The 60,948-nt window shown below is 37.0% G+C and overlaps 3 protein-coding genes across 11 annotated transcripts in view; 2 read left to right on the top strand and 1 right to left on the bottom strand.

The window, feature by feature from the left end:
* Positions 1–663: 663 nt before the first annotated feature.
* LOC106867872 (PR domain zinc finger protein 10) lies at positions 664–29,697 on the bottom strand. Of its 2 annotated transcripts, none has more exons than XM_014912928.3 (14): positions 29,517–29,697; positions 23,046–23,621; positions 22,706–22,852; positions 22,109–22,190; positions 21,255–21,599; positions 19,755–20,179; positions 18,815–18,917; positions 18,588–18,728; positions 17,279–17,391; positions 16,481–16,660; positions 13,321–13,393; positions 10,569–10,795; positions 8,449–8,513; positions 664–6,321 (listed from the first exon to the last, which is right to left on the bottom strand). In XM_014912928.3, exons 2-14 carry the CDS (start codon positions 23,562–23,564, stop codon positions 4,275–4,277), a joined length of 4,467 nt encoding a protein of 1,488 aa, XP_014768414.1. In that variant the 5' UTR covers positions 23,565–23,621; positions 29,517–29,697; the 3' UTR covers positions 664–4,274. The 2 variants fall into 2 exon arrangements, with proteins under 2 accessions (XP_014768414.1, XP_014768415.1); XM_014912929.3 differs by lacking the exon at positions 29,517–29,697 and adding an exon at positions 29,288–29,409.
* Positions 29,698–35,803: 6,106 nt separating this feature from the next.
* LOC106867888 (anaphase-promoting complex subunit 13) lies at positions 35,804–43,474 on the top strand. Of its 6 annotated transcripts, none has more exons than XM_014912949.3 (2): positions 35,804–36,240; positions 43,064–43,474. In XM_014912949.3, the coding sequence occupies exons 1-2, from the start codon at positions 36,212–36,214 to the stop codon at positions 43,302–43,304; spliced, it is 270 nt and encodes an 89-aa protein (XP_014768435.1). In that variant the 5' UTR covers positions 35,804–36,211; the 3' UTR covers positions 43,305–43,474. The 6 variants fall into 6 exon arrangements, with proteins under 6 accessions (XP_014768435.1, XP_014768436.1, XP_089208864.1 ...); XM_014912950.3 differs by having other exon boundaries at positions 35,806–36,142; XM_089352738.1 differs by lacking the exon at positions 35,804–36,240 and adding an exon at positions 37,407–38,560.
* Positions 43,475–60,881: 17,407 nt separating this feature from the next.
* The window catches only part of LOC106867873 (uncharacterized), a 34,707-nt gene continuing 34,640 nt past the window's right edge, over positions 60,882–60,948 (top strand). For all 3 annotated transcript variants that reach the window (XR_016241984.1, XR_001409192.3, XM_014912933.3), the window contains exon 1: positions 60,882–60,948. This exon is cut by the window's right edge and continues 4,236 nt beyond it. The gene's annotated coding sequence lies outside the window, so the exon portion shown is untranslated.

Below are 60,948 nucleotides of genomic sequence, written 5' to 3'. Positions count from 1 at the left end.
CCTGACTGGCTCCCGTAGGATTTTCGAGTGAGATCGTTGCCAGTGCCCCTGGACTGGCTTGTGCGGGTGGCACATAAAAGACACCATTTCGAGCGTGGCCGTTTTCGTGCGGGTGACACATAAAAGCACCCACTACACTCTCTGAGTGGTTGGCGTTAGGAAGGGCATCCAGCTGTAGAAACTCTGCCAAATTAGATTGGAGCCTGGTGTTGCCATCCGGTTTCACCAGTCCTCAGTCAAATCGTCCAACCCATGCTAGCATGGAAAGCGGACGTTAAACGATGATGATGATGATGATGATAGCTTTCAGAAAACACATTTTCACAGTTCACATCAACGTCATCACTAGATAATAATGCTAAACAAGTAATCTTAGAAACTTAATTATTGATTTCTTAACTTAAGAACAGCCACAAATTTACAAAGGATTGAAAGGCGGTGATATTTACAGTTTTCTTTTGGGAACTGGTGGTGGGAGTAAAATGAATAACTTAACCAGAAATCCACACTGATTCATACTGTCAATTCATTGAATATATTTTTTTTTATGGTTGACTGGTTTTCCTTCCTTGTTGGCTAACTGTGCTTCATGCTCTTCTGAATACATTCTTTTCATATTGCTTAGCATTATATCATAAATTTAATAATTCAAAACAAAGCCTATTTAAAAATGATAAAGAACATTGAACTTTATTTATTCAAAGTGATCTTTTAATCTTCCATTTTTCTCTATGATTTAGCAGAGAAAGGCAATTATAAATACTGAGTAGGTACACAAAAAAGAATTATCACCATTGTGGTGATGGGGGTGGGGGTGGCACATTTCAATCTCACTCTTCAAGAAAACAAAGATTGACAATCTTAACTGTTTTGATCACCTGTGTAAAAGGAGGGATTGTAATAGAAATGTGTCTTGTACATCAATATAAATATATAATAGATAGTATGTCTCTATGTACATGTAGAAAACAAATATGTATTTTGGTTTTATGTTTGTGAATATATATATATGTATAAATTATATATAAAAGTGGTTGTGGACACAAGTATTGCACATCGTTCATTGATTGCAGTAGTTTTACAGGACACATATGACAAGACCAATGTTATCTAGGTTAAAAAAATTTTTTTTTTAAATAATGGAATTATGTAAAGCAACACAATATCAGAAACTGCTATGCTAATGACAACACTAGAAGCATTATTAAGTTTAAAAAAAAACAAACTAGCAGTAACAGTAGTTGTAATTATTGATAAAATTATTAAATAGTATAATCATATAAAATGTGGGCTGAGTAGTTATTGATTTCTTTAGGCTTGACATAAGTAAAACTTTCTATGTACAGTATAGTGAATTGAATAAGCTACAGTAAAATATCCATCTGATATCCTATCATCACAGCCATAATTACTGCTCTCAACAATAGTTATATTAAATAAACTTGAAAACAACATGGTAAGCTATCTTGCACCAGACATATTGCTTGTTTTTAATTTCTAATGTGAGAAGCAGTGAGGATAAAGTCATTTATTGTACACAAGCAATTTTCCATCATGGTCTGTTTGTGCCTAAATCATCAAACATAGTGCATGAAACTGAGACCACATCTGAGTCTGCAGAACAAATGCTTACCTAATGTTCCTGTAGCATTAAATAGATGACAAACAAATCTTCTGATACCAACAGTGTATTCACAGTCATGAATAACTATTCTTAAAACAAACCTGGTATCTGTGTGCTCAGGCATGAGAACTGAGGTAATGTAGAATAAATAGGTAATATATCAACACACAAACATGTACTTTGACATTTTATTCTTTTACTACTTTACCTCTGCATAATGATGTAAATAAATGATAATGATTTTTCATTAGAAAATGAAGCTTAGATGGAATGCAGTGTCTTATTCTATACAATGCAGCATGTTCAGCAAATATATGCCCATATCTTGGGAATAAACCAATACTTATACTTCTTTAATGAGTCTTAAGAGGCCAAATTCTTTGAAGGTAAAGTTATATATAATCAATCAAAGTAAACTTTATATTAATGGTATTTATAGCTAACCAGACATGGAAAATAAAAATCACAAAGACAACAACTGAATTCAGAAAGATGATGCACTAAACTAGATATTAGTAATACAAATTGAGTGACTACCAAATTCAGAGGTCACATAAGTTATTAATGAAGTACTTTTGTTAGCAACAGTGATGATAACTTTGATATAAATCAATAAAAATACTTAAAGCAACAAGAAGAAATCTGTAAGAGTAGCAACAATAGAAGTAGTAAAACAATGTATCCCTGAGCTTCAAGGGGCTTAGAAAGATGGTGTATAGCTCCAATTTCTATTGTATAATGTAGATGAGAAGAACTTATTCTTAGAAGGATGTCAGTTTATACCAGGAGTGAATTTTTCAAAAGATCTGATACTCATTCCCAATAACAACATGAATTGAGGCTAGTGGAATTAAGAGTATTACCTAGAGAAACAATACGTTTGCGGCAGGCATAAACTCATTACCTACATGCTAGGAGTCTAATACTTTATCTATTCAGACATTTCACTTCCAACATTTGTATTAGTAGTAGCAGTAGTTGCAATAAATGAATACTTAATATCTCCACATGTCTCAACAAGTTTATTAACTTGGGTACTGCTGAAATCTGGTAAACTGTGATAAGTAGAGGAAAATATAAACAACTACCTGGATAAAATATCAGTTTTAACATAAGTGATTTTCGCAAAAGATCTGGTGTCTGTTGCCAAGTGCAAGGTGAACTGAAATATATATATATATATATATATATCTCGGCAGATATAAAACCTGACATTTATGGGGGCAAAAGTACTAACATTCCCACTTTCCTCAATAGCATTTACAACGGGAACTGGCTGTATCTAAATACTGATACCAAATTATGAACTTAAATCACAGGTATAATTACCTCTACTGCATGGCTCATTTTTAGTAAAGTTCTAATAATATAGATTACTAACAATGGTACAAGGCCACTAATTATGTTAGGGCTCAATCAATTACATTAATTTCTGAACTAATTTTATCAACAATGGAAAAATAAAAGGTAAAGGTGACTCCAGTATGATTTGAGTGTAAAGGGACATTGCTAAATTACCTCAAAGCATTTTGGTTATACTCTTCCAAATTTACTGCCCATCATCCCCTTATATATAAAATTAAAATGATTTCTTATATAAGCACAAGGCTTCATTTTATGGGGGGGGGGGGAGAAAATGCAAAACTGTGTACTGCATGTCTTTATCAAAGACATTTATGATATAAGAAGAGTAATCAGCTTCAACTGGAAATTGAAACCAGGTCTTAGCTTTGGCTTACATGGAGTTTGCTCTAAAGCATTTGTCACAACCTCATTAATAATTTCTACTGGCACAAAGTCACAAGTTTGTAGAGGAAGAATGTAGTAAATTGAACCAACCCCAGCTCATGCCTGATATTCATTTTGTACACTATGGAGGGATGAATGACAAAGAAAATACTTGTGAGTTCTGAATTCAGAATATAGAGGAACAAAGCTAAATACACAATAGGCATCTGGTCTGCAAATTTACCTTTTCTTATCTTCCTTTTAATATTGATTTCTCCCTCAGAGGCCTTCATTTTTTTTTTCTTATATTAGTTGAGAAGCTTGAGCATTAAATCATTGTAGGCATATAGCTAGTAATAAATATTCATAGAACATATGACAGCTTGGCAATAATGCTTAAGGTCTAGTGAGTAAAAACAATAGAATAAGCAGAAGTACAGAACTGTGAATGAGTGTGTGTGTGAGTGTATACATGTCTAACAGAGAGATGAGAATCTGTATATGTATGTGTGCATGTTTGTGAAAGAAAAAGTTAAACATCAACAAAACGGTGCGAGTAATAGAATTAGGAATAGACAAGTATGCAAAAGAGAGAGAGAATGTTAGAGACGAACAGACACATTAAGAAACGGAGAAAAGGATGGAAGAAGAGCAATCGTTTTGGTCATGAAACAACATAAACAAAACTACTGGTTTCAACAAGACATTTGGACAGATATACAACATCTGTCAGAAATACAAAACACATAGATGCAGAGCTAAAACAATCCCACAAAACAGCCAGATAGAATATTAGTAAGACTCAGATCAGTAGCATACAGATAAATATTTAAACAGACACTCAATAAACTTGCAGATAGGGAATTTTTTCAAAGAGAAAAGAAAGTGCCCCGCTGTCATTTTGACAAAATGTCTGACTGGCTCAATTGAAGTTGAAGTTATTCCAAGTCCTAGCCAGAGCCAAAGTTGCATTAGTCATACTGACAGAAACAGGAGATGTAGCCAAGGAAGAACTTATGGCTTGGTGAGAAGTGGTCAGTGTTTGACCAGTATCTGCAGCAGGAAGTGAAGCAATAGTTTGTACAGTCTGTTGTTGTTGTTGATTGGCAGCAGCAGCAGCAGCTGCCAGTTGAGTATGCACCAGATTCTGTCCAAGGTGACTGAGTTCAATTGTTGTCGTTGGCTGACCACCAACAACGGACACTGTGCCAATTTGTGCTGGTTGAATTTGAACCATTGCTGTATGGCCTGTAGGGTTAGCCGTATTAGTAACTCTAGCCACTGAGTATTCTCCTGAAGGCTGGTAATCATGAGATAATGTTTGTGTCAGCTCAGTCATAGCTTGGGTGAGGAGATCAGCCTGTTGATATTGGTCAGAGATAGCTTGTGTTGAAACAGGACCATGCACCTCAGCCATAAATTCTTCCTCAGTAACACCATGGGAATTGTCAGACAACATTGCAGCTGTGTGTTCTTCTTTCACCCGTTTGACAGATGATTGTGGAGGTGACATTTCAGGATGCTTTTTCCTGTGATGTTGCATCAACTTTGCCTTGCTGGCATACTGCTTGTGACAGAAATCACACTGATGTGGCATTGTGGTAATACTCCCCACCATTTGGGAGTATGTTGGGTTTGGATGGCCTGGAACTTCATGGATTTGAGACTTCTTCCGACTGCTCATTGGTAGTTCAGATCCAGGATGGTTCTTTAATATATGAGCTTTTCGCTTTGAGCTGGATTTGTAGACTTTTTCACAGTACTGACAATAATAATCTCTCTGAGTTTTCAATATAGGAAGCTTCAATTCAGGCACAGTATCTGGTTTTATGTCAGGATGTCTTTTGGCCAAATGGTTAACCAGCATACCCCGCCGTTTGAAACCAAGGAGACATGTGTGACATTTGTATATAAAACGGTGATAATCATTAGGTGATACTTTGGGGATGAATTTTTTATGGTTGACTGGTTTTTCTTCCTTGTTTGCTAATCGTGCTTCACGCTCTTCTGAATGCATCCTTTTCATATGTTCTTTTAGTTTGTCCTTTCTTTTGAACTGGCGACCACAGCTTTCACACATAAACTCCCGGTGAGAGGAATGTCGTAACATGTGCAATTTCAGCTTATCCGGCCGTGGAAATAGCTTATCACATTCAGGGCAGGGATATTTTATTGCTGAATGGAATGCACGCATGTGCTTTCGAATAGTAACAAATTCATCAAATACCCGGGTACATATGGGACAGTTATATTTACCATTGGCATCTTCATGTTCAGTCACATGACTCTTTAATGAACCTACTTGGTCAAAGTCTGAATGACAGAGTGGACACTCATAATATTTTTTATCACTATGTGTCTTCATGTGACAGGACAATGCAGAGTTATTCATGAAGCGCTTAAAACACACTTGACATTGAAGTGGTTTAGAATTCTCATCACCATGACACAAAAGGTGTTTCTGAAGGCGTTCATAGTTACTAAAAGCTTTCCAACATTTCTGACATTTATGTGGTCGTTGAGGATTGTGCAACATCTTGCGTTTAGTTTTGCCATGTACACTAGCATGTTCTATAAGGTCTTGTTGTTTTTGGAAGGATAAAAAACATACTGGACACGCCAAAACATCTGAGTCTAAAGTAATGACACTATCAGACTCTTCCAAAGAAGCAACTTCATTGCTGGCATCTCCATTGGTAATCTGTTGCATTTGGATGGCATTTGCTAGCACTGGTTTTGCTTCATTGGGATCACAAGCAAGCCTTTTCACTTCATCTAAGCCAACATCTTCAGCAGCATGGGTGAGTGTGTGTAAGTTCAGTAAGTTTGAATTATCAAATGTCAGGTCACAATGTGTACACACCCACTCATTTCCACCAGTTACTTTGCCTTTCTTACGATACAGAGATTTTAATGATCGACGTCTAAGGGCCTCATGATCCAACCTGCGATGATATTTCTTCAGTGTTCTGGAAAAAAAAAACATTTGCATATTAATAAGTGTGTATGTGTATTTGGGTGTGTATATGTGTGTGAATAATCAATTATCCTTATAAAAAGCAAAGTTTGTTTCTTTGTATGTTGACTGCTGAAAACACTAAACAAAATTGATAATATTTCAGGTATTTCATTTCATTTAAATTAATTTGATCATTCTGCAGATAACTGTGCACTTATCTTCCGAAAAGGGAATGGAGAGGGCCAAGTTGGTGGTGTATTGGCTCCTATTTCTAGCAATTCATGTACTGTCTATTTCACCATAATGCATTTTACAGAGTGAAAAAATACTTCACCTATCAATCAATCCACCTCCAACTTTCTCAAAGTTTATACATTACAGTTATTCCTTTGAAGTTACTGCTGGACCTCTGCCTTCTCTCTGTCTATATGTCTCTTTCTATGTCTCTATCTCTCTCTCTGGTTCTATATGTGTCTCTCTCTCTCACTATCTCTACCTCTTTTTCTCTCAAGAGAAAAACATGTGAGAGAGAGAAAGGGGGCTCCACAGAAAAACTGCTTTCTCTCTGTCTATATGTCCCTCTCTATGTCTCTATCTCTCACTACCTCTACCTCTTTTTCTCTCTAGAGAAAAAATATGTGAGACAGATAGAAAGGGGTTGGTAGTAGTGGTGACAGTATAGATTAATAGGTATTGGTGGGTGTGGTGGTAGTATTGGTAGCACAATTTAGATATTCTAAATAAATGTTAAAAATTATGTTATGTAATATTGAAATACCTTTTAACAACTTTTATTGTAAGGAAAATGGGCATTATGATAGATGCCAATATGTGCCTTATTAATTAATACATTTGAGTACAAACCGGGTTGAAGGCTGGGAGGCCTGCTAGCATAATATAAAAGTACTTAAGAGGCATAAATATAATTTTTGTAAATTTATCAAGCATAGGGAAGTACCTTTGAAGTAACAAAGTTAAAATACAGAAAAAGAAAAATTTAAACTGGCTTCATATGAAGCGAAACATGGTAAAACAAAACAACAGTAACACAAACAATTTGTTTCTTCTTACCAATCATCAGAGAAACTAATCAAGAGGCTCTAAAAAAATTTCATTTATAGCTTAGTAAGAGGAAAAAGGTTAGTACTTATGACCTTTTTGTGAGGCCGCCAAGATTAGTGGAGAGAAAGAAAGATCTTAAACTGAATCTGAAGGCTTGCAATGGAGAACATTTTTAACAAACACTGAAGTGTTGAGTTATTGGTATTTTAGAAATGAAGGAAATCTCAAGTGCAGGAGATAGCTGTGAAAACAACTTAGAGGATTCGGCAAAATACCCTTACAGATGGATCTTCTTAGCTGTTTTCACAGTTATTCTCCTATATTTGAGATGTCCTTAATTTCTTATAATGCAAAGAGCCAGTTGGTGGTTAAGCCTACCACCTTGGGGATTTGGGAATATTGCAGTAAATCAAATGTTAGCACTCCGTCGCTTACGACGTCGAGGATTCCAGTTGATCCGATCAATGGAACAGCCTGTTCGTGAAATTAACGTGCAAGTGGCTGAGCACTCCACAGCCACATGTACCCTTAACGTAGTTCTCGGGGATATTCAGCATGACAAAGTGTGACAAGGCTGACCCTTTAAATTACAGGTACAACAGAAACAGGAAGTAAGAGTGAGAAAAAGTTGTGGTGAAAGAGTACAGCAGGGTTCGCCACCATCCCCTGCCGGAGCCTCATAGAGCTTTAGGTGTTTTCACTCAATAAACACACACAATGCCCGGTCTGGGAATCGAAACCGCGAGCCTATGATTGCGAGTCCGCTGCCCTAACCACTGGGCCATTGCGCCTCCACAGTAAATCAAATAGGTAAAAGGGAATTAGCAATTAACTCAGACAAGATTATATATAAATGCCAGCAGTCAAAACATTGAGGAGGATCACAGCTGATATAACACAGACATGGTTCTTGGGCCAGAATTAACAAAGTCGAGGAAATGCAGATTGCGAGAGTAACTGGGTAACAAATATTTATAGAATTTCATTTTAATGTAAATCTTCCAACAGCATATGTGAAGATTTGCAATAAATTTATGAAAGCAAGGAAATGACTAAATAGAAACTAGTAACTTACTTGTTTAGATAGAATGTAGAAGATTTCTTCTTCCAAGGATAATTACAGATTTCTCCATTGGCAGACTTGAAAAATAAAAAGTTTTATGAGGCATTATTTATGATAAATTTAAATGTACTAGTTTGTTTATAAAAGCCATTAAAATAATTATATTATTAAATATATTAAAATAATTATATTATTGGCATAGCTTAAGTATACGCTTATGGAGTAGAAAATTTCCCCAACTTTTGCCAAGGAATAAAAGATTTATAACATCAAAACTAATAAGGATATAATCTTGTTTTTATAAATATTTACAGTGATCCTAGTTGAAATAATGGTTTTATAAATACCTTCTGATAAAATTACCTATCATATACAATTTGCAGTAGTCTCTATAAAAAATAGTTTATAGAGCAATAATAGAGAAATAATTAAGTTATTCTTTCTATCAGGTCATCCCATAAGTTCTGTCTGAATTTTGAATATAGAAAACAAGTGATCAAATGTTATATTCAATTGAAATTTAATCATCAATGTACTTTCCCTGATCATCTATGACTTCCTTCCATCTATTTACAAGCTTTTTAATCCCATCAATGTAAAACTCTTTTGGTTTCAAAGCGAAGAACTCTGAAATGTCAGTTTCGACCTCCTGCTGGCTTGCAAAAGTTATGTTCCCCAAATGATTCTGTAAACTACAAAACAAATGGTAGTCTGAAGGAGCAAGGTCAGGAGAATAAGGTCGATGGGGAATTTTTTCCCTACCAAGTTCTTCAATCTTCTGTGATGTGATTTTTGCAGTGTGGGGTCGCACATTGTCCTGATGAAACATCACACCTTTTCGATTCACTAAAGCAGGTCTTTTTTACTTCAAAGCTTGGTTCAAACACTCTAATTGCTGACAATAGACTTGAGCATTGATTGTTGCATTAGGTGGTAACAATTCAAAGTGAATTACTCCTTTGCAATCCCACTAGACAGAGAGAAGAACCTTTTTCCCATGAAGTTCCCTTCTTGGTTGTGGTTGAGCTTTTTCCCTTTTACCAAGCCACTGTTTACGACGTTAAACATTTTGATAGAAGATCCATTTTTTGTCACCAGTCACAAGTCTATCCAAAAAGGGTGAAATGAGTTTGCGAGAATGGAGAGAAGAGCAGATGTCAACTTGGGATTTGCGGTTGCTTTTAGACAATTCATGAGGTACCCATTTTCCAAGTTTAGGAACCTTTTGAAGTTGTTGAAGATGACGATGAATAGTTGCATGGTTTGAACTAATCTTTATTGCCAATTCTTCAACTGATAATGCAGGATTTCCTTCAAGTAATGCCTCAAGAGCTTATCATCAAACTCAACTGGACGTCCTGTTCGATCTTCATCTTCAAGGCTAAAATCTCCACTTCTGAATTTTGCAAATCATCTTCTGCAAGTTTTTTCATTCAAGCATTCTTTCCCATAAACTGAGTGTATGTTTCGAGTCGCTTTGGTTGCTGAGTTTCCTTTTTTGTACTCATAAAGCATTATGTGCCTCAAATGCTCTTTGGATACTTCCATGTTAGAAAGGGTTTTAATCAAAGAAATTTTAATTCTATTATTCTGTAAAATAATATTTAATTAGTTTAAATGTACACAAATGCATAAAAATAATTTTTAATTCCATTAGACATTCTAAAATACTATTAAATCTCATTCAATTTTAAAAAAGGTAAAATCGGACAGAACTTATGGGATGACCTGATACGTTGGGGATGATATTATATACTATTAATTGGCATTAGAAACAGCATACAGTTATGATACTATTGAACTAATTACACAATATTATCACATTTCTGAACAATTAACTGGCTACAGATCTAATGCAACCATAAAAACAGATATCAAACAGAATAAAGGATAAGATTCAAATACATAAAAAAATAAAAGTCCATGAATATAATTAGAGAAGACTGGAGAGAATTAATGGAATCAAATATTATGCAAAAGAATTAAAGATTAGGATTACACAAAAGAATTAAGGAAAGATGACAATTAATAGCCAAATTGAGAAAGATTAAGAAAAAATTTAGAAACAAAATCACTCTGATTATAAATAAAAGAGAATAATAGAGAAGCAAAAGGACATTAGTTATATTTACCACTTTTGGGTGCCGTCTCTTTCGTTTCAATGTTCCTGCTTGTAAAGAGAATCCTTTACGTCGGTTCTTCTGCATCATTGTTTCACCTCTAATACTAAAGTCATCATCTTGATGGCGGTTTGATGTATTTTCTTCATGAACAACTAAATGCTTCTGAAGTGCAGCTGATGTTTTAAATCGTTTATTACATTCATAACAAGGCCATTTGCGTTCTTGTTCATCCAAAGCTGTCAATTGGATAAATTCAGAATGAATCACATGAAATTCTAATTTACAAAATGGAACATTTTAAAGTTAACATTACTTTTAACCCTTTAGCAATCAGATTCCTCTGTTCAAATGTGATGCTTATTTATCCATTGTTTTTAATTAATCATGCATTAACTCATTGCTTTCAGATTTCAATGTAGTGATTGTTATTTTTAGAATGACATTGTAGGGTAGGTGTAAGAGGTCTGACCTGGTTTGTTTGAATATAAAACAGGTAAATATTTGGGCCAGATTTGGCCAGTTTAAATGCTAAAAGGTTACAGTTATAAATTCTTTGCATCAGTTATTAAGATATAATAATATTATGATGGCTAGTCTTTAACTAAATCAAACTTGTCCATTTTACATGTCTTCTGTCCTCCTCCAGCAAAGCCCCTCAATCTTTCAGTCACATACTAAACTGCCTTCTCATCTATAATTTGTCTTGAAGCATGAACTTTGCATGGATTCAAATTGAACATTAACTGTATTAACATCAAATAGTTATCTCTACTTTGTAGAAGAATCTGAGAAGGCTTATCTTCAATTGAAGGAGAGCCTGATAGGGATAGCGATTCTGCTCCACTTCCTTAGATAAAATTATACAGAAGTAATTAGTTTTAAAGTTTTATGGCAGTGGTTTTTATCTGGGGTCCATATAAGATTTTATTGTTAAAAAATTTATGTGCAATAAATTAGTTATACATCTCCAATGCACAAAATATTAAAATTTTTTCATACAATTCCTAATAATATTTCATCATCATCATCATCGTCGTTTAACGTCCGCTTTCCATGCTAGCATGGGTTGGACGATTTGACTGAGGACTGGTGCAACCGGATGGCTACACCAGGCTCCAATTTAATTTGGCAGAGTTTCTACAGCTGGATGCCCTTCCTAACGCCAACCACTCGGAGAGTGTAGTGGGTGCTTTTACGTGTCACCCGCACGAAAACGGCTACGCTAAAAAAACAGTAAGATTTTCCTTTTATGTATAGTGAATAGCTGTGGACATCCAGTAGAGAAAAGTAGGAATCAAAGGGGTCTACAGGCAAAAAATGGTTGCAAACCACTGCTCTGTGGTATACAACCTAGTTGCCATATCACAGTGGAAAAAAAGAATTCAGTGTTATGATACATAAAATATATAAACTATAAATAATGACAATGGTGATAATAATGATGATGATGATATATTTCACAAGTATTTTTATATATTGTAGTATTATAGTAATACATCAGGCAACAATAAACTCAAAAATAGAAGGAAATAGAAATAAAAACTCTCGGTTTAATTCTAAAATTGTATAAGAATGATTGTATTTTAGAAACAGTTTAATTTCCATCATTATAATTTGCTACTTTAGATATTTAAAAAAATTTTATGAGTAGATATTAATATTTTCAGAAATATGAATATTAAAAAGAAAAAAAAAACATAGTGACAGCCTCATCAAGAAAATTTCAAAATGATTGCTCAACCTTCTAAAATAGCAGCTAAATCTTCCCCAAATCACACCTTAGCTTCTTAGAAAAAGCATACAATGGATAATGTAATCTAGATTGCTTTGCTCACAGGTCTTCTAGTGTAAGACTAATTTGGGGGTGAAACAACAACCTATTAAATAATGTTAATCAAATGTAGAATTATTGGTTTGGTTGAAATCCCAAGTAAGTTTTAACATTCGTCCATTACGTTGTACTAGTGTGAAATACTGGCATCTTCTGGGGTTTTTTCCTCATGTAATGTTGTTAAGAAGTGTTACAGTATACTGCAATTTATCCCATTTGTTCCAGAGATTGTTCATCTGTTTGAAATTCTGACAATAAGAGAACTTGAGATGAGCACTGGAAGCTATTAAGGCACTTGTTCATTATATGGCAGCTTAAAGTGTGAGCTGCATATCTCCATAGTACCTACTGTAAACAGATGGACAGATTCAAGAATCCATTGTTTTTGTCAGGAACACAATGAAGGTTTAGATGCAGGTATGGCCTGCTGACTCTTTTGAGGAGAGGCTAACAATTCAGTTAGCCTAGAAGACTAACTTTCAGCAAGACAATAAGGTTACTTTTGTGTAATTTCAAGTCAAGTAATTTTTAACACTTTTCATCTATGTTTTATGGCAATCATTTAAATTTATCAATTTAAAAAAAAAGAAACCATAAATATTTCCATCTTTATTGTAAACCTTTATACCATTTACAGCTTGCATTTACTAATAACATATTTCATACACAATCAATCATCAGATATTTTATTATTTGCCATCAATGAAATGCATACAAGAGTATTTAAGGTTATTGAATTGAAGTTAAAGTAAACAGAGGTTGTGACATTAATAACTTTCTTAAAGTGTATGTACCCAACCATGAATTAAAACTGAATTGTTAACTTACTCTCTAAGCATTTCAACAAAAGCTAAATTCTTATCGATAGCATCCATTAGTTTCTATGTAAAACATTTCTTGCATTAAAAACATGAAAATGTGGACAATAACCTTCAATATCTTCATCTGTGATATCAAGAACATGTGCTCCAATACGTTCAGCATAATGTGCTGCATACCACACCTAGAAACAGAAAAAGGTGATGATATTTTCTATAATAGGAATAATGTGGAAGTGTGATGTGCACCACTCATAAATAAACTTTTTACACTGGAGTTACATGCTTGTGTGTTGAAGAACAGCACCAATGTTTCTATATTTGAAATCGAATATTTTTACAAGAAATAAACATTTCAACAAATTTCTGTTACCAAACTGGAAGATGCCCTGCCCCACCAGATTAGACATACAATTTAATGCAATTTAGCCTTTTCCCCATTTGCATATTTTCACTAGGCATGGTTATTTTAGATGTAAACATTCCATTAACAATATTCTTCCTCTGATGGGATAGAGGTATGTAATCTTTATTCCTCTTTTCTCTTAAATTTTCCTTCTTGCATGTTTCCTTGTGATTTTTTTTTTTTTTTGTGGATGCAGGCTTGGCTATGTAGTAAGAAGTTTACAGCCAAACCACATGGTTTTAGGTTCAGTCCTGGTGCATGGCACCTTAGGCAAGTGTCTTCTACTATAGCCTTAGGCTGACCAAACACTTGTGGGTGGATTGTGTGGTAAGAAGCTTTCTTCCAAATCACATGGTTCTGGGTTCAGTCCTACTGCGTGGCACCTTGGGCAAGTGTCTTCTACTATAGCTTTGGGCTGACCAAAGTCCTCTGAGTGGATTTGGTAGATAGAAACTGAAAGAAGCTCATCATATATGTGTGTGTGTGTGTGTGTGTGTGTGTGTCCTCCCACCATTGCTTGACAACTGATCCTGGTGCGTTTATGTTCCCATAACTTAGTGGTTCAGCGAAAGAGTCTAATAGAATAAGTACTAGGCTTACAAAGAATGAGTCCTGGGGTTGATTTCTTTAACTAAAACCCTTTAAGGCAATGCTCCAGCATGACTGCAACAAGTAAAAAGAATAAAAAAACAGAATGTGTGTGTATGTGTGTTACTGTCCCCTTGCCTTGACTTTGCATGATAGTTGTAAACGAGTGTCATCATGCAAGTGGCGTCTTTCGTTTCTAATCTTCTCTGCAAACATGGTTATGGGAAAATATTATCTTTCTTGGAAAGAGGTGAGGGCTGTTGACAAGAAGAACATTCAGACATGGAAAATCTACCTCAGCAAATTCTGCCTGACACATAAAGCATGGCAAAATGATGATAATGATTTTTTTATCTCACCATCTTCCTCCCATTTCCACGCAGAGTAACTATGTCATCTGAGTCTGAACAATTGCTGGTGTGCACGGTACACTACACAAGCCTGTTCAATTACTGCACTATCCAAGAATGAAACCTGTGGTAGCTCACGTATAACTCTTGTATTCATTAAACAATACTTATCTCTTGCTTGATTGTGTACTTTTTTGCTGATCCTGCCAACAAGCAAGCAGTACACTATATATATATATATATATATATATATATATATATATATATATATATATACATACATATATATATATATATATATATATATATATATATATATATATAACATCTTCCGTCACATGCCAGGGAGAAAAACTAGAAGTAGTTGATAGCTTCTGTTACCTAGGTGACTAAGTCAGTAGCTGGGGTGGATGCTCTGACAGCTTAGCTGCTAGAATAAAAATAGCCAGGGCAAAGTACAGAGAGCTCGTACCTCTGCTGGTAACAAAGGGCCTCTTGCTCAGAGTGAAAGGTAAACTGTATGACGCATGTGTGCAAAAATCCATGCTACACGACAGTGAAACATGGGCTGTGACTGCTGAGGACATGTGTAAGCTTGCAAGAAACGAAGCTAGGATGCTCCGCTGGATGTGTAATGTCAGTGTGCATATACAACAGAGTGTAAGCGCCCTGAGAAAAAGTTGGACATAAGAAACATCAGATGTGCTGTGCAAGAGAGACGACTGCGCTGGTAATTGTCATGTGTTACATATGGATGAGGACAGCTGTATGAAAAAGTGTTACATCCTAACAGTGGAGGGAACCTGTGGAAGAGGTAGACCCAGGAAGACCTGGGATGAGGTGGTGAAGCACAACTTTTGAACATTGGGCCTCACAGAGGCGATGATGAGCGACTGAGACTTTTGGAGATATGCTGTGCTTGAGAAGACCCGGCAGTCAAAGTGAGACTGTAACCGTAGCCTATGCCAGTCTAGCATAACTGGCCTGTTTAAGAGTACCCTTCAATCATTAGGCAAGACCTATTAAGTCAAGTGAAATCATTGTTGTGGCCGATGCCAGTACCACCTGACTGGTCTTGTGCCGGTGGCACATAAAAATACCATTCAAGTGTGGTCGCTGCCAGTGCCACTTGATTGGCTCCTGTGTCAGTGGCACGTAAAAAGCACCATTCAAGTGTGGTCGATGTCAATACAACCTGACTGGCCCTTGTGCCGGTGACACGTAAAAAAGCACCCACTAAACTCCGGAGTGGTTGGCATTAGAAAGGGCATCCAGCTGTAGAAACCTTGCCAGATCAGATTGGAGCCTGGTACAACCTTCTGGCTTGCCAGTCCTCAGTTAAACCGTCCACCCCATGCCAGCATGGAAAGCAGATGTTAAATGATGATGATGATATACACACACACCCAGTAATATGACAAATTTGTACTTTACAGATTGCATGATAATTAGTTATTATTAGTTATTTTTAAACAAAAGTGCACAACTTTTTATAAAATTATGAATTATTTGGGGCTGCAGCCCAAGTTTACAGACTGAAAGAATAGTTGGAAAGAACTAATCTCTGATACACAGTATAAAGGAAGTATATGTGTCTTATCTTGTAGCTAGTCTTCTGCTACAGAACATTCTGTTTTGTGAACAATATCTCTCCTTAGATGATGTATAATGAATAGATCACTTTATGACCAGCAGTCATAGAAATTGAATATAAAACTGCCCAGAACAGACAAATGTGTATTACAGGAAAAATAACCTCAAAATGCTTCTTAGGAGCATGCACACTTGGTAATAAGTCATAAGTACTCAATAATAATAATAATAATAATAATAATAATAATAATAATAATAATAATAATAATAATGATGATGATGATGATGATGAGTAATAGTAGTAGTAGTAGTAGTTATATCTAAAAAAAACTTACTTTGAGCTCCTGCCTTGGCTCAATATTTTTAGAAACTGTAAAATAGATATCTTGACAGTGTTGATAAGCAACAAGGTTTTGTTCAGCAAAGTTCTCAGCAGGTCGTACAAACATCATCCAATTACATTTATTCTCATCAGACATTTCAATGTAGAAACACTCATTATTTTCACGCTCTAACTGCAAGGAAAAAGGAAAGGAAAGAAATTATATTAAGGATGACTAAACAGAAAGAAACATCAAATATATCAAATTTTTAAAAAAATAAATTAGTATAGTGAGATAACCAAAAGGTGAAAAACAAGCATTAATAAGTAATATACTCATAATGAAATAATGACATGTAGCATATGATCTTGAAATGCAGGATATATAGTTCTATTCAGCATTTAGTCACAGAGAATACATAAAAGGGGTCAACAATATACAGTATTGGATCTCATTTAACAGTAAATACCATTCTTAATTAACAACTTTCTATAAATTTCAACAATAAACTATATATTCTGATCATTTCCATCTACAGACTTCAGCTAATGATATTCATATATCCATATATTTCAATTAATATAATTCAGTAATTAATATAATTCATAAATACTTTGTTGAACACTATTTGAATGGAAATTATATCTGATAACTATACATGTAATAAAAAAGTATAAGTAGTTAAAGGCATTTCTGGAACTTTGGCTTCAGGTATTGTTTCAACACATGACAGATAACTTTATGAAGAACAAAATTTGAACAAAATTAAATGAAACAAAAACTTCAATAATTAATACATTTGAAACTAACCATTAAAACAAACCGACAGTTTGTCAGCTGATTTTGATTGGCTACCGGTTCACCAATAAATGGTCCAAACTGTGTAGATTTTGCAATGGGACGTTTTGCAAATACTCCAAGTTCTAGTAGAGAAAAAAAGAAAAGATCACATACAATATTTTTTGATCAATTGAAAAAATGTCTCTTTACAAATAAGCGGTTGTTCTCTCTAAAATAAATTCAATATATCACCACAACAATAAATAAGCACAGAAAGGGAATTAAAATGTAGACAACTTTTATAAGTAGATTTAATGATAAAAATGAATCTTGTGAAAAAGAAATGAATTATTATCATTAAAGACATTTATCTTTAGTCCAGTGACTTTTTTTTATAGTGGCTTCAATTAAGTGTACTATCATATCAATTGGCATGAGGTTGAGTAACAATCAGGCAATTTTTTTGTTAATTATTACGATAAAAATTTTTTAACTTAACTGATTAATACAATATCTTTGATAAGTAAATTAATCTGGTAAGATTTGTTAATTAACAGACAAGCACTGGGCATGTCAATCCTATGACAGAGAATCAACTCCTGGTTGCAACCATATGCTTGTGTGAAGTTAGTCAAGTAAATCAACAAAGCAAAACAATCTAGAAACAATGCTTAATCCAAACTTAGTATTTATGGTAACACTACATATAACTCCCACATCTGGGACAGCAACACGTAAGAATATTGCAGATTGCATTTCACATAACAGGTCCCCCAATTGACAATCATGAGAGTTGGTCACTAATACAAATTTCAGTCTCTAACTCACAGACATGCTGTCTCCTCACTCTGTCTTCTCTACCACTACTCCAGTGGCTTTTATTTTTCAGGGTTGGCTTGTCTGGTGCCACTCCTAACCAAATAAATCATCTCTCTTCTTTTCCTCACCCATATTGTGTTTATTCCCTACGCTAATCACTATTTCTAAACCTTCTTCAAAATGATGGCTCTATAAAATTCCCTCCTTGTCCATGTTTTTTTCTTGCTGTTGTTCAAGATAAACTTCAACTGCATCATTCTTGACAGTCTCATTAAATATGTGAAAATTATAGGTGCAGCCATTTCCTTCAGGTCCAACCATTAAAAACAAACAAAAACAACTTAAGTTAAAATCAACAACAGTACCAATATACTCAATTACCAATTATCTACTTATAAAGAAATGACTACAGTTACAATTTAAATGTTAATAACTAAAATGAGTATGTTTAAAAGAAAAAAAATTTTTATTGTCATATTTTTAAAATAATACAAGCAAGCATACAAATTACACAACTAACCTGTACTTTCACCAAGTCGAAATATCTGAAGTATTGGAGGCAAACTGGACCAGGCCCGAGACAAGACTACTTTATCAGGTACAATTTGTAGGCGATGTTCTGGACATTCATTTTGGTAAGTAGCCATGCATTCTTCACACCCTTGATAAAAGTAAAGTTTAAAATGTAGTTCTGATTGGAGTAAAACAAATATGCAAAAATTACAATGAAAATTATAAAATACTTACAAAGTTCATCAGGGTTATATGCCTTGGTAGGTTTATACTGACGGCGATGACTCGACCAGCTTGACTCGGCTTCCATATTGGCAATGCGGTTTGATTTACGCAACTTCAATAAGAAATACAAACAACAAAAGAGAAGTTAATTTCAATTCTTTCTTTTAGATTAAGGTCATTTTTTCATGTAGACAAAAACCAAAATATTTTGATTTTTTTTTTTTGCTACCATCATTTTCCTAAAAGTCTGGAAGTGTGCTGGTACTTATAAATAAAAAGTGACTGAGGATAGGTCTCCCTCTTACCTGTCCTTCCACCTCTGTCTGGACAGGGTATCAATCCAGTGAAAGTTTTGTTACAATGCCTTTGAGAAGCATGTTCTTGAGAAATAAGCATATTTGTAATAAGAAGTAAATAAGGTATCATTACAAGATACAATCAATTGACATTGGTAAGCAGGCCAGACTTGTCTTGGGCAGTTGAGACTCTTACAGTCTGGATAACTCTAAACATTTGAACATTAATATTAGTATGCATTTTGAGAGCAACTGAGCTGTCATTAGCTTTGCTTAAACACATACGATCAAACATTTAAGACTATCAAAAGCCAAACAGATTCCAAAATAATTTTCAGTTGCCAGCTACATCAAGTTAATCTCGAAGGACTATTATGTAACAACTAAGTCTAAGTTACCCATATTCACTATGGCTACCACCAAAGTCTTCATTTATAACTACAATATAAACTATGAGCAGACAATCATTGCAAGCAGCAATACAGTGATTGCATTAGGCTGTGGAAGATTGATAAAGAAATGCATTGGAAGGTAAATAGTACGTAGAACATAGAAAATAAAATACTTCAGTAATTTTGATGTAAACAAGTTATCTTGTTTCCTGTCCCAAATCATATAAAAATTAAAAATAAAACAAGAAAATTTCAACTTACTTGTCGTTTTGAATGAGGAATATTTTCTTTTTCCTCTTCTAAGCAATTGAGAATGTTATTAGTAATGTTATTAGATGCAGCAGCATTACCAGAAACCCTGTTTGATGCAATATTAACAGAACCTCTGCTTGATCCAGCAATGTTGCCAGAGCTTATGTTAGAGTCAGCAGTATTGTCTAGTCCATTAATAGAGCCATTGATATCAGCAGAAACACAACTAGATCCAGTGATATTACTCGGCCCAGTGTTGCTAGTTCCGGCAGTATTGCTAGAAAAATTGCTGGGTCCAGTAATATTACCAAGTCCACTACTGCTAGCTCCAGTAATATTTGGACCATGGCTTAGGCTACTAACATTAGCTGAATCATTGTTAGATCTAGCAACAATTTCTTCTAGATTCTGAGATATTGCTAGATGAGCACCACCTGAAAAAAAAAAAAACATTGACAGGTAATATCACTAATAACTGATACATCAACATAAAGCCTCAGGTGCTTTAAAGCAAAGCAAGAAGGCTGACATCCTGCACATGCACACATAAAATTTATGCTATCATATAAAAATAGATTTTAAAATTATGATGATGTTCATTGTCATTGTTATCATTATAAACTTTTGCATTTTACTTGTTTTATTCATTGAACTGTATACCTGGTGGTGTATCACCTTGACCTCAGTACTTACAAATTGACCTCAGAACTTACTATTCTAAGTCTGGTATTTATTTTACTTACTAAGTTACAGGGTCACAAACAAACCAATATTGGGAGTGGAGGACAAGCATAGACACAAAACATGCCTGTGTGCATGCGTGTGCATGCACACACACATACACAATGGGCTTCCAGACAGTTTCTGTTTACCAAATTCATTTACAAGGCATTAGTTGACCTGGAGGTAGATTAAAAGACACTTGCCCAAACAAGCCTGAAACCACATGGTTGCAAAGTGAGCTTCTTAACCACACAGAATAAAATGATAGAAGACAATTATTACTATTATTTAGGTCCATTGTTCTCAAGAGTACATATCACTGAATAAACAATTTCTGGTACTGAACTAAGTGGAATAGATTCAATATGTACAAGAGACTTCAAGGAAAGTAAAGTTACACTAAATCAGTGATGTCCTGTATTCTACAAAGTCATTAATAGGATATAGAACATTGCTTTTGTAACTTTTCATGTTTATGTAATGATTAAAGGGACAATACACTGATAAAATTTTTCATCTTTCACCAGTGTGAATCTTTAAAGAAGGATTTTTCTTACAACACAAAGTAAAAATGATGACATGCCCAACATTAGGAGGATTTTAGCCTAGCACTGCAACTTAAAAAATCCTCATTACTTACATAGTACTCCATCTATTTACACATTAGTTAATAGAGCTATTGGTAGTTAAATTTCAATAGCTTAATGCAGAGCAAGTAAACTCACTAACCAAAATAAAAATATATGAAAAAGAAAGAGAGATTTAAATGACAGAGAATCAACTTACTTGATAAATCTGCATCAACTTCAGCAGAACTGTCAGCAACACCATCAGTACTAATTGAGTTAAGATGATGTTGCCGCCTAAAATTATCAATTATACAAGACTGGGCAGCCTCAACTCTTTGAAAAACACCAATATCCCTTTCCAAGACAACACTTGGTGATACGGAGTTGGTACCATCCACAGTTGATGATAACTGTCCACTGCTAACAGCAGAAACTGCTACACCCAAGACCTCACGTGTTGTAGTACTAATACCATTGCTACTAGATATGGTAGAATGGAGACCATTAGCATCATTTGTCTCTTCAATACCATTGTCAGTGTTGAATGCCACACCAGAACCAACTGAAAACAAAGAAATAAAAAAAAAAGAACAATACAATCAAACTATTCAAGATAACATGAATACAAAAGAAAAAAAATAAAGATTCAAATTATGAAAATTAGTAGAACATCTTAAGACACTTCATTTTGAACAGATCTTCAAATTTCAATATTTGTTAATGTTATTATTATAGACTTCAGTGAAACAGTAAATCTCCAGTAAAGAATCAGTTGATTGTAAAGTTGGAACCAACAAATAGCAAACATCTTACATTTCAGATTCATCAAGGACTATACTGTGTATGCAATTATACACTTCTATTTAGATGCATGTAGTACGAGAGTAAGAAATATTGTGAGGACTCCAAGGTGGTAGTTTGGATATTTTTATTCAGTGTGTGGTGTCCAACATATATTTCCTGTTCTATAGTTCAAAATACTGGCGTTTACCAATATAATATATAAAAGAAAAAATAATGAACATTAGCAACTATATGTATGATAAAGGATTTTTTCAAAAGGTAGTTCACCTTGGGCAGAGCTAAAGTCTTGGCTGTCTTCTTGGGTTGTATCTGGTTCTCCACTCAGAGTTTCCATAGGTTGGTGCTGACTCTGTAACAAATGGGTTTATTCATATGTAATTCAATGACACTAACAGATATATTAAAAAACAAGATGAGGTGGACATATACAAGCAGCAGTGATGATAATTAGTTACCATGCAGCCAACCAGGAACAAAGAAATTTGTGATAGTCATGCTTTTCTCGATGCCATTAATAACACATTAAGTTAAATAGCTTCAATTGTGAATTGAATATATATATTTATTAATAAATTTTAGCCCTACTATGATGCTTACCATTGAAGGAAATCATCTAATCTGGTTTACAACTAAACAGTCCAGATTTGTGACATTGATGTCTTTCTACTGTAGTAGCATTAAATAAAGTGATGTTGTTTCAACTTGGAATCAAAATAAGATCATAAACTGCTCTATAGCACTAGTGAGAGAAGCAGAGGAAAATAAGAAAATGAAACTCAGTAGAGAGATTGTAAAAAGAAAGCCAAATTGCAATACATTTGCAATGTTAGTAATATTACTATGTTATGAAAAGAATCTACAAACCACAGAACCAATAGTGGAAGCCTGGTGAGTACTGTCGTGATCCCTTTGGAGACTCAATGTAGACTGGCTCACAGTACAATCAACTGGAGAAACAACACGCTGCACTGCCATCAAGTTGTCATTCATAACATGATGTCCATGAAAAGTCTGCAATGGAAACATAAAGAAAGCAATAAATAAAGTGTATAACAAATATGAAGTTCTTCAAAGAGTTTTTTTTCTATAATTATCGGACTTCTTTCCAAAGGTAGAGTATAATCAAGAATTCTCTAGAATGCTATAGATTAATTTTATAAGAATCTTCTGAAAAGTGTTGGACAAATAATAAAAACAGACTTACGGCATGCTGCAGTGTGGTACTGTCAACAGTTGGAGCAGCAATGAGCTGTGTGCCATTAGCAGTTTGTAAGGTTGAGTATGTAGCAATACCATCACTTCCAGAAACCACTTCCCCACTTTGGAATTCATCCACAGGTGAAATCCTTTCAAATGAAGATTGTGCTGGCTGATAGAGATTGGCTCCATGAGGAATGTTGATTTGGTACGTAGCAAATTGAGGTGACTGAAAATCAACATACTGTGCTGTAAATGTACTTGAAGCTGCAGCAGCTGCTACTGCTGGTGTTGCAGCTAAAATTGGGAGACCCTGATGAGCAGTGGTTACAGTAAATGTTCCACTATTTGAAGGAGGGGCAGCAACAAATTGGGCGGACTGCAAAACAGCTTGTTGTGTCTGCACTTGTTGATGCAACTGTGCTTGAGACGGCTGTGGGTGCTGTGGTGGCTGTTGTTGGTGTTGCACCTGTTGTCCCACTGCTGCCCACACTGTGGTTTGATTAGAACTGCTATCACTCTCCATTGCAAATAGTTTTCAGTCTTCCTGCCAAGATAAAGAGGTATCATGTCATCTTTATACCTAAAATATAAAAGAAATAACATTTTAATAAGGTTGAGTATGCAACAGACTAATTAAACTTAGATAAATTATATGCAATAATACCACAGCAACAATGATGATCACGCACCCAGGATTGTTTGTGAGCTAAATGACTGTTTCTATGAAATTCTCTTGCGATGCACCTTAGTAACAGATGACAGAAAGCTTGTTATAAAGGCTAGTGACTTTAATAGAAATAACTAGTCAGCAAATGATGGTTATTCCTATGTAGATGTTTATGCTATACAGAATGAATTTTTGTGATGCAAATGATGCAATAGATAGCCTCTTATATGAATATATCCCCACCCATTTCCCCTATTTTATTAAATACACCTGAGAGCACAATAGGTCACTGAGAGGTACTTGCCTGGCCTTATCAATTTCAGTCTCTAAACAGCTCTCCATAAACTAGAAACCAAATGAGTTGATTCTGATATATAACTATATTCATATCAGCACATGTAACTAACTGTTATAAGCATAGAAAGTATCCTTTAGCCTTAATCAGTTACTAACCCTCAACAAAACTCAAGTAAGAGTCACATTAGTGCACAGCTCACTTATATGAGAGTATGCTGCTGCTACATATGACATCCTAAACCATATCCAAAATGCCATTTAACTGATTAGTAAAGATTCAATTACTAGCTTATAGACATGCTGTGTCTTCTCTCTGCCTCTTCTATTTCTATAACAATAGCTTCTGTTCTTTTATGATAGGTAGCTGCATACTCTCTGAATACAGGCCTATTTGTCTCTTCTCCCATCCTGTACCCTTACAGTGTCTCATCTCCCAGATTTCATATTCTGCCAATCCTTCCTATCCAGGCCTGTAACTTCTTGGAATCCCTTCTCCACCCACATTATTCTTACAGCCATCAACTCATAAATGTTTGAGCTTAATATCAACTGCACCAATCACATGAGCCCCAAAGAACTATAAAAGCCAAAAGCACTGTCCCTTTTCCTGACTATTTTATAAAAAAAGATAAGATTTAACTATTTAGAAAATTTCTGAGTGTACTCAATGGTCAATTAGCAAGAAATGAAACAAACTGATTCAAGGTAGGCCTGCTCAATAAAGTCTGAACTGGGGAACTAAATAACAAGTTGGCTCAAATCAATAGTCTTCTAAGCACTGTTTATATCATTATAGCCAAATGAAGCATTATGTACCTTCAAAAGGATCCTCACATTACTGTTTTGTAAATGATATAAATACAATATGAGAACAATGTAGAACCAACCAACATATACAGGCATAGGAAATCAGATTTGAAATTAGCATTATGAATGCATTTTAATTTTTGCTTCTGCAATACATCATTCATATATTTGTTCATTCCATATCAATTTTTCCTTACTAGCATAGGTTGGATGAATACAGAGGTATTGTTTTACGGCTGAATACCTTGAATATCCTTTTTGTCATTAATCCTTACCTGTTTTTCAAACAATGGATATACGATGATATATGAGCAGAGAATGTCAATGAATATCATTGCTTTTTTGCTCAACAAACTTTTATGTGAGGGCAGAGACATACACATGCAGGCAAATGCACATCATTATCATCATTTAATGTCTATGTTCAATGCTGGCATGGGTTGGACAGTTTGAGAGGATCTGATGGCTTGAAGATTGCATCATGTTCTAATGTTTGCTTTGGAATGGTTTCTATGGCTAAATGCTCTTCCTAATAGTGTCCATTTTACATCCATTTTACAGTGTGCAGTGGGAGCTTTTTTCATGGTATCATTAATAGCAAGGTCATCCATGCAGCTTGCAAGACTAAGATCAACTATGAGTGGAGCTACAGTAAAAAGGGAGGCAGCTTTATGCTAGGAGATGAAGGGCTTAAGTATGAAGAAGGAGCCAGAACAGAACAAGTTTCCTGCTGTAGAGGAGCTACATGAATACTCATGTTTTGGAAGTGAGGGTTTGGAACTGGTAAGAAATAAAATCTATTGATTTTAAGGGAAAGAGAAACATTTTGTAACAGCCATGTACTTTCCAAGAGAGCTACTAATTTATTCTAATGGCTTTATGCAGAGGCACAATCACGACTGGGTGGTAAGTTTTCTTCACAATCAGATGGTTCCAGATTTAGTTCCACTGGGTGGTACCTTGGGTAAGTGTCTTCTTTAACTGAAAGAAAACCATTGTGTGTGTGTGTGTGTGTGTGTGTGTGTGTGTGTACATATACATACATACATATATATATCATCATCATCATCATTTAGCATCTGTCGTCCATTGGTTTAACCAGGGCTGGCAAGTTGAGAGGCTGCATCAGACTCCAATCTAATTTGGCATAGCTTCTATGGTGGGATGCCCTTCCTAATGCCAACCACTCTGAGAATGTAATGGGTGCCACAACTACAATTTCACTTGGTTTGATGAGTCTTCTTCTCAAGCACAGCACATTGTTAAAAGTCTTGGTCATTTGTCATTGCTTCCATGAGGCCCAGTGCTTGAAAGGTGCTTTTCATTTTCAATGCTATTGGCATGGGCACTACTTATGTGACACTAGCATTGGTTACATTGCCTCTGTGAGATCCAACATTCGAAAGGTGCTTTTTACATGCCACCAGCATGGATCCCAGTTACGTGACAGTGACAAGAGCCACTACTGTGATTTCACTTGGCTTGACAGGTCTTCTCAAGTACAGCATATCACCAAAGGTCTTAGTCACTAGCCACTGCCTCTGTGAGGCCCAACATTTGAAGATCATGCTTTACCACCTCATCTTGTGTCTTCTTGGGTCTCCCTCTTCCATAGTTTCCTTCCACTGGTAGAGATCAGCACTTCTTCACACAGCTGTCCACATTCATATGTATCACATGACCATACCAATGCAGTCGTCTCTCTTACACACCACATCTAATGCCTCATGCCAGACTTTTCTCTCAAGATGTTTACACTCTGTGGTACATGCACACTGATATTGCACATCTAGCAAAGCATACTAGCTTCATTTCTTTCAAGCCTACACATGTCCTTGGCAGTCACAGCCCATGTTTTACTGCTGTGTAGCATAGCTGTTCACACAGACATCATACAATCTGCCTTTCTCTCACCCAACCTATTCTTATTCTAGCAGCTATGCTCTCAGGGTATCCACCCCAGCTACTGACTTGGTCACAAGGTAATGGAAGCTATCAACTACTTCTAGTTTTCCCCCTGTAGCATTTGATGGAGTCTATTTTCTGTACATTTTTAATGTTAATTGTATCTGTGCACCTTCCACACACAACAGCTAATTTCCCTGTTAACCTTCCTCTGATATTGCTCCACCACTTATGTGATCATAACTTACATATACACACATATATGTGTATACATATGTATACATACATATGTGTGTGTTACTGTCTCCTTCTCTTGACATCATGTGATAGCTGTAAACAAATATCAGTGTCATGCAAGCAGTGTTCTTCATTCCTAATCTTCCATAAGAACATGTCTGGTTATGGGGAAATATTGCCTTGCTTGGAAACAGGTAAGGGTGGTGACAGGAAGGGCATCTGGCCATTGGAAATTTACCTCAACAAGTTTAGCCTGATCCATGCACACATGGAAAAGCAGATGTTAAAATGATGATGATGATGATGATGCAGCAAATGAAAGAGAGTTACATACTCAATTTGCTGCTCCAATAAGCACTTACCACATTACTAGTATCTATTTTACCAAAATTCTGCATTCTGAAATACTACATCCTGCAATAATTACTCATTTTTTATAAAGCTCATAGCTGAACACTGCTCCCACTCTTGGGACAGAGCTGTTGTTATACACAGACATCCAGCATGTAAGAAAAAAGGCCACCTAACTGACTGACACGAAGCCATTCACCAACACCTTCTAACTTCTAACCTACAGATGTCTCCTCACCCTGCCTTCCTTACTGCTACCTACTACAGTGGCCTCTGCTAATCAGACATGGCTGACATATTCCATGATTACTGAGACTCTCCCTGCTTTCTCCTTCTTTCATCATTTATATCGTGTTGTCATTTCCAGATCTCACACTAATCACTTCATCCAGTCCTTCCTCCTTAGAATGTCAACTTTTGGAAATTTCCTTTCTACCTAGGGGTTTATCTGCAGCCATCAACTTGTAACTGTTTAAGAGCAACATTTAACATCATTGATCTTACAACTCTTATAGGGTCTTCAAATTGCTACAGACACTGCCCCTTCATCCAAACAAAACCAAAAAAAGAATCTTAGCTGATGTAAATATCAACCACAATAAATAACAAAGGACCATCAAAGTGTTTCATCAAGCAGGTGGAAATAGCAGCCAAATCTTCCTCAAATCGCATCCTACCATTTTAGATGAGGAAAAGACACATTAGATAATGTAGCCCTTTATAGCCTTAAAAAGGTGGGGATGGTCACTGCTGGAAAGCCTTTGGTCAGAGGTCTACCCTTCTGCAAGATGCTCGTAAGGGCCATTGTTAATGTTGGTTAACTTGTGATCTCCTGAGTTAAATCAACAACAATTGCAGTCAAGTCTTCGGTGTTACAAAAGGAAAAGACACATTGGATAATCTAGTTTCTAATAAGATGCGATGGCTTCGGTAGGAAAGCATTTTGTTATGGATTTGCTCAATCACAGCTGACCTTTGACGAAACAACGGGACTCTATGCGGTCGTTCGACCTAATAGAAATAGCAGTTAAATCTTCTTTACATCACTATCATGTTGAAAACAAAAATGACACAAGCAATATATAAAGTCATGAATATTGAAAGGGACGGCGACATAGTTATAGGTAGAACAGCATTAATCATAGATGTGCTAACTCAGGTCAGGCGTAGGGCTAAATAACACATTTCGGTAAATTTTCCACAATCCTATATCGACATAGGCGCTCGGGATAGAATTTGTACATCATTATTAGTACGCCTAATTACATTGAAATCATATAGTGTCAGTGTAGAAATACCGAGTTACAACTAATATGTAACTCTATCGTAGTATGTAGTAATCAGATACAAGCACCGTAAGCTTCTGACCAATCTTTGCAAATCGGTTTCGATTCCGAATTGAAGCCATATATGTCACTAATGTCACTGAGAAAGCCATGAACGTCACAAAGCTCGATTCTCCACCTCCTTAAACCCGAGGACTTGAACCAAAATAAAAAATGTGTATTAAAATATATATTTATCTAACAGCCATGATATGTAAAAGTCATTACACTGCCATGTAACCACATTTGCTACACGGAACTATGCCGAAGTACTATATTTATTAACATGTTTGTTATCTCTCTAATTACAAAATGTATTAAATTCTAATTTAGACACAAAGTCTTGAATGTATAACCGAAGAGAACAGCTGAGTTTGTGACATTCATGCCGTTCTCAAAGACATTGCAGACACTGGCGTAATGAAATGACAACACAGAGGAATAAGAACAAGATCGCAATCTCGTTTCACCGGGGGTTTTCCACTAATGTGCACTCATTATAACAACATAAAAGCCGAAATAAATAAAATTATCAGGAAAGCAGCTTAAAATTTGTTACGTCATTATATTGTTAAGAACTGAAGAGATTCTTTCAAATACTCTTTTTCTGCGTTTGCAACTAAACAATTAACAACAAGTAGCATGTTTATTACGTACAAAAACGGTCCAGTCTAAGTCTTATTTCGATGATAGGTAGGATCGATCCAAGTTTCTTCGCTAATTTTTCATCTAGCGCCCCTCTTCCCCCTTATAACATAGCGGCCGTTTCCATGTCAGCAGGGAGAAAGGGGGAGTAGGAGCAATCTACTTCGACAGGAAGGTTCCAAAGTGGACGCCATTGCCAGGGGTGGGGGACACAACAAAGACCTGCGCTCATCTCGCTTACCTTGTTTCCATAGACTGGGCGTCATGCAACCGCCCTAGGATGTTTAGTAATTGCACTGAGAGCAAGTTCGTCGCAGACGTATAGATCTGTTGAATGCAAACACAAGTAACGTCCAACGATGTCTTCTTTGGACAGCTCATATACAGCTTGACCTACCTCCTCTGCCTAATGGCCAAATCACGCAGTTTCTCGCATTAACTAGCGCATAATCTCGTAAGCCTTACATTTGCAGACACTCTCGTTCAAAGGATCGTTCTCTCTTGATATGATTTTTTAATTGTATTTACGCTTATTTTTTGTTACATTCCATATATAGTCCCTGGTTAACATGTGATGAAAATTATTTAAAAATACTGTTTAAGTATTACTTACAAAATTATTTTATATGCAAAAAGAACAAAAACAATTATGTTTGCTACAGGGAATGGAAATGTTTTCATGACGTTTCAGAAATACTACATGTAAGAGATTAAATTGGCATATCTAGCTATAATAAGTTAAGGTTTATTGAGTTATTGTATTTTTCTTTTATTATTATTGCAGTAGACATAATAGAGCTTCAGAGTATATTTACGTTTTCAAAGTTCAAATTTCACCAGGGGCTGATAATTTTTTTTTTAACCCCAAAACCACAGTACCACTGATATACTACTTCGAATCAATCGAATATAACCATTGTGAAGTGTTGTAGAGCAGGAGCCGAAATCACTTCGTTTATTTTAATTCTTCGTTATTTTTCAATCTGTAGTAATTCTGGCAAAATTTAATTAGCACATCGCTTTTCTGAGTTTAAACTGTTCCACCTAAGTTTCCTTTCGTCTCCCTGATTGATGTAATTAATTAATGTTACAGTGTTACTATAGAAATATATTTCGCTAAAAGTACGTGATCAACATAAATCATTTTCTGAAAAAAGCGAGTCAAATGGGTCTCTGGATTATTGGTTCTTAGCCAAATGTTCACTTCTCATTAGACTTTTGCAGTTTTCTAACGTAACGTTTGAGAATTATAGGTGACTGTGTCGCTAGAAAGTTTATTATCATCATGATTTGTCTTCAATGAAGATTCAGGAAAGGGGCTGTCCACATCGACTGCAAGCTTGTGGTGGTTGACTAGGCCAATACGGAAAAAGTAGACCCAGCTATTAGAAAATTTCCATTTTGGATTCAAAGCTGCTGTGTCATGGTTTTTAATCTCTTTTTGCCATCAAAAACAGTCCTACGTGCATTCTTGAAGGAGGAGATAGACTGGTGAATGGTGCGTTACCAAACCTTATGACATACCATCCTTCAGATCACTGACAATAGTCAACGTGATGGATTTCTTTAGAGACTCTTCGTACAACCCTATCATTGATAGCAAGTGGAGAGTTTACCATACAACACAATCTTGAGTAGGCAATGATCTTCTTTTCGAGAAATGTACTCTGCCCAACGCAGCTGTAAATTTAACAGCATTGCCTCAATGCGGGTGATTTCGAGGACCTCAGGATAGTACCAAGTTAGCACTAGCGGAAGCGCTCATGGAATGTTATGTGGTAATAGTAGGTAACTCATGATTTGGAGCCAAAGAGAAAGATGGTCAGTTTGTTATTCCAGACTCTTTTATACAGTCTGTTGAATGCAGTGCTTGCTTTTGTCATTCTCTTGTCAAACCCTTTATCATCATACAAGATTATGCAATTCAAGTAGCCGACCTGTTGGACTGTCTTCAGCAATGTCTTGCCAACATTGAAGATAGTAATCTTTGTGAAGCGCGTAGCTCCTGAATATGTTGTTCCAGTGTCTTGGTATATAGTCACTTAAAGTTAAACAGGCTGCCATTAGTAGAGCAGTGGATGTAGTGATCAGTCTCCTTGTCATCAAATTCTTTAGTGGCCCTTATGAGCTGAAGGAGATGTTGAAAGTAGACACAAGAATGCAACCATGCTTTAAATTGTTTTCTATTGGGAAGGGCTTTGAGAGTTCGTTGCTGAGTCTCATTTAGCCACACCAGTCTTCAGTGTACCTGTATGACTATGATGTGGAGTTTGGTGGGGACAACCCACTCATTCTATGATTTTCCACATGCCCTTCACGCCCAGTGTCGAACGCTCTGTTAAGGTCTACAAATGTCACATACAAACCCTTGTTGTATTCCCATTTCTGGAGCTGCCTGGGAACAATTCCATGTTGGCTCCTGTTAGCTCTGAATCCACATTAGCTCTCTGGGAGGTGTTCTACAAAGAGGAGTACCAGTTTGTTCAGAAGTATTCTTGAGAGGATTTTTTTTTTGCGATGGAACTGTAGTGACGTCATATTGGCGCCAAAAGGCAGGCGCCATTACTGAATCCTTAACCACGCATGCGTGGGTTTCAACATCGAAGCGTTCCCGCTATTATTCGGTCTCTTACCAAGGCAGACAGCGACCAAGCAAGCTCTCCCATTTGAGTGTGGTTGAATCAAGTTGTCTCTATAACGACACCAGCACGAAGAACCGTACATCTACATTTCAGGCTACTCTAAAACCGGACAATTAGATGCTGTTTACCTTTTCCACCGAACAATAAATATTTGTTGTTGTTGATCAGTTTGGAGTTTCTGCGTTCGGTTCTCTTCCAATTTAATGTAGGAGAGTTAGGTGTATATCTAAAGATATATAACCCACTCTCCTAAAGAGCGAAGAGTTATTCTCCAAAACAATAAAACGGAGATAACTCCAATAATATTAGTTAACGGAAATTTTAAGTGAAAGTGACAATCATGTTGCTTCTCAATGAAGCAAATTCCACTCAGTTTGCAAAACTTAAAAGCAATCACTATATATAGATCAACCCACTCCTATCTGAGATTTGGTTCCTTTTTCTAGCTGTTCAAGTGACCATGTAAAGATTCCTTTGTTGGTTCTCACCTATAAAAGAGCTGTTCTACACATTCATTCAGTCTGGTCAGAAGATGTCTGTTAAATGTATTCAAGAAACGCTAATTTTTGGCAACTTTATTAAAAAATAACAAAGTCAAAGGAAAACAAAAATATTATCTGCTTTTATGATTCAATATAGTTTCCTTTCTGTTGTGTTACTAATGTCAGTGCATTTGCCAGTTGTGAAGAAGTTCTCTAAAATGAGATGATCAGCTCTTGCTGGTACTATGAAAGTACTGTTACAAAGCCTTTTAGACAAAAAAATGTTCTGAGTGACATTTCAGTAAACACTAATCAGATTGCACGAGGTCGTCTGCATTATTGTAGGTTACTTTCAATAAATGAATTGATAGGAAACGGAAATAATAATGTTGTGAGACCATGTATAACAGTTTCAAATGTCAATTGCTTATGCTCAAAGGGTGACCGTTCTAGGCATTATTCCTGGCATTACCTCGAAAACCTATGGTCTTGAAATAGCTACTATACTCCCCAAACTCTAACTTTCTCTGTTTATATCCCATCTTTAACCCTCTGGTGGTGCAGTTCTGTTTTTTTCATGGTTAGTTTGATGAGGTATGGAGAACCCCACTCATAGTTTTAGCTATTTTTAGTACATTTTATTACTTTATATGTGGTCTTAAGTAATAATATTATCAAAAAACATATTCTGATATAATGTATTTATTTAACATGTAAACAAAATAAATGAGTATTCTTTGAAAATGAAGGTCAAAACAAAAGGAAGCTGTTTTTTGGTGGGGAGAGCGCTCCTTTCATATCTACTTGTTTATTCATTGTTTGCACTATCATCTTTATCTCTCTGAGCAATACAAGTGTGCATAGCATATTCCAAGCAGATGGGCTTATACCACTTCTGGCGGCAATTTCTTGTCTTACGATCTTTTGACCTGGAGCACAACGAGCATCTTTGTATGGAATCTCCATGATGTTTTGGAGGTAATTCCTTAGATGCTGAGAAATGTTGAATCTTCCTTTTTCAAGTCTTTCCTTAAATATGAGTTTGTTTTGCAATGAGGGATATGGTCCTCCACCAACTTTCGGTGCCTGATAGCTGTTTGAGAGTTTGCCATAAATATATTGTATGCTTTTATTCCTGCAACATTGAGGTCAATGTCGAGTATTTCTGGAAACATTGTAGATGGAACACAACTGATCCACGGTGTCTACCCCTTCTTTAGTTAGTACTGTTGTAGAAGGTAATAATCTCAGGTTTTCTTTTTTCTTTTGTACTTTCATCAATTGCAGCATCATGATGCATTGTGCCCAGTAGGACAACATTTTTACCTTTCTTGGGAACATATGAAGTCAGTGTAACATGGCTTAGATTGTCTGGATTATAGCTACATGGGCACTTTACTTTACCCTACTTTGTAATTGATTTTGATGTGAACTGATTGCCGATTGCGCACGAGAAGCTTACTGTGATAGCTGCATGATACTTTGAACCAATATTTTATACTACTCATTTACGCACACACACACATGTAGGAGCTCTCTAAGCCCTGTTTAACTGAAATTCGAAACCGAATCTACACGCTTGTTGCTTCTGATTCCTTTGTGTTTTATCGCCATGCTGATCTGACCTCCTAGGACCTTTGCTGGTCACTAAAGGGTCAGTCCTTTGTTTTAGGTTTGACCTACTTCCTGGCCATACCCTATATAACTCTCTCTTTTTTCTTCAGTCCAATCGGCTGGCACAGAACACACGTTCGTGTCAGCCGTTAACCAGGTGCAATAGCATCGGCCGATTCGGAAAGGGGCATCGCAACCTTACCCTTTCTTCCTCCCTGTCAGCAGAAGGCATAGATCACACACAACCAACAACCAGAGAGCCAGCAACACATCAACACTATTGTCAATTACTATGTATATTTTACTAACTACGGATCTAGTCTTTCTCGCACGCAAAATGAGGCCCCTCAATTTTGGTGTATCGATGCAACTCTGAATTTTGATTACGATCAACCAATTAGTTGGATCTATTTTAAAACGGGGGCGCCAGTTTTCATTTGTTTTATGTAGTGTTTTTGGTACGGAAAGACTTTCAAACTTCGTATACTTATCTATTTTGTGTTATAGAACAGAAAAATATTTTTGTATTCGAATTTATTTCATGTAAAAAATTGTCTTATTTCGATAATTTCTACTAATCACTGACGTCTATTCAGTTGAAAACAGTTAGCGCTGTAACGGTGTATATCGTATTAATCCCCTAACTAGACTGTTAACCGTAACCGTAACCCTAACTCGAGAATCCGAACTCTAAAATTGTTACACACATAGATACGCACAGCGTAATTTATTATATAAACAATATATGCGTATAAATTACGATTAAACCGGATGAAATATGGCACAGGGAATAACATTTTTATGACCGCCCAGCAGTGATTGGTTGAAATTACAGAAATACGACAACTTTCACATGGAATAATTTGCGAATTCCTTTTTTTTGTTAAGATGTTTTATATGACACATTCTACCAGTGTCCCAAGTTTCAAAGTGTTTCGTTAAGAAAATACTGGCGCCCCCGTTTTAAAATAGAGCCAATTAATCTCGTAAATTAAAGAATGGGATGTTATTTGGAATTAAAGTTAGGAAATTTGGTTGATTTTAGCCAATCAACAGACAGCGTGGCATTAGCAGCTTGTTACCATGACGACCGCATGCTATATGCTGTTGTCTGTTAATTTTTCACACTTGATTCTTCAAACCACGAGATTCTTTTCACCCGCATGTTTTGTTTTAATTTTTCTGTGTTTGTAAATTATATATTTTTCTGTGCTTCTGTGTTAGTATTTTTCTGTACTTTTTCTGTGTTAGTATTTTTAGATATTATTCATTTCATTTCATATATTTTTGGAACTCATTGACTCAGCTGGATTTATGATTTCACTAGGTTAATTTTATTCATAAAAATTTTAATTAGGAGTATTTCTTAGGTCAATTTTATTCATAAAAATTTTAATTAGGAGTATTTCTTAAACCGTTAGCTTCACATTTCAACAGCTTAAATTAAATTTAACCCACGTAACAGGAACTGAGAGGGATATCGTGGAACAGAGAAAGTGTTTGGGATCTTTTTTAAAACGGGGGCCACATTTTTCATTAATGTTTTACGTAGTGTTTTTGGTACGGAAAGACTTTCAAACTTCGTATACTTATCTATTTTGTGTTATAGAACAGAAAAATATTTTTGTATTCGAATTTATTTCATGTAAAAAATTGTCATATTTCGATAATTTCAACCAAACACTGACAAGTATTCAGTTGTTTACATTTACTCCTTGGCTGATTAAGCGATGTAAAGCGTATTTAATCTCCATACCTTCGTTTTATTTGCTTTTTTCATTTTAAATTTGCTTTAACTCTAACCCTAGGGTTAGGGTTAGGGTTAATTGTTTCAGAATCGTTTGTTTATGTAGTCGGCACTTAATGTATATCGGCTGAATGGACGTCAGTGATTGGTTGAAATTACAGAAATACGACAACTTTAACATGGAATAATTTATGGATTTCTTTTTTTTTTTAAGAAGACTAAGAGAAAAAGATGTTTTATATGACACATTCTACCAGTGTTCCAAGTTTCAAAGTGTTTCGTTAATGAAAAATGTGGCCCCCGTTTTAAAAAAGATCCAGTGTTTGTGATACAGCTAATTTGAGATTTTTGAATTCTGCATGCAAAAACGTATAAGATACAGGTATTCTTCTCTTTGGGACAAATTCTTTGTTGATCAGTGTTATTCTTATCGTAGTTTACAAATCCAAGCATGAAAACAACGAAGAGACAAAAGAAACAGTAAGATAATACATGTTGATTTTATTAGGTATTTCTGTTTAGGTAAATTTTCAGATTAACACCCGCACGATTTTCACTAGGGTGTTAGGGCTTTAGGATCAGGGTTAGTGAATTCCGTCCCTAACCCTCAGTTTCTCTACATACTCCTACTCCTTCTCCCTCCTATCAAGTTCACTCACCTTCACAACCTCTCTCCTCCCTGTCACTCATCTAGCATTCCATTTTGAGCATACCTTCTACGCATACATATTATCTAATTTTAGGGATTCAACAGAATCAAAGCACATCAACACATAGGATGTTGGAATAGCTAGGCACGATGGCGGAATTCTGGTTTAAGCACCCCATATAACTTTTTTATTTTGGGGAATTTTCAGAAAAATTTTGTGAATTGGTGTTCTGCACACGGGAATTCATACGATTATGCAGATTTTAAAATTAATTTTTGTAATCCCCACCCCTCATTAAATCCTAAAATGGCAGAGACGGACTATATGTAATCTGAACCTCCCCCCCCTTATTTATTTTTTTTACGGAATCCCACGTTTTAGGCTATGAAGATTCCGATTCTGAAAAAAAATTGTTTGAAAAATTTCAATTCCCCACCCCCACCAAGCAGGCTATTTACATGCTAGAAATAACAGCCAAATCTCACAAAACTAGTGTTAGGGTTAGGGTTAGGTTTACAGTGTGGATCTATATAAAAACCGGGGGTGGGGGAGTCAAAATTTTGAAATTGAGATTTTTGAAAATTTTTTTTCAGAATTGGAATCTCCATAGCCTAAAACGTGGGATTCCGTAAAAAAAAAAATAAGGGGGGAAAGGTTCAGATTACATATAGTCCATCTGGACCGTACAGACAGTCCAAATCTGCCATTTATGGCTACAAGTTGAGAAAGTTTCATAAATACAGAATATATTTTTAACAAGTTGAAAGAACGAAAGGACATCTTTTTCTCTCTCTCGGTCACCGACCATCGCTTTCTTTCTTTGCCCATGTGCTTTTCACTCGACATTTCTTCACATCAAATTGAAAGATAGCCCCATTTATTTCTGTTTATAATTTCAAAATAACTTTGAGATCCAAGTTCAAAAAGTTAAAAATATTCGCACATAAGCACGGCCTATTATACCATCTAGGGTATTCCTTCGTTTTGACTCGATTTTTGGAACATGTGTTGTCTTATCAACTGTCAGTTGACGAAATGGGAAAAGCTAATGGGTTGTACGTGCGTGCGTGCGCGTGCTTGTTCCTCTGTTTAAGCACGTACGCGCACACAGAGATGAACAAGCACGCATGCACACACACACAAAGAACAAGCACATCATATAACAGGTCATAACTTTTGTACTTTTTGGTATTTTCAGAAAGGTTTGCAAATTTGTGTTCAACGCACTGGACCTCGCACGATTATGTAAGAAAAAAAATTAACAAATTAGACTTAACCCGTATCGAAAAGCTTGAAGTCATTGCCTGAATTTATCCACAGTGATTTAAAAAAAAAAAAGGTATATAAAAGATAATGGTTAATGTTTACAACTTACCTGGAAACGAAAATCAATATATTTTTCTGTTAGTAAATGTTCTCTTCTTATAAGCCGAATGGGGATATGAATTACAAAAAAAAATTATGCTTAAATCTGAGCAATGGACAACCCTTGAACGCATCATCATGCTGTTAAATGTATTCATGAGGAGAAAATATTGAAAAACATTAATACATGTCAGAATGACAAAGAAACGAGGGAAGTGGCAGGTGGTTGTGGGATGTGCTAAAAGCAACAGCTAAATTTCTTTAAATCACACACCTTTTCGTCTGAAAATTACTTTGAAATTATAAACAGAAACAAATGGCAGATTTGGACTGTCTGTATTTTAAAACTATGATGAAAAAAAATTCGAGGAAGAGTGGAAATTTTAGGATTTATAGTAGGAGGGGATTAAAAGGTTAAAAAAAAATCGTATCAATTTCCACATGTAGAACACAAATTCGCAAAAATTTTCTGAAAATCCCCCCCCCCCCAAGTTATGAGGGGTTATATGGAGTGCTTAAACCAGAATTCCGTCACGATAACATAGAGCTCACAGTCAATTAAACAACATGAAATATATCAAGTATTGTGAGAATATCGTAAATTGTAGATCCGACTGTACCAACTTTTTGCTCGTTAATACAATGAATCAACGGCGCTATTGTTCACAAAATGCTAAATAAACTTTTACTCTTTAGAAGTAAAGGTACTAAGGGACGTAACTGAAATTAAAATAGGCGCCGGTGACTCACAATCTTGTGGTTGTCTGGAAATCTAACTTTTCAGCGTAAGTCACACAAATCATAATTTTTATATTGAAATCGTCGTATCTTCTACTTGTATTTTTTTCTTTTTACAGCTTCTTTTTCACAAGCATTGTTATGCAATTAATTTTTGTGCTATTTTATTCGATTGTCTATTAGAGCCATATACCGTTGGATTGCAGTTGATCTATTCAAATTTGAATGTGTATCCGAACACTGGAAGTAATCAGTTGGGATTTTGGCACTATCATGCTATTATTAGCTGTCAGAAGTGAAAGTGCTCACTGCTAGTGAAGTATCTGTCTGTCTGCCTGCATGCCTGTTGATTCTTTGGCTACTGACAGCTAATACCATGACTGGCCGGAGCGAGCTATATGTCTGTCTGTCTCTCTCTCTCTCTATCTATCTATTACTCGAAAGTTCCCGCGTCCGCGCTAGCTAGTCGTGAGTGGTCGATCCTATTATTTTTAAACTTCAAACTTCATTTGTTTTCTATTTTGATAAATTCTCTCTGTTGAAAATTATATTTTTATATTTTAAATAATTTGCAATTTCAGGAAATATGTTTTTATATTAAATTTGTGTTTTCTACTCACGACTAGCTAGCGCGGACGCGCGAACTTTCGAGTAATAGATAGATAGATAGATATAGAGACAGACAGACAGACAGATAGCTCGCTCCGGCCAGTCATGGTATTAGCTGTCAGTAGCCAAAGAATCGACAGGCCAGCAACAGGCATACAGGCAGACAGACAGATACTTCACTAGCAGGCAGTGAGCACTTTCACTTCTGACAGCTAATAGCATGATAGTGCCGGGATTTTATATAAATTAGAAAGTCTTAAGGAAGAATGTATGACGTGAAAACAGGAGTTGTATTAAAATTCAATCTTAAAGTTAGGCACTCTGACATACCTACACAATTGTGCTCCACCCGCCTTTGTTTTCTCAAGAGATATATACGTGATGTGTGTGTGTCCGTATGTATGCCTGACAAACCAATTTCGTTTCTTCTCAACTTCCTCAAAAATGGCCATTTCCTTATGAAATTTTCTACAAGTACCTTTCAGACGGTGTGAATAACGATTATATCAGAATTTAATGTGAAAAAAAGGAGAAAAAAAAAACCGCAGGCTCGCACACATACATACTGACACACATGACATATCTACAAAATGAAACTTGAAATTTCGAAAAAAATTGGGCCAAAAATTGTGATGTATGTATGCATACATACATGCAGGCATGCCCAACAATATATTTTTCACATTAAATTCTGATGTAGTGATAATGAACACCATCTGAAAGGTATTTTGTAGAAATTTTATTCATCAAAAAAGATGGATCTAGTTAAATTCATTAACAAAATTAGCCCTCTTTAATTTTGCTCAGATTGTTTTCAATTTTGGTGTATTGATGCAGTTCTGAATTTTGATTTCGCTCGACTTATTACTTTATCCCGTAAATTAAAGAATCTGAAGTTATTTGGAATTAAAGTTGGGAAAATTTTGGTAATTTTAACCAACCAACAGACAGCGAAGCATTAACAGCTTGTTACCATAACAATCGCACGTTGTGTGGATTCTTCAAGTCGGACCAGAATGAACCATTCTGTATTTTTATTGGATTAATTGGGAAATCTCATAAGGAATCGGTTTATCGATTTTTCCATTCATCGATTGTTTTTTTTTTGTTTTTTTTTGTTTTTTTGATAACTTAAACCATTCAAAGATCCCATGAGTCCTAGGTAATGCTGGCATCAAGTTTGAACAAAATACGTCAAAATTGGTAAAAGTTATGGTTGAAACTGGGGTGAAGCCAATTTTAGTGGGAAATCATATAAGGAATCGGTTTATCGATTTTTCATGCTGATTGAATGGAAAACCCCACAAGGAATCAGTTTATTGATTTTTCACCCAAATAGGATTTAACCGAACACAACATCGCTGATTCAAAAAATCTATATTTATACTTTAAAGTTGATTTTCATACCCAACCTAGTTCTGCAGAACCAGTATCACAATGGGAACGCATAGTTCGGGAGTTTGACCGGCAGAGGTGATCAGGTTGCAAATGCCGGCCCTTTCGAACCCCCCCCCCCCATCATCTAACCCCTTGGCCCATGGGTTGGGAACCTTTACTGCAAGGAAAATAGAACACCCAAAAGGTCTCTCAATCCTCTGTGTCAGAAGAGGTTATGTTTGGATCACAACTAAGCCTTAACCTAACCCTAAGCTAACCTAGCGAAGGGGGGCTCGGGAGCCTCTAAAAGGCAGCAACTACTCCCAATCTAGGAGTACTATCGGTCAAGGCTGCATCGAAGATATGCATTGGAGAAGGTTGCCTCGAAGATCTGCATTGGAGAAAGTTTGCACACTATTATCATCATCATCATTTAACGTCCGCTTTCCATGCTAGCATGGGTTGGACGATTTGACTGAGGACTGGCGAACCAGATGGCTGCATCAGGTTCCAATCTGATCTGGCATAGTTTCTACAGCTGGATGCCCTTCCTAACGCCAACCACTCCGAGAGTGTAGTGGGTGCTTTTACGTTTGCATTAACAAATCAACACTGGTTGCCAACTGATATGGGACAAACACACACACATGAAAGGCTTTTCAGGTTCCATCTACCAATTCCACTCACAAGGCTTTGATTGGCCCAAGGCTATAGTAGAAGACACTTGTGCAAGGTGTCATGTAATGGGACTGAACCCAAAACCATGTGTTTGTTTCTTATCACACTGCCATGCCTTTGCCTATCTTAAAAAGGACATGTTGATCATTGTAGTCTTACATATGCAAAAGGGCTACCAAATCTTAACTTGCCTTATAACTTATATCAATGACCGAAGTAGATTGACCTGGCTCATAAAAAAAGGGGTGTTTGTAAAGTTTTGTTATGAGAATTCATAATTGCAGCACCATTTATTGTACTTTATTAAAGTAAATTTCATACATAAAATAAGTTTCAGAAACTTTACTTCCATTTCATTTCTTAATTTTCTTTTAAGCTTTTGCAATAAATTAAAAGAGATTCAGCTTCAGATGTAAATTGTTTTGATGCACCCAAACATTCCATCAGTTTGGAAGCTGAATTGTATTCTTTGATTGGGTAAGAACATTTCAAATAGAGAAAAGGGTATACATTTCTTAGATTTTCAAAACTTTTTGGTAATGTTTATTTCAGTTGTTTGAATTGTTATGATTGAAGTGAGTGTTCTAATACCTTGATGATGAGGAGGTGGAAAGTGAAGTGTTCCTAGTAGTTTAGTTGATAAAACATGAGGTATGGTCAGTGTTAAAGTTTTGAAAATTAAATGACCACATGGGCAGTGAGACCAAAGATATATGTAGGCAGGCCTTGTGAAAGTGGAGACAATTGATAGGAGCTCCTACAATTGTTGATTTGAACTCGGCCTACCTACAGATTCATATGGATGAGAAAGTGTGAAAATAGTAGCTGGTAGAATATAATAGCAAGACTAGGATGGTGGCTCAGACTGAACCTCTTGCTAAACATCATAGCAACAATACTTGAGACAATATTGGGAGAAGTGGGGTTTCTAACTTCTACAGAGATGAAAAGAAGATAAGGCCAACATCCTAGTCCTACAAAGATCACAGAGGGAGTGACATCTGGTTTGGTGGATGAATGTCTATGAAATGGTGTGAGTTGGGAATTAAGCTGGATTTATTTTTTTATTGTAGATAGTTAAACAGAAAATGATTTTTGTTAACTTGCTGCCATGTGAAGTGTTCTTTAGATCAGGTGGGGGCATATGATGTGATGATTGGATGTAGAAGGTAAAAGTAATATCAGGAAAGCTAGGGCGCTTGGTGTTGAAGAAGGAAACCATTTCCATGTTTTTCGGGTCATTAGAATTATGAAATTCTGCTTGTTTTAAGAACTGGTGGGTTATTTTCTTTCCTTTATGGGTTCCCTTGATTAGGAAGACATTACAACCAGATTATTTTGTTGTTCACCTACCTTTTCAACCACAGTGTTATAAAATAATAAAAGTCTTTCAGACTTAGTTGACAGTCAACAAAAGCATGAGACACAGCTGACTAAAGTGAATAACACACGTTATTCGTTTGTTTAATATCAGTTTTTCCATGCTGGCATGGCTTAGATGGGAAGGTATTTGTGACAGAAATTTTACTGTTGGATGCTCTCGCTTTTGCCAACTTTTACCTATTTTTCAAATAAGTGTTTTTTTTTATTCTGGAGGAATTCAAAAGTGTAGAAATAGGAGACAATTTGTTGTCAATCAGCAATTTTGGAATTGTTTAACATGAAATGTAGTCTTCTATATAAATGTGAACGATATTTTAAAATTTTCGTTTTCAAAAATATTAAAATCATTTAATTTTCATTCTTTCAAAAAGGATTTCAGATTTGGAAATTACTAGCGAGGGAAAATTGAATATAATGTTAAAGTTCTAGAGACTTGTATACCAATTTTTAATACTTAATTGGAAAAACATTAAATATAACTTGCCTTCATTTTTTTTTTTCAGTGGGCTATTACATATGGATAGTCAAATTACCATTGAGGGTCGTATGATTGACCTTATTGATGAGAAATGGCGAGAAGATAAACTGCCAATGGAAGATGTGGCTGTACCCCAGATGGAGCTCCCTGAATTGGAACCTGACAATGGTCCCACTATTGAGACTCTGCATGAACAAGAGCAGAAATGGTCTGACTTGAGTTTACATACATTTAATCCTTTACCAATGAGTGGGGGAGACAAGTAATCTGTTAAATTACGTAGTTCACTTGTATATATTTAAAAAAAATTTGACTTGGTTTGAATTTCTTTTCAAATTTTTCTTTAACCTATTTGAGAACATGCATACAACATTGTATTCACCAGGTCTGTCATCAATTTGAAAAAAAATGTAAATAAATTTTTGAATACCTATAATTGGAAGTGGCTTGTATTTATTCTGATATTGAATTAGTCTGATGTAGCTGGCACGTTGCACTCAATAGAATGTTGTAATTTATTTGACTTTCTAGTTATGTCCCTTGCATCTATGATGGACTAATTGTTCTACAAGTTCTCAACCGAGTTCCATGAAAGATTTTCGGGTAGTCCACGTAGCAAAATAGTAAATTGGGCACCCACAATAGTATTTTAAGGACCCCTGAAAAAAATTTCACTTTAGATGTATGTATTGCAAGAAAAAGCTAGCTTTCCTTCTCTAACATGTTAGATAGTTCAACCTATACAGGTTAGTGTGAAAACAAAAGAGAAATTTTGAAAGATGTTTCTTTAAAACTAGTTTTTAAACATTGAATGGCTATGGGGGTTCACCTGAATATAATAGTAATCAAAGGGGTCCATAGATAATAAAAAAATTAGAACCCCTATTCTAGAGTTTGGGACTTGTGATCCAATACTGAAACTGAAGCTATCAGAGTAAAAGATAAGGAAATTTGGATGATGAGCAAGCAGCCAGTATAACTTGAAGAGAAGCTTTTGGTTTGGCTCCAAATTAGTATGATGCACTGTCTACCAAGGCTAGTCTTTTGAATTACAAGTACAGTATACCTGATGGGCTTCCAAATAACTTCTGCCTAACCAATTTCACTCACAAAGCTTTATAGCAACTTGAGGTTTTGGAAGACACTTGCCCTAAATGCTGCACAATAGGAAAAAACCCTGGAGGTCATGATTGCAAAGCAAATTTCTTAATCACTTGTGTATGCTTATCTTACTGTTTCAGTCACATTTTTAATGAGTACTAAGCTGATATATATATATATATATATATATATATATATATATATATATATATATATATATATAATTTAAAACTTAATGTCTATATCTATATAAAACACTTGACTTTCTGTCGTGTATCACTTATCAATAAGTGCAACTAACTTTCATTTAAAAGTGTTGTACCATGATTTTGTTGGTTGCACCTAGTGCTACTTCAAAATAAAAAGTGGTGAGTTCATTTTCATCAATGGTATTGGCTAATTCTTGTTCTCTTTGATACTGAGCATGTCAGCAAATTCTAGAGATGCCTTCATTTTCTATTCCAGTGGATAGATATTTCTTTGTCAACAATATCACCAAGGAATATCAGTGTTGTAATACCAAATTCACATAGGGATTGCTAACTATAATTTACATGATCAGACCATCAAAGAGTAATTGAAAAATGTATTGTGTTCATTCCCAGTTAGGTTTGTGATGAGTAAATAAGCTAGGGCTAGATGAAAGTTAACCCTTGGATAATGTGTCAACTTCTCAAATGTTTATGCAACATTCATCATCATCATCATCATCGTTTAACGTCCGCCTTCCATGCTAGCATGGGTTGGACGATTTGACTGAGGACTGGTGAAACCGGATGGCAACACCAGGCTCCAATCTAATTTGGCAGAGTTTCTACAGCTGAACGCCAACCACTCAGAGTGTAGTGGGTGCTTTTACGTGTCACCCGCACGAAAACGGCCACGCTCGAAATGGTGTCTTTTATGTGCCACCCGCACAAGAGCCAGTCCAGGGACACTGGCAAGTCCAGGGGCACTGGCAGTATAGAAACCAAAATGCATCTGTTTTGTGAATGTCTTTTAGCTATACTGGGATCTTATAATACACTGCAACAAAATCTATCTTAGAGAAGACTTGTACACCAATAAAGAAGAATAAAATCCCTGTAAGTGTGGTATCAAGTAATTATTTGATATAGTGCTAGTATTGAGTGAACAATTGTCACTAAGTCTCTTGGAAATCACATGTAAAGGAGACAGCCTGTTGCTACCGGAGGGGTAAATTATGCCGAGTACAAACATAATTGAACCCCCAATTTAACAATATTTGAATAATCCAGATCAAGGCATCTAGCTGTAGCTTGATGTCTGAATAAGGAAATCTAACTACATGCACTACGATAATGTTGTTGTACACTGGACATGCAATGCCCGGGTATTCAAGTAGAAAGGCATGGTGCCTAAAGCTGCCTTAAGTAACAGTGTTGAGTGAGAACATATTTGTCATGAGTCAACATATAGTATAGCTGGTCATAAAGTAAATAAGTGGATGGTGTTTAATATCCACCATCACACTGAACTGTTGAAATTTGGTACTAATGATGGGAGGAGACAAATCTACAATGATGTACATCCATCTGAACACACATTAATGTCTAAATCTAATGTGACCTCCCACTGTGTAGTAATGGACAAAGAGTGGTTAATGGTTATTGTTGCGAGCTGGCAGAGTTGTTAGCATGCTGGATGAAATGCTTAGTATTTTACCCATCGCTATGTTCTGAGTTCAAATTCCATTGAGGTTGACTTTACCTCTAATACTTTCGAGGTTCATAAATTAAGTGTCAATGAAACACTAGGGTTGATGTAATCAACTAGTTATCTTCCCACAAATTTCAGGCCTTGTGCCTTTAGTAGAAAGGATTATTTTGTTCATCAACTCAGTTAACTAAAGTAAAAGTTAAAGGAGCAGTATAAAAAAAAACTTTTTATTCTTTTACTTGTTTCAGTCATTTGACTGCGGCCATGCTGGAGCACCATCTTTAGTCGAGCAAATTGACCCCAGGACTTATTTTTTAGAAGCCTAGTACTTATTCTATCGGATCCCTTTTGCCGAACCGCTAAGTTACGGGGACATAAACATACTATCATCGGTTGTCAAGCAATGTTGGGGGGACAAACACAAATACACAAACATATACACACACATACATATACACACACATACATATATATATATATATGTATACATATATACGACGGGCTTCTTTCAGTTTCCATCTACCAAATCCATTCACAAGGCTTTGGTCGGCCCGAGGCTATAGTAGAAGACACTTGCCCAAGGTGCCACGCAGTGGGAATGAACCCAGAACCATGTGGTTGGTAAGCAAGCTACTTACCACACAGCCACTCCTTAAATATTTACCATGGGAGCAGTTCATGAAAATGAAGACAAAATTAGTTAAATGCTAAAGTAGCTACTCCAGTTATTGTTTGCACATTGTTTTCTCATAGACCTTGATGTAATGTTTTATACAGAATGTCTCCTGATTGTGTGGTTTGACAATCAGACGGGATGTAAAATATCAATAAATATGTTGATTATTCAAGCAAAACGTAAATACTTGTATGATGATTTGCAGTAAGAGGAAGGTACAACTTCTGATGCAGAACCTTTTCCAGTTAGTAAAGGCTCATTTGATAGGTTTACGAGATGCCTAATTTTCACAAATATTAACGCATGTAGTTATGCGCATGTACACACACACACATTATGTATGCGCCATCCTGAAAATAATGTAAAAGTGGGCATAGCTATTTTTTATTAATTGACATAGATTGTTCATGTTGGTAGAGTAAGTATTCCAGGAAATAAAGTTACTACTCAACATAGTCACCATCACAGATGATGCATTTGCGCCATTGTCAAACCTAACTCTCAAATCATCTTTGAAAAAATTCAGGTGTGCACAATTGTACCCACTTCTTCATCTGTGTCACTGAACATGTGGACAATTTTTTACATGAAATAAATCCGAATACAAAAATTTTTTTCTGTTCTATAACACAAAATAGATAAGTATACGAAGTTTGAAAGTCTTTCGGTACCAAAAACACTACATAAAACATAAATGAAAGCTGGTGCCCCCGTTTTGAACAAGATCCCTATTTTGTGTTATAGAACAGAAAAAAAAATTTGTATTCGGATTTATTTCATGTAAAAAATTGTCTTATTTCGATAATTTCAACCAATCACTGACAAGTATTCAGCTGTTTACACTTACTCCTTTGGCAGTTTAAGCGGTGTAAAGCGTATTTAATCTCCATTACTTCTGACATTTTGCAGAGCCAACACACGTCTTTTTCTTGTGCTAAGGAGGATATATTGGTTTTTCCATCGAGATTTTGTTTGCTGTTGCGGTGTGAGTTCGTGTCTGTCTAGCTCTCTGTATTGAATAACTGTTTGGATAACTGTTGGTATACAGTTGTTTTCGCCCTACGGGGCGAGGGGTTCCCTGTAAAAACTTTATTTGTGTTTTTGTCTTTTGACAAGTATGGCTACTCTAATTGTAGCGGAGGGTGTCCTTCCCATGGAGGAGGAAAGTGTGTGTAAAGGTGTTTCCAGAGGAGGGCCAGGTTTTGCGCAGGCCTTTGGAGGTGACTCCGTTGAAGTAGAAATGACAAGGGAGAGTCTGTATGCATACCGGAAATATGTACAGGGGGTGGATGGTGAAACGAAGCTGGTTCCACCACCCGAGGCAGTCAGCGCAATTGGGGAGAGAATTGTGGTGTACAGGGTGTTCGACATTAAGGAGGGGAAAATTGCAGAGGCGCGTAGTGAGCTGGTGGAGCTGTGTTTGGCGCCAATTTGGTCGAGGGTCATTCATGTAAACCGCGGTACGGGAGGTGCAACTGTCGAGGTTCACTTCGAGTCGGCGGAGGTGGCAGGGGAGGTTTCGACAGAAGCCTTGAAAACAGACCTAGTTATGCTGCTGCCCACTTGCATGGGAGAGCGAACAGCACGTGTGACTGTGGAAGACGTGCCATTTGGGTATGACGTAGTGTGGGCGGCGGCGGCCGTGATCTTCGACGTGGAGGAAAGTATAGAGGTTTTAAGCACAGGGAGAGGGAGGGCAACCGGTTGGAGGGGTCAGGCGCTTGAGATGATGGTCCAAGCGGAGAGCAATACCCCGGAAAATTTGCCCGACAGGGTGTCTGTGGGGGAGGGATATGCCATTCGCGTTTCAGTTGAGGGACGGAGACCCAGATGTTTCAAGTGTGGACGGGGGGGTCGCGTTCGCTCAGCTTGCGTGGAGAATGAGCAAAGCACCATTGAAGCGAGTGGCGACGCTCCTGCGAGGGTGGACGAGGGAAGAGGAGAGTCAACAGTCACAGTTGCAGTGGAAAGCAGGAAGACGGAAGAAAGTGGAAAGCAGCAGGAGAGAGTAAGCATGAGGACGTCTGAGAAAATGGTGACGGAGGAGGAAAACGAACCAACACAAACGGCATTTAAAACTGTTACAAACAAAAGGAAGACGCAATCCACTCCAGACTCCCCTCCCCAAACACACAAAAAAAAAGCTGCAAACTTGCAGACAGAGGAAAAAAAAAAAACCTCCCACACCTATCCCGCTGGTACAACACTCATAGGGCAGAATTTTAAGACCCCCCCCAACCCTGTTTTGAAAGGTTGTAAAAAAAACGACAGGATAGTAGCCATAAACATGAAGAACGAGAAGGTGGTGAAATACACAAAGGCCCACCCTCGCATAAAGTTCTTCAAAAGTGGTACGGAGGACGATAAATACCGCTACGCGAGGGTGGCCGAAGAGGATTATAAAGAAAGACTATTTCAAGAACATGTTTTAAACAAATTTATAATAGATGTCTCCAATGACGTCAAGGAAGGCAGATTGATTGTCAGCCCGGCAGCCACTCCAACCCAGAGCCCGGTGGCAACCCCGAAAAAGGGCCCAGTAGAAGCGGAAGGAGTAGGGGAGGATGGCAAACAAAAAGTGCCATGCTCCCTCTCACAACCATAAGTGTTTACTTTTACCCTTATTTTTTCCGATGATTAAGTTGGGTAGTTTAAATGTGCATGGAATGAGGTCGAAATGGAAACAAGCTTGTTTTCTGGACGACCTCATTTCACATAGAATAGATGTGGCTGTGATCACCGAGTCCAAGTTGGAAGGACCTGGGGCGTTCTCGCCCCTCCTCAATGGCTACGAGAAATTTATTTCGCCGAGCCGGAGGAGAGGTGCAGGCGTGGTGGTTCTTTTTAAGGAGGACTTGGAGTTACAGATTCGTACTGTCTTTCTGGACCCAGAAGGTAGGCTGGTCGTCCTAGATGTGACACATGAAAGTAAGCAGTCCTTCAGGTTGGTGGCTGCCTATGCTCCTAACGGACAAGGGCAGTCGGTTTTTTTTCGGAACCTGGAGTACTTTTTATTGACGTCTAAAACCATAGTTTTGCTAGGGGACTTCAACACTATTCTCGATGCGCGCGTCGATAGTGTGGGCTCCACCGATAGGAAAGGGAATCCTTGCCTCAAGGGTCTACTAGAGAGTTTTAATCTAGTAGACCGCTTCCGACTGGATGAGCCGAGCGTTCCACAGTGGACGTGGAGTAATAACGACGGCTCACTCAGATCGTACATAGACAGAATTTTTGTTAGGGAAAGAGATAAGAATAGTTTTAGCTGTCCACATTTTTGTATTGTGCCTTACTCGGATCATAAACTTGTGACGTGTGAGGTACATATAGATAAGTGTCATAAACAGGGACCCGGGTATTGGAAAATGAACAAGTCTATTTTGACTTGTTTAACTTTTCGTACCCGGATTAAGGAGTTAGTGCAGAGGGCATTATGTGGCACCATCATTAATAATAGATGGTGGCACGCCCTCAAGAGAGCCATCCGTCTTGAGTCCATTAGATTTAGCAATCAGCTAAGTTTAGACAGGAATAGAATAGAGGGTGACTTAGTCAAGAGTCTAGATGAGGCAATGGAAGCTGGCTCCGCATCCAAAGTGACAGCAGCGAGAACGGTCTTGTACCGACACCTCAATGCCAAACACGAAGGGTGCCGAGTCAGAGCTAAAGTACGCGCTGGGAAACGAGAAGGTATCAACGTAGCCAGATGGGCTCGTCGTGTGGAGAGTCAGAAGGGCAAGAAGTCCTGCATTAAGTCTTTAACTGACGAGCAGGGACGCAGGGTCTATGGACAGGAGGAGATGCAAAAGGCACTTCACCAGCATTTCGCTCGGGTGTTCGGGGAGAGCGGTTCGCTTGAGCGCGGGGAGCCCTTAAGGGATTTCCTAGCTGGCGGGCCTCGACTCTCGGCGCGTGAGACGGAATGCTGTGAGGGCCCGATCACTCCCGCGGAGGTAAGAGAGGTGCTGGCCGGATGTGTCGCGGAAAAGGCTCCGGGACTGGATGGTCTGCCCTATGAGTTCTATTGTTTAATGGCGGACTTGTTTGGGGAGGTCCTGGCAGGCGTCTATGCAAACTGGCAGCAGAATGGGAGGATTCCCAGTTCTGTAAGCCGGGGAGTTGTGACGCTGATCCAGAAGGACCCAAGCAAGGGGGATAGCATTAGTAATTACAGGCCCATAACTCTACTAAACGTAGAGTTAAAGATTTTGGCCAAGGTGTTAGCTTAAAGGTTGACGGCTGTCGCGGAGAAGCTTGTCGGGAAGGCACAAACCTGTGCAATCCCAGGCAGGTCGATCCAGGACATCCTTCACCTTCTTCGCTACACCTTAGACAGGGTTGGGAAATTAACCGGAAAAGGAGGGGCATTGGTCCACTTAGACCAAAGTAAAGCTTTCGATAGGGTAGACCATCAGTACCTGGGGGCCGTCCTCGAAGCAGCTGGGCTGGGCCCAGGCTTTCGCGGGTGGATCTCCGCTATGTACAGCGGCATCAAGTCCACCGTCCAGATAAACGGTTACCTAACGGAACCGTTTTCGATCATGCGGTCTGTTCGTCAGGGGTGTCCCCTATCCCCGGTCCTGTACGTCTTGGCCCTGGAGCCATTGTTGCGGAGGCTGGGGAAGTTGGGTGACATCCCTAATGAGATTGGATGCGGTAAGTTCACTTCTGCTTATGCGGACGACATCACTCTCATCGTGTCTAAAGAAGCACAACTACCTCGTGTAGAAGAGGCTCTCCGAAGATACGAAGCGGTGGCAGGAGCAAAAGTTAACAAGGACAAGTCCATCGGTTTGCGCCTCGGCACCTGGAGGAACAAGCCGTTATCGTCCAGTGTCGTTGGACACTGGACAGATGGTCCTGTTAAGTTGCTTGGAGTCTGGTTTGGTTCAGACTCCCAGACGGAGAAGAATTGGAGCGAGGTAGTGAACAAGGTGGAGGCCATAGTTCGGAAGTGGTCCGAAAGGTTTCTGTCCTTGAAGGGTAGAGTGGAGGTGGTGCAGGTGTTTATAGCATCTGTAATCACCTACCGCCTGTCCGTTGTACCTTGCCCCGATTGTTGGCTAAACAAGCTGGTGAGACTCCTCTTCCGCTTTTTGTGGAGAGGGGGAAAGCCATTTGTGAGGCGCTCCGTGTGCTGCCAGGAACCGCTAAAGGGTGGTTTGGGGATGCCCTGGCTAATGATGCGCAGACATACGTTGAGGCTGAGACATCTCTGGTGCCACCTGGAGGGTGATAAGGTGTGGAGTCCGTTGGCGGAAGAGTTCTTGCCGCGACCGGCCTCGCTGGAAAGATTTAAACCCGGTCTCATTAAAAGACGTAATTTGACTTTATGACAGGAGTGCCGTCAGGCACTCTGGTTTATCCACAAGACGGGCAAGGCTGGCTGCGGGAATACCACCTCGGTGTTCTACAGAGGGCTAGTGGAGGGCAAAAACGATGACGTCCTAGGAGAGGCTCTGGGGTTCGACGAGAACCAACTTACTGCACTGTTTAGTAAAACCTTCAAGTCGGAGTACATGGATAATTTCCAAAAATATCTGACTTGGCAGTGTTACAGGAATGCTCTACCTGTTCACGAGAAGTTATCCAGGCATGGTTTAGCAGTGCCACCGACATGTCCAAGATGCGAGCGGAACAGTGAAACTGTTCTACACGCTTTTGTACATTGTCGGCAGCTCTCCAGCTTGATAATTTATGTAGAACACGTGTTGTCGCATCTGGGACGAGTACAGCTGTCGGCTGGGTCTATGATAAAGATGATACCGCCAACTGGACTCTCAAAGGAAGGTGAGACTTGCTTTTTCTGTACGGTAGCAGTATTGAAAGAGTGCATATGGAGGACAAGAATGGAAGGTTTGGGGACAGGGTCCTACATATCCGGCCCTGGATTGCTGAATTACTTCAAATACCATCTGAAGAGCAAGATAGGGCTGGAAAAGAGAACCATGTCAGCCAGAGTATATGAGCAGAGATGGAAGGAAGTGGTGAAAAAGGTGGGTGTAAGTCACCCAAACTAATCATCGAAAATAATAAAAGGCAAGCTGCTGGGCCTTATAGGCTGCCGGGTTGAAAAACCCTATTTTTTTGTTATTTTATATACGTGTTTAGGTATATGTGTGGGTATGGATATGTGTGTGTATGTATGTATATGTATGTGTGGGTGTATATATATGTGTGTATATGTGTATGTATATATATATATATATATATATATATATATATATATATATATATGTATATATGTGTGTATAGATGTGTGTGTGTATACGCATATGTATGCCTGTATAATTGAAAGAGGAAAAAAAAAAGGTCAATGAACATATATTGTACATATTAAGACTATCGTAATTTTTAAAAAGACAATCGTAATTTTTAAAAAATAATATCATAGAACTCGCACATTTTGTTCATTTGTTTGTCCTGTATTGTACCCATCTGTGTTTTCGATCCTTCGTGATCATAATAAAAATATTAAGAGGCAACACACGTGTGTTCGTTTTCCCTAACCGACTTGCTCCTTCCCTCAAAAACCATGCCTTGTGCCTATAATAGAAAGGTTTATTAGATACTACCAATATGCTTCAGCTATTTTTTGACAAGGAAATAATAATTTTATCACCGCGATAATCGTTTGTTTACGTAGTCAGCACTTAATATATACAGCTGAATAGACGTCAGTGATTGGTTGAAATTACAGAAATACGACAACTTTAACATGAAATAACTTGCGATGTACGTTTTTTTGTTAAGAAGACTAAGAGAAAAAGATGTTTTATATGACACATTCTACCAGTGTCCCAAGTTTCAGAGTGTTTCGTTAAGAAAATACTGGTGCCCCCGTTTTGAACAAGATCCCAAAATAGATAAGTATACGAAGTTTGAAAGTCTTTCGGTACCAAAAACACTACATAAAACATAAATGAAAACTGGTGCCCCCGTTTTGAACACGATCGAAACTTGTTACTTGTATGACGTTAAAAAACAATCAACTTCGAATGCGATGAATTTTCGTTTTTTAATGAACCGGATTTGTATTGGATTAAACCTTAACAATACAACACTAACATTTCCCACCATACTAAGCATTTTCATGTTTAAACTCGATAATTTCCACATACACACATACGCGTGCGCGAATATGTATGTATATGTACACACAAAAACGCACATACGACGGGGCTTCTTTGAATTTCTTTTAACAAAATCCACTCACAAGGCTTTGCTTGGCTTGGGTTAATGATAGAGGGCATGCCTAGGGTGTCACAGATGAACTGGGAAATGAATTTATCAACTACACAGCCATGCCTACGTCTTCACACAATCACACATGTGTGTGTGCGCGTGCATGCACACGTGTGTATGTATGTGTGTGTATGTATGTGTGTATATGTGTGCGCGCGAGTATTAATGTTAATTTCAGATTATAAATTTCTTTTCTTTTAGTCGCTACGCATTATCAATTACATAGTTTTCATTAGTTTACATATAACATTGCAAATAACCTACAAATTCTATGGGCACACGAGACTAATTGAAACTTTTGATCTACAAGCAAAAGCAAAACAAAAATAGATTTTTCTGTAAAACACTACATTTTTAAGCTGTTCTTAACTTACTTAAGTATGTAAAAAAAAGATAGGCAGACGTAAATGTGGACCCACCCACTTTTTTTTTTTTTTACAGAAACCCCCATTTTCGAGTACGGAGATTCTGATTTTGCAAAAAGAAAAAAAGCTTTTTAAAATTTTTATTTCTCCCATTAAAATGCCGTTTTTTTTGGGGGGGGGGTCAGAATTAGAATCTTCGTACTCGAAAATGGGGGATTCTGTAAAAAAAAAACAAAGAGGGTGCGGTCCACATTCTTTACGTCCGCTAAAAAGGCAGATACAAATCATTGGAATAAACATATTTATAGGAAGTCGTAATAAATATTTTAATGACGTTGTATTAGAAAGCATAGTTTATATATGTATCATTAAAGGGAATGGTATTTGGAGAGTAATGTACCCAGTAACCTATTTGGGTCAAAGACGTACCTCCAGACGTAGGAAGTTTGATCAAACCTATCCTTCACCGAATGAATAATTCAACAATGAGATTAAAACTCTAACATTCTGCTTCTGCCTACGTATGTAACGTTTTAACTATTGATCAAAAGGGAAGACAATCAATAGTATTGATAAGATTAACGTTGTGGCCTAATTCTGTAAGAACTTGCTTACATGATTTCTTCATGTATGAAACTGTTAGTAACTCAGGATCTTTTCTGTGTGGCTGCCACTTTTCAATTTTGTTCCAATTTCGTTCATAACTATATTCGGTGTACATTAAACAATGTGTGTGTGTGTGTAGGCATACCTTGGCTTAAGTCATTCTCGATTATACATTGGTTTCCAAAAATTATATATAGGAAAATAAAAATCAAGGTAAGTCATTCTACTCGACTTTACTACAACAAATATTGGAATCGTAAAATCACTAGAAAACCGTTAAAAGCACATAAAATCATGTTACTGTACAATAAATAAGAATAAAAGCATATAAAATCATATTAAAATACATACAGTAAATGTTAACACACACACTATAAAGCAGTGTAGCTTAGTGAACAAAATCAAGAAATCAGCTGTTTTGTTTTATTTATCAGTCTTTTGGAGCTCATATTGCACTGTAGCTCCAATATCTACCACTAGGCGTTGTTGACACTCATGATTCCTGCGATTGTTTTGAATTCAGATTTGTTTATCAGCTACTTTCTCATTCTCATTCATTTGTGACTTTATTTTTTGCCCTCTTGGCTCATAAGAAAATTCATAGTGAAAGTGCTGAGCGTCATGCTATAACACTGGAAGATAAACTGGCTGTGATAAAACGCCATGAAAAGATGAAAAAGTGGTGGCAATTGCACAATCTTTTGAGATGAGTCAGACAATTGTATCGATGATTGTACATAACAAGGACAAGATTTTAACATATATAAAATCTGAAGCCCCAGGGATGAAGAACACTGTCACCAATAAGAAAAGAAGTAAAATCTTTGAAGAAATGGAACGTCTTCTTTCTCTTTGGATTGTTACGTTGGATCGTCAGTGTGCTACTATTAATCAAGAAATCATTCAAGAAAAAGTGTTGTCTTTAAGGACCTGAAGACAAAATATCCAGATGAGAAAGATGTAGAGTTCAAGGCAAGTCAAGGATGGTTCATGAGATTTAAGGAGTGAAGTTATCACTCCATTAAGAAGCAAGGTGAAAGTGCATCAGCTGACAAACAAGCAGCAGTGGAATTTACTAATGCATTAAAGAAAATCATCGAAGAAAATGGGTTTCTTCCTGAACAAATTTTTAACATAGATGAAACTGGATTGTATTGGAAAAAATTGCCAGACCGTTCATTCATTTCCAAGGAGGAGAAAACTATTCCAGGCTACAAGGTCTCAAAAGAACGTGTGACCATTATGTTGGGAGGTAATTGTGCAGGAGATTTTAACTTAAAGCCATTGCCTGAAGAACATACCCAAGGCATCTCTCTCTGTTATATGGATGGCTAATTCAAAAGCATGGGTTACTGTTTTTGGCTCTTCAATCATTTTATCCTAGCAGTAGAGAAGTACTGTAAGGAGAAGGGGATTCCTTTTAAGGTTTTACTTATCTTAGATAATGCTCCTGGCCACCTGCAAAACGTCGTAGATTTTGACCCCAACATTACCGTTGTATACCTCCCTCTGAACACCATGTCTCTTCTGCAGCCAATGGATCAGGGAATAATTGCTATCTTCAAGCATTACTATATGAAGTATACGCTGCAGCAAACAATAGCTGCGACTGATCTTGATGAGTCCATCATACTTCATGACTTTTGGAAGAGATGTGATATCTACAAGGCTGTACAGGACATAGCAGCTGCATGGAATGATGTACAGAGCATGGCTATGAATGGTGTATGGGAGAAGCTATGCCCGCAATTCGTGAATGATTTTAAGGGATTTGATAATGTTACCATCAACAAAACGTTGATTATAAGCAAAGAACTTCAAATTGATTTCACAGATTTATTTGAAAAAGACAAGCAGTCTCTGATGAATGAGGATTTGATAGAACTTCACGAGCAGCTAAATAAAGAAGAAGAAGAAGTCAAACCTGAGCCATGTCACTTTACCATTCAGAAAATGCAGCAAGCATTTACATATATCAAAAAAGGTCTTCCTATGTTTGAGGATATGGATCCAAATGCTCAACGCTTTTCCAAGATTATGGGGGCTTGTTACATAGCTTTTGCTCCTTATAATGTAATCCTTGAGGTAAAGAAGAAGACAGTTCAAGGAATTCTCAAATGGTTTTTTTAAGTGCATCGAACAACAAGAGTCGGAGTCAGCTGTTGATGTTGATGATCCACAGCCATCTACATCCGCAATGTAAACCACCGAATTGTATGTACATATTGGTAAATTTAAACTAATTTAGTTTTTTTTTACTATTGGAAAAAGAATAATAATTACTGAATTTATTATTTTACTATGATGTCTTATTGCAAAACCCTTTTCATAAATAAAGTGTCCGTGATGTACGGTAAATACCACCAAATTGTATTTGTAAATGTAGATTACCTTTTTATTTTTACTGTACTGTATTAAAAAATAAAAATTATTTGTTTGTAAGCTTTGTTTATTAACCATGTATTATTGAAAATGCATTCGTAAATAAAGTACAGAACTGGGAATGGTTATTATTGGTTTAACCTAGAGACAAGTAAATTCGGCCTAACCTAGCCTACAGACAAGTTAATTCAGCCTAAGTCGTTTTTCAACTTAAGTCATGCCTCCCAGAACCAATTAACGACGTAGGATGAAGTATGCCTGGCCAGCTCCTGTCAACTGTCCTACCCATGCATGCATGGAAGATGGATGTTAAACGATGATAATTGTATATTTAGCTGGAAGCCAATCTGTAGAATATAAATAATATAATAAAGCGGGGGCCTGCTTAAATATATTTTTTGTAGTGTCTTTTATCCTTTTGTAGGATTTTTCTTTTTCTTGCTTGCTTGGATAAGATAATTCAAAAGAGATCTTTTTCACAAATTACTTTGCCAAGTAGCTACATTAGATATCTTTCCAAATCAGAGGTAAAATGGTCTTAGTTTTCTTTCTTGGGTATATGTAGAGTTCTATAAGAACAACAGTTGTCAAAATCCCAATGTCATATCATTCAACTACTATTGTAGTTGAATAATATTCTTAATGCCATGATTTACTCACACACAGCATCTTCAGAGCTTTGAAAACTATTAATATTTTTGAAGAGAGCTAGTACCTAGCTACATTTTGGCATGTAAAAATTGAGATTTGGTCCAGCAGAAAAAAGTTGGAAGCATGAAGAATTTCATAGTTTTGATCTCATGCAACAAAAATTTCATGAAAAAAATATAAGTAAGGCAAAAAATTGGATTTAAGTATAATTAACTTTTTTTATTTTAAAAACAAACTATATTTTAATTTAGCTTAAATGATAGAGCTCAATTCGAGGCCCAATGTTTGAAGATCATGCTTCACCACCTCGTCCCTTACCTCTGTGAAGCCCAATATTCAAATATCATGCTACTGGCAATGACCATGATTACAATTTCATAGATGTCATTTACATGACACCAGCAACGGCCACAACTATGATTTAACTTGGCTCAATGAGTCTTCTCAAGCTCAGCATATTGCCAAAGGTCTCAGTCACTAGCAAAAATGAGTAGTCCTATGACGGACTGGCGTCCTGTCCAGGTGGGGTATATATATGTCATGAAACTTGGAAACTGGTCCTTGAGTCGGCATTACTCAAAAAGGTAACTTTACTTTACCTTTTTCTGGCCAGAAACTACTACCCTTCTGAAATTTTCTCCATATGTCCATTCACCTGTTTGAAGAAAGAGGCTGTTCAAATCCCCACTTCTTGATATGATGTGACTTCCTCTCGCTTCTGGTCCCAATGTCCTTTTTACTCCTCCACGTGTCCTCCTGATCTAAAGATCACTGCCCTTCTATTCCATTTCAAAGTTATCAATCCACCTGGATAGGCAACACTCCCTTTGTCATTTTCATAAGGTCATGGGGCTAGCCTCTCCTTTTTTTTGCCATCAGAGGAGCAAACAATCCTACAAACATCCAAGATATGATGTGGCATTCCATCCACTGGTACATTGTTCTGAGTGTTAACTGCCATCACCCTTCTTTTCTCCCAATGAGCTGTGTATCATGCATTAGACAGCTTCACCCACACATTGTCTCTGATCTGAACAGATGCAGACCCTTTCACTTCAGACTGTTGTGATGCAATGCTTGGGCATCTCCATGACTACTGAAATATAGCTCTTTGTGGAACCAACTCCCCAGTTTGTCCTGCTCTGGGCAACATATTGTACCAAAAAACTGCCTCAATAGGGGAGATCCACACCCTTTCAGCCATGGCTTTGATTGTGCAATGGTGTTGTTCCACAATCCTTTTTCCACTGGGCCTGTAGGTAGTTCTGAAGAAATGTCTGATTTTCCATCATTTGAGCATCTCTTTCAATTCCCCTGAATGAAATGCTGTGCTATGTCCATCAACAGTTCATCCACTAGTCCCTTTTCTTGGAATATTGTATTTAGCACCTCTGGAATTTCAGCTAGAGTCTCCATCCTAATTTTCATTCATATTGCTATTTACCCTGGCCCACAGTCAACCATTGGAAGGTACAAACTTCCTTGATAGTGCATCACATTTATTGCCAACCTCTTCCAGTTTTCTTCCACTTGAATTGTTCCTGTTTCATGCACATTCAGTGAGGGGTCAGACTGACACCTGTCACAACTCCAAACTAGCCTGTGGCTGACATTGGTAGCCTACTCAGTGTAGATGAGACCTGCATCCCCATTGCACTCAGAGTGGGAGTTGATGTCTGTAGGGGACTGAGATGTTGTTATGGCAAGCCCCTCAACTCACAGGCCTTCACGGTTTGCCTTGGCATCTAAATGCTGTTCATTTCACTCATCACACTGAGCTAACCAAAAGTAGAAGAGCAGATTGGTTGATTGATTGATTGCCCTTTCAATACTGCTTTTGTGGATTTTCACATCTCAAGAATCAAATGTTTAGGAAAAATATACAATTTCATCATACAACTTTCAAAATAACTGTGGAATTTCCACTGCTAGTGATAATGATAGTGTAGTGAACACCAACAATCCAATCTAATTAATAATACTTATCCAATGAGGGAAAGTTATTATTAGCTTACTGACTAATATTAGTTTAATCATTTCATCACTTAGACATTTGACATAGTTTGAGTTTATGAGACCTACTCAGTGAAGGATAGTCTTTCCTGCAGTGTGAGAGAATCACTTAGATATACAATAGTGTGCATTGAGTATGTGTGAAAAATTTCTGTCATGAGAAGTTGTTTACCACTAAGAAAATTTGTATTTATCAATATGTGGACAGAAAACTATCGACAATTAATTATTGAACATTGGTGGATCAATAAAAAAGGGATTTAGTTCATAGTTGTTGTTTAGCAACAAGCCTGCTCTCAATGAATAGCCTTACAATCAAAGTATTCCATTCACCCCAATCACATTTCAGCCTTTCCTGGTGATTAAACAATTTTAAAAAATAAAAACAATAATTTATTATCTCCAAAATCAAGGCAAAAGTTTATGAGTATACTTTAGGGAGAAGAGGTTGCTGTCTGTGGCCAACATTGGTGGTCTACTCAGTCTTGATGATCTCTGCATCTCTATTGCACTCAGAGTAAGAGCTGATGTCTGTGGGGGACTGAGATGTCTCTGTGGTAGGCTCCTTGACTTCATAGACCTTCATGGTTTATACTGTTGCCTAAATGTTGGTTGTTCCACTCATCACACCAAGCTAAACTTGATTATTAAGTGGGCCCTGGCTTGGGTTGATATCTCTTCGGTTCTGGAGCCAGCAGGATTATCCAGAAGTGATGGCAAGAGACCAGATGGTCTTGCCCTTTGTCCTTGGTTAAAGAAGTAGGTGCCTCATCTGGGATGTCACAGTCTGTGACTCCTTTGCTCCCTCCCACATCCTGGATGCTGCAGTAAATGGGAGGATTACTGCTTCCGTAGCTGAACAGATCAAAATCCATAAGTATCAAGACTTGTCAGAGAACCATTTCTTCCAGCCCATAGTGTTTGAGATGTTTGGAGGGGCTAGGCCACTGATAGCAAAGTTCTTGTTATCATTGGTGGCTCGCCTTACTGAGGTGTTAGGAGATGTCTGTGAGGGTGCTTGGTTGTTCTAAAGTCTTAGCCTTGCCATCACTTGTGGTAATGCCATGAGCGTGTCGGTTTGCTTCAGTCGGTTCTGAGACGCTTAATATTGAATTCATGTTTTTTCTTTTTCTTTCTTTCTTCCTCTTTTTCATCTTTCTTCGCTCATGTTATTGCTTTCTTTGGCTTTAG

Source organism: Octopus bimaculoides, chromosome 5, assembly GCF_046866305.1.
Source record: "Octopus bimaculoides isolate indiv1 chromosome 5, ASM4686630v1, whole genome shotgun sequence".
In the NCBI taxonomy this organism is placed as follows: domain Eukaryota; kingdom Metazoa; phylum Mollusca; class Cephalopoda; order Octopoda; family Octopodidae; genus Octopus; species Octopus bimaculoides.
This window is presented reverse-complemented; position numbering and strand designations above follow the sequence as displayed.

Bases quoted from the DNA above. Each gene is read 5' to 3' on its own strand.
- LOC106867872 (XM_014912928.3), bottom strand. From the start codon at position 23,564: ATGGAGAGTGATAGCAGTTCTAATCAAACCACAGTGTGGGCAGCAGTG. The intron at 22,853-23,045 runs GTAAGTCTGTTT...TTTCCATTGCAG, and splicing joins GTACCACACTGCAGCATGCC to ACTTTTCATGGACATCATGT. The intron at 10,796-13,320 runs GTTATTGTCCAC...TCCAATTGACAG, and splicing joins CACAGATGAAGATATTGAAG to CTTTGGATGAACAAGAACGC.
- LOC106867888 (XM_014912949.3), top strand. From the start codon at position 36,212: ATGAAAACAACGAAGAGACAAAAGAAACA. The intron at 36,241-43,063 runs GTAAGATAATAC...TTTTTTTTTCAG, and splicing joins ACGAAGAGACAAAAGAAACA to TGGGCTATTACATATGGATA.